The sequence below is a fragment of the Heptranchias perlo genome, chromosome 10 (genome assembly GCF_035084215.1).
Source record: "Heptranchias perlo isolate sHepPer1 chromosome 10, sHepPer1.hap1, whole genome shotgun sequence".
Taxonomy (NCBI): Eukaryota; Metazoa; Chordata; class Chondrichthyes; order Hexanchiformes; family Hexanchidae; genus Heptranchias; species Heptranchias perlo.
In genome coordinates, this window is record NC_090334.1 from 72,951,374 (window position 1) to 73,023,462 (window position 72,089).

General features: G+C 43.6%; 1 protein-coding gene across 1 annotated transcript; it reads right to left on the reverse strand.

Annotated features, from left to right (window-relative positions):
* Window positions 1-6,787: 6,787 nt before the first annotated feature.
* vsx2 (visual system homeobox 2) lies at window positions 6,788-54,216 on the reverse strand. The gene is made up of 5 exons (XM_067991057.1): window positions 53,799-54,216; window positions 27,915-27,999; window positions 22,247-22,370; window positions 10,962-11,142; window positions 6,788-7,164 (listed from the first exon to the last, which is right to left on the reverse strand). The coding sequence occupies exons 1-5, from the start codon at window positions 54,214-54,216 to the stop codon at window positions 6,788-6,790; spliced, it is 1,185 nt and encodes a 394-aa protein (XP_067847158.1).
* Window positions 54,217-72,089: the final 17,873 nt, after the last annotated feature.

Consider the following 72,089-nt stretch of genomic DNA (forward strand, 5'->3'; position numbering starts at 1 on the left):
TTACTCCCTGCTCAGCCTGACGTGATCAGAGAGGATTACTCCCCGCTCAGCCTGACGTGATCAGAGAGGATTACTCCCCGCTCAGCCTGACGTGAACCGAGAGGATTACTCCCTGCTCAGCCTGACGTGATCAGAGAGGATTACTCCCCGCTCAGCCTGACGTGATCAGAGAGGATTACTCCCCGCTCAGCCTGACGTGATCAGAGAGGATTACTCCCTGCTCAGCCTGACGTGAACAGAGAGGATTACTCCCCGCTCAGCCTGACATGATCAGAGAGGATTACTCCCCGCTCAGCCTGACGTGATCAGAGAGGATTACTCCCAGCTCAGCCTGACGTGATCAGAGAGGATTACTCCCCGCTCAGCCTGACATGATCAGAGAGGATTACTCCCCGCTCAGCCTGACGTGAACAGAGAGGATTACTCCCTGCTCAGCCTGACATGATCAGAGAGGATTACTCCCCGCTCAGCCTGACATGATCAGAGAGGATTACTCCCCGCTCAGCCTGACATGATCAGAGAGGATTACTCCCCGCTCAGCCTGACATGATCAGAGAGGATTACTCCCCGCTCAGCCTGACATGATCAGAGAGGATTACTCCCCGCTCAGCCTGACATGATCAGAGAGGATTACTCCCCGCTCAGCCTGACGTGAACAGAGAGGATTACTCCCCGCTCAGCCTGACGTGAACAGAGAGGATTACTCCCTGCTCAGCCTGACGTGAACAGGTCGCACGTTTTTACACATTATAGCCAGTAAAAAGGGTCAGGCTGAGAAACTCCCAACATTGTCACTCACTTCCTGTTCTGTACCCATGCCCCCACTACTGACCAATCCCTAATGAACAAACCTAAGACTGACAAACATCTCACATACAGGGAGTCTAAGGATTAAAAAGTAATCCTAAATCCTATACTTATAAACAAAGCAAAGTGTCTTACCTCGTCAAGATCACCCCTTTAATTCAGATTTGGCCAAATAATATGCACCTCAGTATAACCTTAGCTCATAACCTCTGCTGCTCTTGGGGAAGGGCCACCTCTCTAGGCCTCTAAGTGATTAGGACTGGGATACAGACAAGCATCCCTCAGGGCTGGTTGTTATCATTCAGTCAGTTTTTCTTCAAAGGCTTTATAGAGCCAGTGTCCAGTACTGGTGGCATAGCAAGAGTGCACTCACATGATGTGGTTGTCTCTCAGGATAGCAGCACATGCAGCCCTCCGGCCAGGCCTCTCTGATACCTGTGTACAGAGCCAGGCCTCTCTGATACCTGTGTACAGAGCCAGGCCTCTCTGATACCTGTGTACAGAGCCAGGCCTCTCTGATACCTGTGTACAGACCCAGGCCTCTCTGATACCTGTGTACAGAGCCAGGCCTCTCTGATACCTGTGTACAGACCCAGGCCTCTCTGATACCTGTGTACAGAGCCAGGCCTCTCTGATACCTGTGTACAGACCCAGGCCTCTCTGATACCTGTGTACAGAGCCAGGCCTCTCTGATACCTGTGTACAGAGCCAGGCCTCTCTGATACCTGTGTACAGACCCAGGCCTCTCTGATACCTGTGTACAGAGCCAGGCCTCTCTGATACCTGTGTACAGACCCAGGCCTCTCTGATACACGTGTACAGGGCCAGGCCTCTCTGATACCTGTGTACAGAGCCAGGCCTCTCTGATACCTGTGTACAGAGCCAGGCCTCTCTGATACCTGTGTACAGAGCCAGGCCTCTCTGATACCTGTGTACAGAGCCAGGCCTCTCTGATACCTGTGCGCAGAGCCAGGCCTCTCTGATACCTGTGCGCAGAGCCAGGCCTTTCTGATACCTGTGCGCAGAGCCAGGCCTCTCTGATACCTGTGTACACTGATACCTGTGTACAGAGCCAGGCCTCTCTGATACCTGTGTACAAAGCCAGGCCTCTCTGATACCTGTGTACAGAGCCAGGCCTCTCTGATACCTGTGTACACTGATACCTGTGTACAGAGCCAGGCCTCTCTGATACCTGTGTACAAAGCCAGGCCTCTCTGATACCTGTGTACACTGATACCTGTGTACAGAGCCAGGCCTCTCTGATACCTGTGTACAGAGCCTGGCCTCTCTGATACCTGTGTACACTGATACCTGTGTACAGAGCCAGGCCTCTCTGATACCTGTGTACAAAGCCAGGCCTCTCTGATACCTGTGTACACTGATACCTGTGTACAGAGCCAGGCCTCTCTGATACCTGTGTACAGAGCCTGGCCTCTCTGATACCTGTGTACAGAGCCTGGCCTCTCTGATACCTGTGTACAGAGCCTGGCCTCTCTGATACCTGTGTACACTGATACCTGTGTACAGAGCCAGGCCTCTCTGATACCTGTGTACAGAGCCTGGCCTCTCTGATACCTGTGTACAGAGCCTGGCCTCTCTGATACCTGTGTACAGAGCCTGGCCTCTCTGATACCTGTGTACAGAGCCTGGCCTCTCTGATACCTGTGTACAGAGCCTGGCCTCTCTGATACCTGTGTACAGAGCCTGGCCTCTCTGATACCTGTGTACAGAGCCTGGCCTCTCTGATACCTGTGTACAAAGCCAGGCCTCTCTGATACCTGTGTACACTGATACCTGTGTATAGAGCCAGGCCTCTCTGATACCTGTGTACAGAGCCTGGCCTCTCTGATACCTGTGTACAGAGCCAGGCCTCTCTGATACCTGTGTACAGAGCCTGGCCTCTCTGATACCTGTGTACAGAGCCTGGCCTCTCTGATACCTGTGTACAAAGCCAGGCCTCTCTGATACCTGTGTACACTGATACCTGTGTACAGAGCCAGGCCTCTCTGATACCTGTGTACAGAGCCTGGCCTCTCTGATACCTGTGTACAGAGCCAGGCCTCTCTGATACCTGTGTACAAAGCCAGGCCTCTCTGATACCTGTGTACACTGATACCTGTGTACAGAGCCAGGCCTCTCTGATACCTGTGTACAGAGCCAGGCCTCTCTGATACCTGTGTACACTGATACCTGTGTACAGAGCCAGGCCTCTCTGATACCTGTGTACAGAGCCTGGCCTCTCTGATACCTGTGTACAGAGCCTGGCCTCTCTGATACCTGTATATAGACCCAGGCCTCTCTGATACCTGTGTACACTGATACCTGTGTACAGAGCCAGGCCTCTCTGATACCTGTGTACAAAGCCAGGCCTCTCTGATACCAGGGCGCAGAGCCAGGCTGTTCAAGCACCACAAGAGGTGCAGCCTGTGGCAGGTCCATCTCTGGAATTAGCTGCCATGAGACAGGGGAGGCACCTCAGTCTCATACTGAAACGCAACAGCCATTGACCTCACGTACTCCCGCCACTGTGGGAGCCCCTAGCAGAAGCACTAGACTAGGGTAAGGAGTTCACACGTCACACACCGGCATGAAGGGGAGGGTCAATAGCAAGAAGCACCGACCGGGCACATGCACACATCTCATGGGCATTGATTAAAATTATGGTTATGCTAAAGTTGTTGAGTGTGCAGACATTATTCTTGACAAGGTTTGGAAGTGACTTTATGATTGAAGGAGGTTCCAGATAACGCCATATCAGGGGTGGGAAGCATAAGAGGTTTGTGCAGTGGTTACATGTGGTGGTCAAAAGAAGGTCTCCATGTGTTAGCAATGGGCCAAATGTGCCAGGAAAATATCTATGCTTGGGCCTACAAAGCCTTTTCCCCAGCGCCTAGAAATCCTGGACACCCATTGTATACGGGCATGATTCTCACTGAGCATTATTGAGGCGGTAATGCTGGAAAATGGGATGCATGACATCAGCTTGTCATTACCTCTTTATTTAAATATGCCCGCCCACTTCAGGATGGGCACTTCTGCCCGTCACCAATCTCTACCCGGGTTGAGATACTAAACAGGATATGTCACTATTTTGGAGGGAAATCAGACCAGACATGATGTGAAGACACTTTGGTCACAATGAGGTTAATTGTAACCTAAACTAATGGGATCGGACCAGCCACCCATTTTACTTCTCACTGACTTCAAAAAACAGCCGGCCAATCCGATCCAGTCAATTTCCCGTCTCGTAGGTTAGGTCAAAATGATCCCCATTGGCCCCAAAAATCCTGGACTCCAGGAGAGTGGAAAGACAGATTTCCGCTGGGTTAGGGGCCAGGAATTTGGGGTGGAGCCCAGTTCCACTGGGATTCCACCCGTTTACATTGGGAATTTAAATTCCAGTGGTGGCGGTGCTGTGTGGGCAGATCCTACGGCCACCCTCCCCCCACATCAGGTGAGGCGTGCCTCAGAGAATTCCTGGGCATCCTTGGGAAATTCCGCCCGTGTTAACTCTTGGGGCAACCCACACACCAGCTGACAGCTGGCATCAGTTTTCCCCCATGGGCTTTAAAAAAGCTCCAAACCTTTACTAGGGAAAAGATCATCTTCAATTGCAGAGCGGGCGACTGCACCAGGGAAGTTCTTCGGTGAGCCTCTGCAACGTTGGGGCAGCATGGCGTAGCTCTGGCAGAATGCCAGACATTCCGGGCAGGCGCCAAGGAAGTGCCCTTGCAGCCGCAATGCCCCACCCCCGTCACGCAAAATGATCCCATCCCGGGCACTTGAGACGGGGTCTCGGGCTGTATGCTAGAGTGAAAGGGCGTTCCATTCCGGCAGGAACTTCAGGGGTGATGAGGCCCCCTTTACTACATCCAGCGGGTGAGAGTTTCCTTCCAGTAAGTGGTGCGCACCAGATTGTGGGGGAGGGGGTGGGCAGGAATTTCTCAACCTACTTCAGGTAACACAGGGGGAGAGGTGAGACTTTGGAAAATAACCTGCTCCACCATATTAAGCGTTTTTGGCCATCAGGAATTTTGAGCAGTCTCCACCTGCTTCTGAGTTGGTTATTTCAGTAACACCACATAATAGTGCACAGAACAAATAGGGAATAGCAGGAAACAGATAAACAGAGAAAAATAGAAGCCAGGGTCATTTCAATACAATAAATCTAATTGAGGAGTTCAGATGGTTTATATATAGAATAATAGATACCTGGGGGTGAGTTACAGGCTGGAATCTAATTGAGGGGTTCAGATGGTTTATATATAGAATAATAGATACCTGGGAGTGAGTTACAGGCTGGAATCTAATTGAGGGGTTCAGATGGTTTATATATAGAATAATAGATACCTGGGAGTGAGTTACAGGTTGGAATCTAATCGAGGGGTTCAGATGGTTTATATATAGAATAATAGATACCTGGGAGTGAGTTACAGGTTGGAATCTAATCGAGGGGTTCAGATGGTTTATATATAGAATAATGGATACCTGGGAGTGAGTTACAGACTGGAATCTAATTGAGGAGTTCAGATGGTTTATATATAGAATAATAGATACCTGGGAGTGAGTTACAGGTTGGAATCTAATCGAGGGGTTCAGATGGTTTATATGTAGAATAATGGATACCTGGGGGTGAGTTACAGACTGGAATCTAATAGTGGGGTTTAGATGGTTTATATGTAGAATAAGGAATACCTGGGAGTGAGTTACAGACTGGAATCTAATTGAACGGTTCAGATGGTTTATAGATAGAATAAGGGATACCTGGGACTGAGTTACAGACTCACTTCTAATCGAGTTCAGATGGTTTATATACAGAATAATGGATACCTGGGAGTGACAGGCTGGGCCCAAGGTTATGATGCTACATACCATCATCAAGCACTTAATGTCCAGGCTCACACAGGAAGAATAACCGCTTGACTGAGATACCGGAAGGCTATCAGGACCCCTGGAACTGCCCCTTGCAAGAGTCATCATCTTTAGGAAAGCAGAGGTAAGGAGAACAAACTGGAAAAAAAAACACCATTGCATTGTGAAAATATCACATAACTTGACATAAAACGGCTCAGCTTTTCCCGGTTCTTTCCTTCCTGTGAACGCAGCAATGATTTGCCTTAAATAAGAATGTGACACATATCAAAACCAAAGCCTAGAACCCCCTCCTGCAATGTCAAATATTATAGCACGCTGTGTCAGCGATTTACCAGTAACTGTTACCAAGGCAACAGTGTAAAATCCAAGATGGCTGCCATAACACAAGAGTGTGTTGAACCAGAAAGCATGAATAAAGGAAACAGTCACCTGAATATAACTCACAGATGGGTAACTGCTTCACAATAAGGTTGATCATTTGTAGAATTGAATGTCGTTTTTGCACAGTGATGTGGACTCAGCTGAAACATTCAAAAAAGAAATGGACAGATTTCCAATTCAACAGAGTGTAGAGGGATATGGGTTTGGTGCCAAAAGAAGACAGGATTCTGAGTTGGGCCTACACGTGGACCTTGACGAGCTGGATGGCCTTGTGTGTTTATATTTTTATCATAAGTTGTCCCTTGTAAATATGTTCTACAAAAGATGAATTAGTCATCATTGAGGATGTAGGATTTGACAAGAATGCTGCAACTAAAACTAATTCTGGAATATCCAAGTACATTTTGAACTCCAGAATGAAATTTTAAAACACATCAGAAAAAAAACCTACCAAAATCCACCAGTGTTTCACTTTGGCTAGACTCCAAATGAGTAATTATAGATTATAGTTAGATAGCAAGTAAATATACCAACAACAAATTGTTTTTTTTAAAAAAAAACCCCACATCTGTCGAGAGTAACCTCAGTAAAAATAAAATGGAGGGAGGCCTGGAGGTTATACCAGAGCCAATGTTGTGTAGCTTTGTCACCATGAAACAGTCTGGGGATACTGCATCTTAAAAGACTGCGGAGATATAAAGAGCTAAAAGTTTGTGTATAAAGTTTAGAACTTTTCAGTCGACATCTCATCTTGCGTTGCTTTTGATTCCTCGCTCTTCGTCTCCTCGGGCCTGTCCTCCTCCGCCATCTTGCCTTGCGCGTCGCCGGAGACCGTTCCTAACACTTTAGCACTGTGCTCCTGTGCTTTCGCCCGGAGGGCGGCTATGCTGCTCTCCCGCAGCTCCTCTTTAGAAATGGCCGTCTTGGAATCCTTGCTCTTGTCTTCGCGCTCGATGTCCTCTTGGCTCGGCTGACTGCCGTGCTCGGCTTCCACTTTCCTCACCACCTCAGACGCCTCGAGGGACTTTTTGTGCATTCCTAGAAAGAATTGTTGGTACTCGGTTTTAGAAAATCGTCTGGTCATTGGTAAGCCATCTTGAACTGAAAACGGTAAGCAAAGAAAGATGCCAAGATTAAACTGTAGTAGGAACCTGGGAGCTAGGCTTCATTTAACATAGAAACTACAGGTCAGGTCAGGTCATTAAACACAAAGGTTTTACTGGAGAATAAACTAATTTGTAAATAGGGGGAGTGATCCTCCCCCAGGGCCATACCCAAACCTGGGCAACATGAAACTGAGTATGGGGGAGGTATAATTTCAAATGCCATTCTGTTTCTACAAGCCGGCCAGCACATGTGTCATTGCTCTGGCTCTGGTTCCAACCTAGTTGATCCTTCATAAATTGTTAATGAGGAGATAATCACTTTCTTTTAATAGGGTTTATCCTGAGCAATGCAACATGATGATTGAAGATAAGTACATTGAAATAAGTTTCTGGGTTTAGGTCTGAACTCTTCTCCAAACAGAACATGTGGAAGTCATAGTTTCTTTTGATAGCACTGATAAAACACTGAAAATAAGGGAGGGGGAAAGCTCTATATTTGTTCGATAAAGCTACGTTCTGTATGTTAGGTTTAGCAATTTTAATCGCTCCACCATTGGCGGCCGTGCCTTCAGCTGCGTAGGCCCTAAGCTCTGGAATTCCCTCCATGAACCTCTCCTCCTCTCTACCTCTCTCTCCTCTTTTTAAGACGCTCCTTAAAACCTGCCTCTTTGACCAAGCTTTTGGTCACCTGTCCTAATATCTCCTTATGTGGTTCGGTGTCAAATTTTGTTTGATAATCGTTCCTGTGAAGCGCCTTGGGACGTTTTTATTACGTTAAAGGTGCTATAAAAATGCGAGTTCCCTGAAATAAAAATGCTATTTCACCTCAAAATGATAGAGGGGGAAGTATTTATTCTGTCAAACACCGTGGGGTAAAAATTGGTTATGGCCTGTTTTCAGGTGCATAATTAACGGCGCGTAGAGTGCGCCTGGACCGGGAGGCCCGAGGCCTTAAATTGGGCCCAGGGCCTCGTTTGAATACTTTGAATGTGCTGCTGGCCCCTGTTGCGCCTCCAGAGGCAACTCGGCCATTTCCAAGTTATCAATTTCAGGCCGCTTCCCTCATCGGCAACAGCTCTCAGGCAAGTTCTGGGGGGGAGAACATCACCAGGGTGGGGTGGGGGGGGAGAGAACAACACCTGAGGTGGGGGGGAGAACAACACTGGGGGATGGAGAACAACACCAAGGGTGGGGGGGATCAACACGGGGTGGGAGGGGGTTATTGCAGGTTGGCAGCAACCCTCAGGAATGCCAGGCCGCATTCACGATAGGAAAACCTGAGCGGAGCAGGCCCATTGTCTGCTCCTCTCAGGGCAGCCCAATTTGGCAGAGGGATCCTAAAACAGGCGTTAGATGCAGAAGAGCCTAACGCCTGTTTTAAGTGGCCAGCAGGGGCAAGTCACAACTGGATGTAATTGTGTAGAGGAAGAGAGGACGGAGAGAGTTGATCTATCAATAAAAGATGGTCTTTTGTTGGCCTAATGGTCTTTTCCTGTTCCTAAAAATATCTCGAAGCATTCTTGGTAGTTAAAGAAAATGCAGAGGAATTGTTTACAACGGGGGTTCCCCATCCACAATGATATCGCCTTGTCTGAAGACGAAAAAAAGTTCTAAACAATACAGCTGTGCGCTGCAGTTAAAATTCAAGACAGGAAAAGATATTGAGTTCCTGGAGTTAGTTGTATTTCACACGCAGCTCATCATTTAAGACTGAGATAAGGAGGAATTTCTTCACGCAGAGGGTTGTGAACCTTTGGAATTCTCTACCCCAGAGGGCTGTGGATGCTGAGTCATTGAATATATTCAAGGCTGAGATGGATAGATTTTTGGACTCTGAGGGAACAAAGGGATATGGGGATCAGGCGGGAAAGTGGAGTTGAGGTCGAAGATCAGCCATGATCTTATTGAATGGCGAAGTAAGCTCGAGGGGCCGGATGGTCTACTCCTGCCCCTATTTCTTATATTCTTATGTTCAAACTGGCAGCCCTCTCTATTGGAACAAGCAGTTTGGGCCATTTGATAGCGCCTTGACTGTAAACGGATTTGAATGGCTACTTTGAACACATTGAAAATTGGGAAACCCTTGTGTTTAATATCTCTGATGCCCTGATAACTGAGACTTTGATGAAGTCAGGTGGGTTTCTACAAGGAGAGGTAGGAGAGGGATTGGTTAGTACATGAACACAGTGCAGAGGAAGCAAAGAAAATCTGAAATGGAAGATGATTTGTTTTGGAGCACATGCTTTTCTTAATTCTTTAATTTGTAGATGTTTAAATCGACACAACAACAAACAAACAAAACACAGCAAACCACAGAATGTGAAGGCTGCTTCCTAATTATTATAGTTGGAGAGAAGTAGAGAATAATTCTGTGCCCATCAAGCTGAGGGACATCAATGTTGGGAATGGAAAACTTTTCTAGTTTTTCCACCCAATGCCAGGGTATCAAGTACTCCCAGATCAGTTATGGGTTAGATGCACAGTAAAGTTCACCTCTATTCTGTTCCAAAAATGAGCATAAACCCCACTCCAAAAACAACACCATTTCCATTATTCCAACTCCCGTCATTCCTCTGGACTATTGGAGTGAGGTTGATAATTTGTTGTCTATTAGTACTGGTTCATGGTTGTCACAATGCAGTGGACCTCACCCACCTGGAACTGGGATTACATCGGCCCAATCTCATTTCCTATTGGACCTTACAGAAGAGACTTTCATCCTATCAGTCGAGGCTGGGTTGAAACCCAGGTGAAAGGTCAGTGTTTCAACCTATTCTCCAGCTCCATGATGGTTGGCTATTTATTTCCCAAACATGATACGTTTGACTTACCCTAAGCAAAATGGTGACTGAAGAAAGTTTTCCTTTGCTTTCTATGTATGAATGTTGTGCTCACCAGTGAGGATGTTTGTGCTTTGACATTTGCTCATTTCAGGCAGACAGTCCCAGGTTGGTAAAGCATGGTTAGATACAGAGTAAAACCCTCTCTACTCCACCTCGAGCTCAACCTCAACCTTAGAATAACCTGCTGTCATGTGCCATGACATTTCCAATTTCCCACAGCAGCCATCTTGGAGTGAGATAGCCAATTTGGGTCAAAATTAGGGCCAATTTTGTGCTGTAGACCCATGCCCACTAGGAACTGCCCAAATTCATTTAACATAGAACCCATCAAGATTTTCATCCCATCAGCCCGGATTTGACCCCAGGTTCCTGAGGTGATAAAGGCTAATGTCTAAACCCCTTTGGTCACCTAGAATATGTTCATATTAAGAAACAATGGGGGTAATTTTCACCTTCTTGCTCTGTCTTGTAAATAGTCTGCATTTATGAAGGATTTTTGATAGAGTAAATAAGGAGAAACTGTTTCCACTGGCAGGGGGATCGGTAACCAGAAGACTCAGATTTAAGATAATTGGCAAAAGAACCAGAGGGGAAATGAGGAAACATTTTTTTACGCAGCGAGCTGTTATGATCTGGAATACACTGCCTGGAAGCAGATCCAACAGTAACTTTCAAAAGGGAATTGGATAAAAACTTGAAGGGGAAAAATGAGCAGGGCTACGGGAAAAGAGCAGGGGAGTGGCAATAATTGGATAGCTCTTTCAAACAGCCAGCACAGGCACGATAGGCCGAATGGCCTCCTTCTGTGCTATACGATTCTACGTTACCTGCTGTAACCAAACCCATCATTCAGCAAATGAAACCCAGTCCCCTGAGTATTAAAAAACAAACCACGTATTTCCATATCTCTCTGGAGCGACCCCGTGACCCGGAACAGATAAATAATTACCGAGAAGCCACGGAGCGCAGGATTCCATGATCCCATCCTTTGCTGATTTAAGGATCGATTCTGGCAGTGGTATGGAATGCCGCACCATCGCTCCATACAGCCCGTACTCAGCCATGACGCTGCTCCGGCCCCAGCATTTCTCCCTCTTCCTCCACTTGGCTCTGCGGTTCTGGAACCACACCTGTCGGGGGGATTAAGAGTATCGACAAAGTCAGCACATCTGGAGGCAAGAAATCACCCGTCTAAGGCTCAGCGTTGAACACAACGACAACAACTTGTAATTATGCAGCTCCTTTATCGTAGTTAGAAAAAACGTCCCATGGCCCCTTCACAGACAAAGTTTGACACCGAGCCACATAAGGGGGATAGTAGGACCCGGTTACCAAAAGCTTAAGGAGCGACTTACAGGAGGAGAGAGGCGGAGAGGTTGAGGGAGGGAATTCCAGAGCTTAGGGCCCAGGCAGCTGAAGGCACGGCCGCCAATGGTGGAGCGATTAAAATCGGGGATGCGCAAGAGGCCAGAATTGGAGGAGCGCAGAGATCTCGGAGGGTTGTAGGGCTGGAGGAGGTTAAAGAGATAGGGAGGGATGAGGCCACGGAGGGATTTGGAAACAAGAATGAGAATTTTAAAATTGAGGCGTTGAAACACAGAATTATTTATATTTGCGGGCAGCCATTTTTAAATTATAAAAAAAACCTCCATAAGTTTTCTGTTTGGCAAAGTGATGGATATTTGTGTATGGGGATTCTTTTCTTGATTTGTGCGCCAGTTTTCTGAATCCAGCACTCTCAGGTCAGATGGGGGGTCAATAATAACATGTATTATGTCAGGTCCAAGAAGCCTGAGGCCTACAATGAGCTCAAGTCGTCTACTGCACCCTACTGTGGTCAACCAACCCATAGAGTGTGGGGAGGCTGCACACAATCTGTATGCAAGAACCAGTAAGGCCCCTGAAAGTTTAAAATGTGTGTGTGTGTGGGAGGGGGGAGGCGCAGGGATCTCCCGATAATGTAACAAGTGCACCTGAGCTGTGCTCCAGATGCGAAGTGCCCATTTGGAACAGATGCTGAATGGCAGTTACCATTGAAAACAAATCCCCTGTCCAGTGCCCACTGACGCCATGCAACCTCTTGTGCATCACCCCTGCACTACCTCTGCCACCCCTGCCCTCACACTACTCCGCCTCTACGCCACAATGGAAAATGCCACCGGTGCAGTTCATTCCTGCACAGGTGGGTGGAGTACCTGAGCAACACAGGCACAGTGGGGACTGGACTATCGGTCCCTAAGTGTGGGTCAGATTCTAAGTGTAGCGCATTCCAACAACACACTTTAACCTCCCCGCCCCCCCTCGCCTCCACTCCCCCCCTCCCCCACTGAATGGGCCTGACACTTCCATTTGTCACACCAACTATCCACGGTCCGAACGAAATTAACAGCTCGTTCCTGGGCTGAATCCACTTCAAATTCAGGCCCTGTATGTGAAAAGTCAGGGTGGGGCCCACAGGGCTCAGGCACGTCCCCCATCAACTGCAAAGTGTTCAAGAACTATTTTGTCGTGAGAAGAATTTGTTTCACTTTCTGCAAACTGCAGATATTATTTTACAATGTACAGTCACAGCTGCTGGGAGTGCGGTTACAGTACAGCAATACAGTCAAACAGGTGCGACAATGCCCTAAACTGCAAAAGCAACACTCAAGGAGTTAATGAATCTTAACAGGATGTTTTGATTGAACCCAGTTAGTGTGTTAAATTTTATGCCAAACATTGGATAATCTTCACAGCTTACAACTCCTAACCAATTATTGTAGAAGGTGCAGATGAAAGGCTAACTAGCTATTTATTATATTCCTTCCCCCTTTGACACTCTATACAAATAAATGGCACACTATATAGAAAGAAAGAAAGATCTTGCATTTATATAGCGCCTTTCATGACCTCAGGACACCCCAAAGCGCTTTACAGCCAATGAGGTACTTTTTTGAAGTGTAGTCACCGTTGTAATGTACATAGGAACAGAAGTAGGCCATTCAGCCCCTCGAGCCTGTTCCGCCATTCAATGAGATCATGGCTGATCTGGGAATGTAGGAAATGTGGCAGCGAATTTGCACACAGCAAGCTCCCACAAACAGCAATGTGATAATGACCAGATAACCTGTTTTAATGATGTTGGTTGAGGGAGAAATATCGACCAGGACACCGGGGAGAATTCCCCCTGCCCTTACTTCGAAATAGGATGTTTTGCGTCTGTCTGAGAGGCCTCGGTTTTACGTCTCAACCAAAAGACGGCACCTCCCTCAGTACTGCGCTGGGAGTGTCAGCCTAGATTTTATACTCCAGTCCCTGAAGTGGGATTTGGAAGCCATAACCTTCATGACCATAAAGGCAAGAGTGCTACCCACTGAGCCACAGCTGACACTAAAGCTGACGCTGATATTTTAGCCATCGACACGGGGTAGGGCATTGGGAAAAAGAATCCTATCGGGCTTCAATTTAAAAAAAAACACATAATAATTAAGTTTTTAACAGGCAAAATTAATTTATAAAACGAAACCTATCCCCAGGACTAGATTTAATCGCAGATCCAGATCAAGCTGCCTAACCTGCTGGTGCCTGTTGTTAAAGTGCTAAAGACCCTTGCTCTTATCAGAAAAGCTTCAACACAAGAGAGATTCCACAGATGTCGATTAGATGCCTAGTGATCAACGCTAACTTGTTAACTTGGTGTTGTTGCTGACGACAGTGGGGAGACAGGAGTCGGAGGGGGGGGGGGGGTGGGCAGAGAAGGAAGGGGATAAAAAATTGTCAAAATCATTCAAGGGTCTTTTGTAATTCATGACGGCTCCTCTACCCCCATCAAAGACAGCCGCTGATGAAAAATCGCTTCAGCTGCGAAAGAGGCAGGCAAGAGCCGACCCAGGGGGCAGCCGGAGTCTGATTGAAAAATAAGTTAATTTCTGCATCAATCGATGGGACAGCTTAGGCGACAGCAGCTCAAATATCACGGGAAATTAAACTAGCCTGACTCGGGGGAGAGGATGCATTGACCCATCCTAATTACAGCCATGTAGTTATCATTTTCATCTTAAACTGATCCCACCTCGCGGCCTCCCGGGGGAGAGCTACATCTTCTGATTTAACTAATTAAAATGGGAAAATTGGGTGTTAATTTTGCGGTGGAAATTTTCAGAATTACCCTGTAATGGAAATGAAATTAAATCGCTGGCAGATTGATGGCCCCGGGTCAGGGCATAATCTTCTCCTCCTGATTGCCTGATTAAGGCTGTTATCATTTTAGAAATCACCTCGTGTCCTCGACTCCTTGATAAGTTGGAAGTGCGGAATCGTTTGATATAATTTATCGTTCTCTCTCTCTCTCTTGTATTTTAATCAGACGCTGCTGAGATGGGGCCTGGGGGAGGGAGGGAGGGAGGGAGGGAGGGGGGGGGAGAGGACGGTGGAAGGGAGTCGTTGACACCTGTTTAGTGGGGGTCATCTGGAGGTTCTGTTCCCCTTGGTACCAGCAGGTGGTGGTTGAGGCCAGTGTAAAAGTGTTGCGAAAGCTTCCTCTCACACTCGACTATTAAAAACTAGAGAAAAAAGCCCAGGGGATAGTTTTCGTTTCTTTATTGCATGTTGAGAATATTCTTTTTTTCTAATAATTATCAGCTTGGTTAATGGCATTGAAGTGGGTGTAATGAAGTTCGATGGCTTTCTGGCAGGAAATCGAAGTGCAGCCATTTTGGTAGTCAGTAGGCGATCGAAATGGTGGCAAGGGAAAGTAAGAAACCGAGGCAGGTGGAGATGGATGGGCCCATTTTAAGATTCAACCTCGGGGATTGAAAGATTATTTTTCCACTCCAATTTTCTCCCCTCTTCCTCTCCACAAGGCTCTGCCTCATTCTGGGGTACAGTTCCACAAGTTGTTGGCCACTTTCTAGTACCTTACCCAAGTGCTCATTCTCCGGCCGTATGTCCAGATAGTGAGTGACAGCAAGCCATTTGACATGTGCCCTATCCAGGGGTCACTGGATGGTGATCAGGAGGGAGAACCACGGCTGATCTTTCCACTCTATAGCCCAGGGACACTGACGCCAATTGGAGCAGGCTACTCACTGCCACCGTGTCTGAGATCACTTAGCTCAGAGACTTACAACAACACCAACTAGGAATGTTCCACTTTCCCCCCAACCTCTCAGCAGTAGACAGCACTGTGGAGCCGAGCTATTCCCACAAGTCAGTGTGACAGATAACAATTCCTCAATACCGTTGCACAGGAAGATGTAACGCCATTAGGCAAGCTATTTGCTGCTCCTGTGCGACATTCTTTGTCTTCACCATTGCATCGCCCACGTGTGATGGTCTGACACACAGCTCTCCCAGACTGTCCCATCGGCAAAATGGTGGCAGTCACCTTCTGACCAACCAAATTTACCACCATCTAAAGCAGTGTAAAGGCCTCTCTACACATGAGCATTCCCATTACCCCGTTCATTACAGCAGCTTGAAGCAACTTAGGAGTTATCTAAAAAAATACAATACTGCTTGACCCAGTCACCTGGTTAGGGATGCTGTGGCCCCAATGTCCACTGGGCACTGGGTTGTGACTGCCCAAAGTCACTTCACAAAGGACTCTTACAACCACAGACAGAAACTTTCATCCCATCACTCTGGGCTTGATTCAACCAGGTCCGAAAATGAAAGGACAACGTAGGAATGCATCCTTTAGAAAATGAATTCATTAAATCTTCATAATATTGGCAGGCCAAGTAGGCAGAGTGTTGGTCCTCCAGTGGCAGAGTGTTGGTCCTCCAGTGGCAGAGCGTTGGTCCTCCAGTGGCAGAGTGTTGGTCCTCCAGTGGCAGAGCGTTGGTCCTCCAGTGGCAGAGCGTTGGTCCTCCAGTGGCAGAGCATTGGTCCTCCAATGGCAAGAGTGTTGGTCCATTAGAACATAAGAAATAGAAGCAGGAGTAGATCATCTGGCCCCTCGAGCTTGCTCCGCCATTCAACAAGATCATGGCTGATCTTCTACCTCAACACCATTTTCCTGCACCATCCCCATATCCCTTGATGCCTTTAATATCTAGAAATCTATCGACCTCTGCTTTGAATGTACTCAATGACTGAGCCTCCACAGCCCTCTGGGGTAGAGAATTCCAATGGCAAAGTGTTGGTCCTCCAATGGCAGAGTGTTGGTCCTCCAATGGCAGAGTGTTGGTCCTCCAATGGCAGAGTGTTGGTCCTCCAATGGCAGAGTGTTGGTCCTCCAATGGCAGAGTGTTGGTCCTCCAATGGCAGAGTGTTGCTTCCAACATCTCTCCTCAAACACAGAGAAACATTCCTGGTCCTCAGTTTTGCTGGTGGAAGGAAATGTACCTCCTCATAGATGGGAAGAAATGATTGGCTGGATACACCGAGCCAGTGTCACTCATTGTTTAGCAGCTGACCCAAGAGCAACATGGGCAGGGACAGATCGCTGGACATTGGTCAAACATCCTCACAACCAGGGATTGGTGTGCAAATCGGGGAGCGGGGGGAGAAAGGGGTGTTGTGGGCACACTGAAGAGAACTAACGCTTAGAAATATGGACTGGGTCAAACATTGGTTTGATCCCTCTCCAATCATTCCCAAGATGAGCCACACTAAGTGGGAAGGCATGGAACACAGCACGGCAGCTCCCTGTAAGGAGGGAAAATTAACCAGGACAGCCAGGCTAAATAGTCACTCGTATCTCCTGATGCCTGACTACTGGGAGTAAACCGTCTGAACACCCTTTTGATAGCAGAAGTGTCTATGCCAGGAGTGGAATAACTTACAAGACAAATTACATTTAAAAATATAAAATAGAATGCAGCGCAAAGGGTCTGCTCATTGGTGTGATGTGTTGGAACTCCACTGCAGCGCAGTCATGATTCTCCTGCATCGGGAGTTATTTATGTCAGTAGTGTTATTGTGGGGAGGCACTCGGGCAGCTAGAGAGGCAGAACCAGCCTGGGTCACTTTTCATACCCTTCAACAGCCATCCATAGAATGGCACTGACAGAGGTCCTGGAACAGCTGGCCTCCCAGCCTGGAGAAGACGCTCGGTAAAGGGAAGTAGAGAAACATAATGGAAGGCCGTACAAAAAAGTGAGAATGAAAACTGAAATGCAATAACATTTGTGATGTGAGGTAATTCTGTGTGGGTTTTGAGCTCTGACTCTTAATGGGTCCACCCGCCAACTTTACACCCACTTCAACCAACAGTTTCCATCATTATGTCTTTTTCTAATTTTAGGAGCTCAGATAGTGAAACCTCCGCTCTTTAAAGGGGGTTCAAATGCTGTGGGTCCTTCAAAAACACTCATGTACACCAGAACCTCTATATAAAGAGAACCTCTATATAAAGACCCAAGGCAGGCTAACCCAGAGAAAAGTAGCACTCCCACAACCATTCTACTGCCCATGCCACCAACCTTTCCATGAACCATGGTTTCACAAAACAATGTTAAGGAAAACTGTACAAGATTCCATATTAAAGACATCAACAGCAAAATGGTTCTCTGTCTTGGATGAGAGGATAGGGGCAATACTCAAATACTTCTGATCTAGTGCAGTACGTCTGTCAGATAATCACAGATAATCTAATCAAGGGGTTCAGATAGTTCATATATAGAATAATGGAAACCTGGGAGTGAGTTACAGACTGGAATCTAATTGAGGGGTTCGGATAGTTCATATATAGAATAATGGAAACCTGGGAGTGAGTTACAGACTGGAATCTAATCGAAGGGTTCAGATGGTTTATATATAGAATAATAGATACCAGGGAGTGAGTTACAGGCTGGAATCTAATCGAAGGGTTCAGATGGTTTATATATAGAATAATAGATACCTGGGAGAGAGTTACAGGCTGGAATCTAATCAAGGGGTTCAGATGTTTATATATAGAATAATGGATACCTGGGAGTGAGTTACAGGCTGGAATCTAATTGAGGGGTTCAGATGTTTATATATAGAATAATGGATACCTGGGATTGACTAAAAGAAGAATGAAAGAATTTGCATTTATTCAGCTCATTTGATGTCCTCAGGATGTCCCAAAGTGTTTCACAGCCAATGAAGTACTTTTGAAGCACAGTCAGTTTGATATGTAGGCAAACATTATAACCAGGTTAATCACAGACTGCCAGGTGAGGTAGGAAAGACGGTGGTGCAGGGAAACTCTGTAAAAGCTCCAAAGTGCAGCGAGGGAAACCAGCGTACATTTGATGGCAGCTGAATAAGGATCAGTGCCCTTAAAAATAGCCAATTATCTTCTGATAAACTTGATAGTAATACAACTTCCCTAAATATGGCACCTGTTGCAATATTAAGCCCTACAGACCAGGAAGGAGTCAGGTTCAATCCCTGGTCTGTGCTGAGCTATCTTACCTCAGATGAGAATGGAGCTACGATTGGTTTCAGCGCTCCTGGGTTAGGCAGCAGGAAATCAACTGTGATCTCATTCCTGAACACCACCCAGTGACTCTTGCTGGGAAGTGTGTGTGTGTGTGCATCAACACTGAGGGAAGGACAGAATCATCTGCGATGCACCCCGTGGTTGAATGGCCTACCGACACTCTCTGTCTCGATTCACAGAAGTAGAATGTCCACTTGGAGAAGGCACCAGATGTGAGTCAGCTTTCATGGAATCATACAGCAAGACAGGAGACAAACTGTAATGGTAATAGCATCACAGATAATAGTAATTTAGTGTGACACCGGATATGCCCATCAAGGAATTATCTAATCAGAATCAGGTGGTTCAAGCTTTACTCACTCTGTTCATGACATCATCTAAGCCCTCGATTACATTTGTGCCTTTAAGTGTCAACATGGCTCAGTGCTCAGTGGTAGTACCTCCTGCCTCTGAGTCAAAAGGCAATGGTTCAAGTCTCAATCCAGGATTTGAGCATATAGTCTAGGCTGACACTTCAGTGCAGTACTGAGGGAGTGCTGCACTGTCAGAGGTGCCGTCTTTCGGATGAGTTGTTCAGCTAAGGTCCTGCCTGCTTGTTCAGGAAGATGTAAAAGATCACATGGCACTATTAGACAAGCGGAGAGTTCTCTGCTTGTTCAGGAAGATGTAAAAGATCACATGGCACTATTAGACAAGCGGAGAGTTCTCTGCTTGTTCAGGAAGATGTAAAAGATCACATGGCACTATTAGACAAGCGGAGAGTTCTCCTGGTGTCCCGGTCACATTTATCCCACAATCACACCACCAAAAGAAAAACAGATTATCTGACCATTTATTTCACTTCTGTTTGTGAGACCCAGTTGTAATGTTTGCCTACATATCAAAGTGACTATGCTTCAAAAGTACTTCATTGGCTGTGAAGCATTTTCGGACATCCTGAGGACATCAAATGTGTTATAAAAATGCAAGTTCTTCTGTTCTTCTTCTAGTCAAATCTCAGGTTTCTATTATTCGATATAGAAACCATCTGAATTCCTCCATTAGATTCCAGTCTGTAATTTACTCCCGGGTATCCATTATTCCAAATATAAATCATCCGAACCCCACAATTAGATTCCAGCCTGTAACTCACTCCCGGGTATCCATTATTCTATACTGGACCCCTAGATTATTACACTTTATAATCTCTCTGTCAAACACATGCTCTGCCATTATCAATTTGAGTTTGGTACATCACAGTGGTCACTGAATAGGATGTAATGTTAATGTCTCTTTTTCAAATCAAATTGTTAAATTTATTTAATTTGGAATCTGGTAGAGGTCAAAGGTTGCTTAATATTAGATCTCTATCTACTCAAACTCAAATTATGCTCCACATGAGCCTCCTCCCACCCTACTTCATTTAACCCTATCACCATATCCTTCTATTCCTTTCTCCATCGTGTTTATCTAACTTCCCCTTAAATGCATCTATGTTATTCGTCTCAGCTACTTCTTGTGATAGCAAGTTCCACACTCTAACCACTCTCTGGGTAAAGAAGTTTCTCCTGAATTTCCTATTGGATTTACTAGTGACCGTCTTATATTTATGGTCCCTAGTTCTGGTCTCACCCGCAAGTGGAAACACCTTCTCTACGTCTACCCTATCAAACCCTTTCATAATCTTAAAGACCTCTATCAGGTCACCCCCTCAGTCTTCGCTTTTCTAGAGAAAAGAGCCCCAGCCTGATCAATCTTTCCTGATAGATCTAACCTCTCATTTCTAGTATCATCCTAGTAAATCTTTTTTACACCTTCTCCATTGCCTCTATATCCTTTTTATAATATGGAGACCAGAAGTGTTCACAGTACTCCATGTGTGGTCTAACCAAGGTTCTATATAAGTTTAACATAACTTCTCTGCTTTTCAATTCTATCCCTCTAGAAATGAACCCCAGTGATTGATTTGTTTTTTTTAATGGCCTCATTAAGCTTCCCAACATTCTGTTTGCTTTTTTACCAGCCTAGGAACATTGTGCTGATGGTTTTCGTGACCTGTTCAGTAAAACCCCCAAAAATCTCTCCTGCATAGTTCATGTACATTCCCATTTAGCACATGTGCATTCCCTACATTATAACAGTGACTACACTGGCTGTGGAGTGCTGTGGGACGTCCTGAGATCATGAAAGGTGCTATATAAACGCAAGTCTTTCTTTCATATTTATCTGTTTTGTTGACCTGAATCTGTCCTTTAATCTAGTGTATATAAATATCTTTCTGTCCAAGTATATTTATATATCTATCTATTTGTGCTGTACTTCTCTCTATCCACCCATATCTGATTATCTCTACTTATATTTTCATTTACTGCAGTATGTTTATGGCTGAATCTATAGCTGGTCACTGTTTGTCTTCTTTATTTCTCCAAACTGTATTTATAGCCAGATTCATCCTTCAAGCTCCCCCTCATTCATAAAAATATATATATGATGGGGATCAGGATAAAGAATGTGTATTCCAAAAATTTGACATTTTCTAAATTAACTAGATTAATGTCTTACCTTTTGCACATTCGACAGAAAAGAACCGTTGCTGTATTGAAAAATTCCATTCCACAAAGTATTTCAGCAATATATTTAAATTCTCTCGTAATGGTAACTAGGGATGATGGTAATGTGATATATCTAATTATAAGCTTCTCCTCTCTGCACCTTGAATGAGATTCTCTTTCTACACTTAGCTTAGATCAGCATCTTCCCCAAAACTCAGTCTTCCCCATCTAGTACAATTCACAGGGAGCCCCGACCTCTGCCTGTTGCTAAAACATCAAAACCCGCTTAAATGTTTGGAAAAGATGAATTGTGCAACTCTCCAAATGAACTTACTGAGAGGAAACCTTGCAAATTACAAGTAATGTTTAAAAAAATCAATTTGGGGGCAATAGTGTTAGTTCAAGTAATTTCCCTTTGGAGACTTCATTCGAAAATTAAATTCCCATCATTATTTATTTAGTTTTTATTCATTGTTATTTAGTTTTTACTCATTGCTATGTGTGTGGTTTATATTCACTTCCCCATATGTGTATCTCTGTCTCTGCCTCTCTGTCTGTGTCCGTCTCGATGTCTCTCCGGCTATATCTGTCTCTCTGTTTCTCTCCGTCTGTGTCTGCCTCTCTTGTTCTGTCTCTCCGTCTGTGACTGTTTGTCTCACTCTGTCTTTCTCGCTGTGTCTCTCCATCTGTCTCTCTTGCTGTGTCTCTCCGTCTGTGTCTGTGTCTCTCCATCTGTGTCTCCCCATCTGTATCAGTCTTTGTCTCTCCGTCTGCGTCTCTCTCGCTGTGTCTCTCCATCTTTCTCTCCGTCTGTCTGCTTTCTCGCTGTGTCTCTACGTCTATCTCTCTCGCTGTGTCTCTCTTACCGTATCTGTGTCTCTCCATCTATGTCTGCCTCTTACCACACCGCTCCATCTGTATCTATCTTTCTCTGTCTCTCCATCTGTGTCTGTCTCTCTCGCTCTGTCTCTCTGTCTGTGTCTGTGTCTCTCTCGTTTTGTCTCTCCATCTGTTTCTCTCATTGTGTCTCTCCATCTGTCTGTGTCTCTCTCTCTCACTGTGTCTCTACGTCTGTCACTCTCACTGTGTCTCTCTGACTGTGTCTGTGTCTCTCCATCTGTGTCTGCCTCTTACAATACCGCTCCATCTGTATGTCTTTCTCTGTCTCTCCATCTGTGTCTGTCCCTCTCACTCCGTTTCTCCATCTGTGTCAGTGTCTCTCAGTCTGTATCTGTCTCTCTCGCTGTGTGTGTCTGTCAGTCTCTCTCACTGTGTCTCTCCCTCTGTGTCTGTCTCCCTCTCTCGATTTACCTGAATCCTGTCCTCTGGTAACTCGGTTTTCATGGCCAGCATTTCCCGTGCGTACACGTCTGGATAGTGAGCTTCGTTAAATGCCTTTTCCAGCTCCTCCAACTGGTAAGAGGTGAAAATAGTCCTTAAAATTGGAAAGAAAAGAAAATTGGCTGGATGTGAGACAGATACACAACCAACGCTGAATTCGAAGCATCACTCGTCAATTCCATCCAGACACTAAGAACGCTGAGACTTGCTCCTTGGTTTGGAGGCAGTTGTTCCTATGATACAGATATTTACTGATTGTATAATATGCAGCTTTAGTGTCTGAAGGCAGACTTCATATCACATATTTTGGCTTTTCAGGAGATGCTGCAGTTTGCTCTCTTTTTCATCCCAGGGCGTTTCCATGTCAACTGAAGCTGGTCACTGATGTTCTTGTGTAACCTCTTGTGCTAAATCTGTCACTTTCATATCAGGATTACAGGGCACCAGAGATATCAACTGTAGGACTTGTGAAAATACCCAAACACCAAATAGGAGGCAAAGGGAGTATCCAGTAAATGCAGCAGGGATAGGAGAGCACAGCATGGATAGGGGAACACAGCACGGATAGGAGAGCACAGCACAGATAGGAGAACACAGCACGGATAGGGGAACACAGCACGGATAGAGGAACACAGCACGGATAGAGGAACACAGCACGGATAGGAGAGCACAGCACAGATAGGAGAGCACAGCACGGATAGGAGAACATAGCACGGATAGACGAACACAGCACGGATAGGAGAACATAGCATGGATAGACGAACACAGCACGGATAGGAGAACACAGCACAGATAGGGGAACATAGCACGGATAGGAGAACATAGCACGGATAGACGAACACAGCACAGATAGGGGAACATAGCACGGATAGAGGAACACAGCACGGATAGAGGAACACAGCACGGATAGAGGAACACAGCACGGATAGGAGAACACAGCACGGATAGAGGAACACAGCATGGATACGAGAGCACAGCACGGATAGAGGAACACAGCATGGAGAGGGGAACACAGCAGGGATAGAGGAACACAGCACGGATAGAGGAACACAGCACGGATAGGAGAACACAGCACGGATAGAGGAACACAGCATGGATACGAGAGCACAGCACGGATAGAGGAACACAGCATGGAGAGGGGAACACAGCAGGGATAGAGGAACACAGCACGGATAGAGGAACACAGCACGGATAGAGGAACACAGCACGGAGAGGGGAACACAGCACGGATAGAGGAACACAGCATGGATACGAGAGCACAGCACGGATAGAGGAACACAGCACGGAGAGGGGAACACAGCAGGGATAGAGGAACACAGCACGGATAGAGGAACACAGCACGGATAGAGGAACACAGCACGGAGAGGGGAACACAGCACGGATAGAGGAACACAGCACGGATAGAGGAACACAGCACGGATAGACGAACACAGCACGGATAGAGGAACACAGCACGGATAGGAGAACACAGCACGGAGAGGGGAACACAGCACGGATAGAGGAACACAGCACGGATAGAGGAACACAGCACGGATACGAGAGCACAGCACGGATAGAGGAACACAGCACGGAGAGGGGAACACAGCACGGAGAGGGGAACACAGCACAGAGAGGGGAACACAGCACGGAGAGGGGAACACAGCAGGGATAGGGGAACACAGCAGGGATAGGGGAACACAGCACAGATAGGGGAACACAGCACAGATAGGAGAACACAGCACGGATAGGGGAACACAGCACGGATAGAGGAACACAGCACGGATAGGGGAACACAGCACGGATAGGGGAACACAGCACGGAGAGGGGAGCACAGCACAGATAGGGGAACACAGCACAGATAGGAGAACACAGCACGGAGAGGGGAACACAGCACGGAGAGGGGAGCACAGCACAGATAGGGGAACACAGCACAGATAGGAGAACACAGCACGGATAGGGGAACACAGCACGGATAGGAGAACACAGCACGGAGAGGGGAACACAGCACGGAGAGGGGAACACAGCACGGAGAGGGGAACACAGCACGGATAGAGGAACACAGCACGGAGAGGGGAACACAGCACGGAGAGGGGAACACAGCACGGATAGAGGAACACAGCACGGATAGAGGAACACAGCACGGAGAGGGGAACACAGCACAGAGAGGGGAGCACAGCACAGAGAGGGGAGCACAGCACGGATAGGGGAACACAGCACAGATAGGAGAACACAGCACGGATAGAGGAACACAGCACGGATAGGGGAACACAGCACGGATAGGAGAACACAGCACGGAGAGGGGAACACAGCACGGAGAGGGGAACACAGCACGGAGAGGGGAACACAGCACGGATAGGAGAGCACAGCACAGAAAACACAACACAGATAGGCAAACACTGCACGGATAGGGGAACACAGCACGGAGAGGGGAACACAGCACAGATAGGGGAACACAGCACGGATAGGGGAACACAGCACGGATAGGGGAACACAGCACAGATAGGGAAACACAGCACAGATAGGGGAACACAGCACAGATAGGGGAACACAGCACAGATAGGGGAACACAGCACGGATAGAGGAACACAGCACGGATAGGAGAACACAGCACGGATAGAGGAACACAGCATGGAGAGGGGAACACAGCAGGGATAGAGGAACACAGCACGGATAGAGGAACACAGCACGGATAGAGGAACACAGCACGGAGAGGGGAACACAGCACGGATAGAGGAACACAGCATGGATACGAGAGCACAGCACGGATAGAGGAACACAGCACGGAGAGGGGAACACAGCAGGGATAGAGGAACACAGCACGGATAGAGGAACACAGCACGGATAGAGGAACACAGCACGGAGAGGGGAACACAGCACGGAGAGGGGAACACAGCACGGATAGAGGAACACAGCACGGATAGGAGAACACAGCACGGATAGAGGAACACAGCACGGATAGAGGAACACAGCACGGATACGAGAGCACAGCACGGATAGAGGAACACAGCACGGAGAGGGGAACACAGCACGGAGAGGGGAACACAGCACAGAGAGGGGAACACAGCACGGAGAGGGGAACACAGCAGGGATAGGGGAACACAGCACAGATAGGAGAACACAGCACGGATAGGGGAACACAGCACGGAGAGGGGAGCACAGCACGGATAGGGGAACACAGCACGGATAGGAGAACACAGCACGGAGAGGGGAACACAGCACGGAGAGGGGAGCACAGCACGGATAGGTGAACACAGCACGGATAGACGAACACAGCACGGATAGGGGAACACAGCACGGATAGGGGAACACAGCACGGAGAGGGGAGCACAGCACAGATAGGGGAACACAGCACAGATAGGAGAACACAGCACGGAGAGGGGAACACAGCACGGAGAGGGGAGCACAGCACAGATAGGGGAACACAGCACAGATAGGAGAACACAGCACGGATAGGGGAACACAGCACGGATAGGAGAACACAGCACGGAGAGGGGAACACAGCACGGAGAGGGGAACACAGCACGGAGAGGGGAACACAGCACGGAGAGGGGAACACAGCACTGAGAGGGGAACACAGCACGGAGAGGGGAACACAGCACGGAGAGGGGAACACAGCACGGAGAGGGGAACACAGCACGGAGAGGGGAACACAGCACGGAGAGGGGAACACAGCACGGAGAGGGGAACACAGCACGGAGAGGGGAACACAGCACGGAGAGGGGAACACAGCACGGATAGAGGAACACAGCACGGATAGAGGAACACAGCACGGAGAGGGGAACACAGCACGGAGAGGGGAACACAGCACGGATAGGGGAACACAGCACAGAGAGGAGAACACAGCACAGAGAGGGGAGCACAGCACAGAGAGGGGAGCACAGCACGGAGAGGGGAACACAGCACGGATAGGGGAACACAGCACGGATAGGGGAACACAGCACGGATAGGAGAACACAGCACAGATAGGGGAACGCAGCAAGGATAGGGGAACACAGCACAGATAGGAGTACACAGCACGGAAAGGAGTACACAGCACAGATAGGAGTACACAGCACAGATAGGAGTACACAGCACAGATAGGAGTACACAGCACGGAAAGGAGTACACAGCACGGAAAGGAGTACACAGCACGGATAGGAGTACACAGCACGGAGAGGGGAACACAGCACGGATAGGAGTACACAGCACAGATAGGAGTACACAGCACGGATAGGAGTACACAGCACGGATAAGCGAACAGAGCATGGATAGCAGAACACAGTTGGCTCACACTGCAAACACTATAAACAGAATGACAGCAGGTACCATTAAACAGACACAGCTGTCTGCGGACAGGTGAGGAATACATTGAGTTACATCAAAACTACAGCACGGAAACAGGCCATTTGGCTCAACTGGTCCATGCCAGTGTTTATGCTCCACACGAGACTCCTTCCTCCCTATTTCATCTAATCCTATCACAATACCCTTCTATTCCTTTCTTCCTCATGTGCTTATCTAGCTTCCCCTTAAATGCATCTATGCTATTTGCCTCAACTACTCCTTATGGGAGCACGTTCCATATTCTTACCACTCTTTAGGTAAAAACGTTTCTCCTGAATTTTCCACTGCATTTATTAGTGACTATCTTATTTTTTTTTTATTCGTCCATGGGATGTGGGCGTCGCTGGTGAGGCCAGCATTTATTGCCCATCCCTAATTGCCCTCGAGAAGGTGGTGGTGAGCCGCCTTCTTGAACCGCTGCAGTCCGTGTGGTGACGGTTCTCCCACAGTGCTGTTAGGAAGGGAGTTCCAGGATTTTGACCCAGCGACGATGAAGGAACGGCGATATATTTCCAAGTCGGGATGGTGTGTGACTCGGAGGGGAACGTGCAGGTGGTGTTGTTCCCATGTATCTGCTGCTCTTGTCCTTCTAGGTGGTAGAGGTCGCGGGTTTGGGAAGTGCTGTCGAAGAAGCCTTGGCGAGTTGCTGCAGTGCATCCTGTGGATGGTACACACTGCAGCCACAGTGCGCCGGTGGTGAAGGGAGTGAATGTTTAGGGTGGTGAATGGGGTGCCAATCAAGCAGGCTGCTTTGTCCTGGATGGTGTCGAGCTTCTTGAGTGTTGTTGGAGCTGCACTCATCCAGGAAAGTGGAGAGTATTCCATCACACTCCTGACTTGTGCCTTGTAGATGGTGGAAAGGCTTTGGGGAGTCAGGAGGTGAGTCACTCGCTGCAGAGTATCCAGCCTCTGACCTGCTCTTGTAGCCACAGTATTTATGTGGCTGGTCCAGTTAAGTTTCTGGTCAATAGTGACCCCCAGGATGTTGATGGTGGGGGATTCGGCGATGGTAATGCCGTTGAATGTCAAGGGGAAGTGATTAGACTCTCTCTTGTTGGAGATGGTCATTTATGACTTCTAGTTTTGGACTCACCCACAAGAGGCAACATTTTTTTCTATGTCCACCCTATCATGATCTTAAAGACCTCTATCAGGTCACCCCTCAGCCTTCTCTTTTCGAGGCAAAAGAGCCCCAGCCTGTTCAGCCTTTCCTGATAAGTATAACCTCTCAGTTCTGGTAACATTCTCGTGAATCTTTTTTTGCACCTTCTCCAATACCTCTATATCCTTATTATAATACGGAGACCAGAGCTGTTCACAATACTCCAATTCTTACCTGTGACGCCTTTTCTTTCTCTTTTTCGTTTGGCTGAGATTGGATTTGGAAAGTTTCCTGTCACTCGATGAAATGTCTTCGGAATCTGAATTAAAACATAAAAAAACGATTTAAAATATATTTTAAAATGGCAGTTCCCACTGTGTGTAACAGTGTATTATTTGGACGGGGTAGGCGGTTCATTCATCAGTTGCAGGGGGATGAAAGAGCCTGGAATATTACAATGATTTACATGTATTTACAATCATTGTAATATTCATTCATCTCAAATGGATCCAAATTAAAATTTTGTTCCCATTATTTTTTCTATTTATTAAATATTTGTTCCTTAATCGCTCTGAACTAAAATTGAGTAACCTTTCACTGTGTGTTTATGAAAGAAATGTTTGTAGTGATCAGTCCAGCCCTGACACTCAATAAACACATTCTAATCCGTTTTATATTAAATAGAAATCAAAAGATTCTAGCAGATCCAGCCTTTAAAACTGAACCTCCTCTGTTGGATTTCATGGACATCCCCATGAATTAATATACAAAAAATTTAATTAATTTAAGAAAACATCTGCACTGCATATTCAAATTTGAAAAAAGAAATTCTATTTCACAGCACAGAATTTCTCTCCCGATGAATAAAAATCGAATTGAGACACAACAGGACCGGTCTCCGAGTGAACAGACTCACTCACCCAGGTCTGCCCACCTCACCCACCCCCAGTCTGCCCACCTCATCCACCCCGGGTCTGCCCACCCTGGGTCTTCCCACCTCATCCACCTCGGGTCTGCCCACCCTGGGTCTATCCACCTCACCCACCCTGGGTCTGCCCATCCCGGGTCTGCCCACCTCACCCACCCCGGGTCTGCCCACCCTGGGTCTATCCACCTCACCCACCCTGGGTCTGCCCACCCCGGGTCTGTCCACCTCACCCACCCCGGGTCTGCCCACCTCGCCGCAAACACTCACTGACAGGGAGACGGGGTAAGCCGGGACCAGCCGCTCCCTGCGGCCAACACTTGGGAAACGGACTTCTGAAAGGGTCGGTTTACACAATAGACGTCCCTGCGTCTTTTTAAAAGAGACTTGACATCGGACAGCTAAAAGAAATTGTATCTCCGCTAAATTAATCAATTTGCTCTTAAATTTGTAATATCAATATTGGACTGCCTGTTGTAGTCGATTTTTACATTAGGTTCTGTGTGATTCTCCCTTTAAATATTTCCTTTAAACCCCTCCGACTCTCCCTTTAAACATTTCCTTTAAAACCCTCCGACTCTCCCTTTAAATATTTCCTTTAAAGCCCTCCAACTCTCCCTTTAATCATTTCCTTTAAAGCCCTCCGACTCTCCCTTTAATCATTTCCTTTAAAGCCCTCCGACTCTCCCTTTAAACATTTCCTTTAAACCCCTCCGACTCTCCCTTTAAACATTTCCTTTAAAGCCCTCCGACTCTCCCTTTAAACATTTCCTTTAAAGCCCTCCGACTCTCCCTTTAAACATTTCCTTTAAGCCCCTCCGACTCTCCCTTTAAATATTTCCTTTAAACCCCTCCGACTCTCCCTTTAAACATTTCCTTTAAACCCCTCCGACTCTCCCTTTAAACATTTCCTTTAAAGCCCTCCGACTCTCCCTTTAAACATTTCCTTTAAGCCCCTCCGACTCTCCCTTTAAATATTTCCTTTAAACCCCTCCGACTCTCCCTTTAAACATTTCCTTTAAACCCCTCCGACTCTCCCTTTAAACATTTCCTTTAAACCCCTCCGACTCTCCCTTTAAACATTTCCTTTAAAGCCCTCCGACTCTCCCCTCTGAAACCAGTAGGTTAAACTGAAAGCTATTTTTATTTCAAAAACAAACAGCACTTGAATGCGTTTCTTCAACGACGTTTTATAAACTCATGGATCCCATCGGTTTCGGATGATGGGTTAATGATATCCGAGATCATGGGGACAGAGGTAATTACTCTGGTGATTTTGTGTAGCAACGTCAATAATGCGTTTTTTTTTAAAAACACAAGATGTTTCTGATTTAGTTACACACAATAACCAGAACAATTCTTCCCCTTTAGATGCTCTCCAGTGATTTTAATTAAAATGGTCACTGGGAATTATAAATTGTAAAATGCTAACTGTGGAGCTGGAGAAATGAGAAGAAAATGGGGAAGGTGGAATGGAAGTTTTTTTATAAGATATGTAAAACTATTATTCCTCTTTTAATTCCTCTGTGTTGAATGGACTGTGGGATCATTCTCTTTAAATTGACAGGTGAAAATGGCTCATTTACAGTAGGTGCTAAAGCAAAGGTTTCCAGACTGGAGGTCTGTGAGTGGATCCCAGGGATTCCAGAGGTTGTCAGATTTTAAGTGTCATTTTATATTTCTTGAGTTAGTAGCACAGATATGTCTGATGTTATATGCTAGTAAAAATGTTTTCTGCAAATGTATCCTTTGGATATCTACTCTCTTTTGAAGTTGGGACCCATTTGAAGGAGGTCGCTGGGAGTTTGTCAATTACTTGCACTGGATTCCTGGGAGTGTGTAAATATTACAGGAGGTCCCCCGCAAGTGTATCAATCCCTAGGAGTGTGTCAATATTTGCACTGGGAGTGTGTAAATATTGCAGGAGGTCCCCTGCAAGTGTGTGAATCCCTGGGAATGTGTCAATATTTGCACTGGGAGTGTGTAAATATTGCAAGAGGTCCCTGACAAGTGTGTCAATATTCGCACCGGGTTCCTGTGAGTGTGTAAATATTGCCGGAGGTTCCCAGCAAGTGTGTCAATCCCTGAGAGTGTGTCAATATTTACTAGGATTCCCCGGGAAAGCATTGATGTAATTAAGCGTGTGTCAGTATTCGCAGGGGCTCTCTACGAGTGTGTAAATATTTGCAGGGGCTCTCTTCGAGTGTGTAAATATTTAGATTATTCCAAAATAATCTAAAACAAAACCAAAATACTGTGATGCTGGAAATCTGAAATAAAAACAGAAAATGCTGGAAATACTCAACGGGTCAGGCAGCATCTGTGGAGAAAGATACAGAGTTAACGTTTTAGGTCGATAACCCTTCATCAGAACTGAGATCATCAAGCTGAAACATGAACCCTGTTTCTCTCTCCACAGATACTGCCTGACCTGCTGAGCATTTCCAACATTTCCTGTTTTTATTCCAAAATAATTTGTTTGTTTATAACAATGCTAATTATAAATTGTAATTTGTAATTGAAGCGTGGAGCTGTGTATTATTTCTTGCCAGTATTCTATTCGAAGTGTGACGTTCTCATATCCTTTATATTAATAGTGCTGAGTAGAGCTCCAGGCTTAATGGTATTAAGTGAGGTACAGTCTGACCCCATTCTCAACACATACTTTAAAATTTGATGCAGTTTACAATCATCCATTTTATTTATCATTAAAATTAATGTTATTCATTCAGGAGGGAAAAAACATTGTCCTATTTCCTTTTGAAGTCAGTGATCTGAGGGTGTAATTTTGTTAATCTCATGACATTAGTAAAGAGTCACTCCAGAATAATCCAAAATATGACAAGAATGGCACCAACATATACTAATAGGTAAGCAACAAATACATCCAATTACACAGTTAAAACTGGCCAAATATTCCAGCAAACCCATTCAAAATACACTGGCAAACCCATTTGACACAACATCAAAGACAGCAGAAACCAGAGCAAACCCATCAAGGCAAACAAAATACATCAATTCAATTCAATACTTCAGATCTACACAAATACATCTTCTTGCCCTCCCAAAATATCACAGCAGCCCTACCCATATATACCATCAAACTCATCCTGAAGTTCCCACAAATCCAATCAAATACCACAGCAAAATTACCCGATTGCACTCTCACACCCACTCAAAAACACACCAGCAAACCAACTCAAAATACTCCAGGAAGCACATTCAAAATGGCCCAACTAAAAGAACAAGTAAACTCATATAAGTGCACCAGCAGATCATACCCAAATACACAAAACAATCAATGCGGTGCAGACCCGATGGGCCAAATGGCCTCCTTCCATGCTGTAACCATTCTATGATTCTATGATAAATACCAAACCCACCCATTGCCACCATCATACCTAGCGAAATACATTATCAAATCTACCCAATACACCAGCTCAAATACTCAAGGAAAAACACCAAATTAGCCCTGTAGATCCAGTTAAATTGGCCAGAAAGCACAAATGCACCCAAATATGCCATAAAACCTAATACACTGTCAACTACATCTACCAATTCCAATACAGCATTGAATCCAATCAAATTAACCAAATGACACCCAAACCCAAACATATACTGTGATACCCACCCAGCACACCAAACTCACCAAAATACATTAAACTCATCCAAATATGTAATCAAACCCACCAAAATACATCATGAAATCTACCCAAATACATTAAAACCTCTCAATACACCATCAAACCTCATTCATATACCATGAAACCCACACAAGTAGGTCAAACAATATCAAGTCTACAAAATACACCCAGATATGTCATCCATCCCACCCACAGCACACCACCAAAATACACTATCAACCCATTCAATTATCCAATCAAATCTATCCAATTACCCAATCACATTAGTTCATCTAACCCACTCAGATACACAAACCCATCCAAAAATGCTTCAATCCCAACCAAATACAACATCACTGTCAAGGAACCCACCCAATAATGTCATCAGGCACAAGCAAATGTACCATCAAATCCATCCAAATACACCAGCAAGAATAAACACCAGCAATCCCATCAAAATACACCAGGAAACCCAATCAAATACAAGAACAAACCCAACAAAATCTATTTACATAAAACTGCCCAAACTCACCTAAGCATAAAACTCACCCAAACATAAACATACTGAAACACATAAAACTCACCAAAATATACCAAATACACCTAATTATATAAAATGTAACCAAATACACTATCAAATTGATATAATTACACTATCAAGTTCAACCAAATACACCCTTAAACCCAACCAAATAAACGTAACCTACCCAGAAATACCAAACCCAAATATAATAATACCCAAATTCACCAAACTCAGCCAAAGACATCTTCCAACCCCCACAAATTGTACCACAAAACTAAGCAATTACAACTTTCAATCCAACCAAACCATCAAACCGAGCCAAACATATTATCAAGCCTAACCAAATCCACCATCAAATCCACCACAAATATGCTTAAATATACCCAGGCATGCCACAATGCTCATCCAAATATGCCATCAGACCTACCTAAATTCACCAACCCCACCCAAACACATCATTCCCCCACCAAAAAATAACCATTGAAGCTACACAAAGAAAACAGCCAAAAAGTCCCCAAATCCAACCAACCCAAATACACAAGTAAATGCAATTGATTTTAAACAAGTGCAGTAACTATTTTAATATAGTATCACCATTTTAAATAAGTATACTCCAAAACTCCATGAAGAGGAAAAGCAGAAGGTAATGATAGAATTGGATTCCGAACAGTTTCTGTTTAATTCATAGACCACGTATTCCAGACATTAAAAATTCAAATTAACGTTAACACAGGCCAGTTTAGAAATGAAAAATTTAAAAGCTAAATTAAAAAGTAGGACTTTGAGAGTGGTAATCTCCGGATTACTACCAGAGCCATGTGCTAATTGGCATAAGGACAAACAGATCAGGAAAGTAAGTGCGTGGCTGCAAGACTGGTGTGGAAAGGAGGGGGTTCCATTTCATGGGACACTGGCACCAGCACTGGGACAGGGAGGAGCTGTACCATTGGGACGGGCTGTACCTGAACTGGGCTGGGACCAGAGTCCTAGTGGAAAGGATAACTAGGACTGTAGAAAGGACTTTAAACCAATAAAGGGTGGGGGGGAGGGTACAAAAAATAGTAAGATATAGATAAGAAAAAGAAGGGATAAGAGCAAAAGTCAGAGTATAAAAAGTGATAAAGATAATATAAATACTCCGGGTACAAAAACATTATAAGATGTAATAATAAAATGCCTGTTAAAATTAAAGCAAGATTAATTTAAAAATAAGAACATACTGAATTGCCTGTCCAATAATGTACAAAGCATCCGCAACAAAAAGTGTGATGTCAGAAAGTGTGACAAGAGCATCATCGTGGCATATGGGCAGGGTGGGGACAGTTACCCAAATAAGAGCTCTGTACACAATTAAGGCTGGGAAAATTGAAATTTTCAAGACTGAGATCGATAGATTTTTTGATAGGCAAGGATATGGAGGGATATGGATCAAGGGTGGGTAAATGGAGCCGAGGTACATGATCTGATTGAATGGCGAAACCGGCTCAAGGGGCTGAATGGCCTACTGCTGTTCCTATGTTTCTAAGTTCCTTAAAACAATTAACTGGTTTGGAGAGATCTTCACCAGCTTTGTGCAACCGCACCCCCATCAACATGTTACACTACACTGTGGCTGAAATAGTATGTTAATTCAAGTGTTCTGCACGTTTTAAGTTTGTCCTCATTAATTGCCAGCTAAATTAGTTTTATAAAACCTAATCTAATTTGAAAATGTCTCCTTTATTGAGCTTTTCACTGGCAGCATCGAATAGATACCCCAGGCACCAGAATTGCTCAGAATGTGTACAAAATTCAGCCCCCAGTTAGCAGTATAACCTTTCTGAACTGTAACAAATAAAACCAATTCAATACAGCTGTTCAGTTTTGTTCTTCCAGGCATCTGATTCTGGGAGCGTCCGATAAAAGGCGGGATTTCAGAGCGCTGAGAGGAGCCGAGCCGAGCGGAGGGAGCGTCCGATAAAAGGCGGGATTTCAGAGCGCTGAGAACAGCTGAGAGGAGCCGAGCCGAGCGGAGGGAGCGTCCGATAAAAGGCGGGATTTCAGAGCGCTGAGAACAGCTGAGAGGAGCCGAGCCGAGCGGAGGGAGCATCCGATAAAAGGCGGGATTTCAGAGCGCTGAGAGGAGCCGAGCCGAGCGGAGGGAGCGTCAGATAAAAGGCGGGATTTCAGAGCGCTGAGAACAGCTGAGAGGAGCCGAGCCGAGCGGAGGGAGCGTCCGATAAAAGGCGGGATTTCAGAGCGCTGAGAGGAGCCGAGCCGAGCGGAGGGAGCGTCCGATAAAAGGCGGGATTTCAGAGCGCTGAGAACAGCTGAGAGGAGCCGAGCCGAGCGGAGGGAGCGTCCGATAAAAGGCGGGATTTCAGAGCGCTGAGAACAGCTGAGAGGAGCCGAGCCGAGCGGAGGGAGCGTCCGATAAAAGGCGGGATTTCAGAGCGCTGAGAGGAGCCGAGCGGAGCTGCGACCGAGTTCGAAGTGACGTCAGGAATCAGATCGGGACGCGACACAGGGGAGGCACCTGATTGGTGAGTAGGTTCAGGTGAGTATTTCTCCTTATCTACAGTAACTGAAGTAAAAGGAAAGGGAAGGTCTGCAGGTCTTATAGGAAGTAGCGTTTATTTTTTAGTGAATCAAGGTCCCCAGTGTAGTTAACATTCTCTAAATTGAGAACAATTTAAAGGAGTAAACTCCTTAAAGGGAGTGGTAAGTAGTTTTTCTTTCCTTTTTTTTTCTCTTGACATTGTAGTTGTTCTTAAGCTAATTTAAGGGTTAAGTCATGGCAGGAGATCCCAGCGCCGTGTCATGTTCCTCTTGTGGGATGTGGGAATTCAGGGCTCCTTCCTGTATCCCTGATTCCTTCACCTGCGGGAAGTGTGTCCAGCTGCAGCTATTGTTTGACCGCTTGACGGCTCTGGAGCTGCGGATGGACTCACTTTGGAGCATCCGCGATGCTGAGAAAGTCGTGGATAGCACGTTCAGTGAGTTGGTCACACCGCAGATAAAAATTACTGAGGGAGATAGTGAATGGGTGACCAACAGACAGAGGAAGAGTAGGAAGGCAGTGCAGGGGTCCCCTGCGGTCATCTCCCTCCAAAACAGGTATACCGTTTTGGATACTGTTGGCGGAGATGGCTCACCAGGGGAAGGTGGCAGTGGCCAGGTTCATGGCACCGTGGCTGGCTCTGCTGCACAGGAGGGCAGGAAAAAGAGTGGCAGAGCTATAGTGATAGGGGACTCGATTGTAAGGGGAATAGACAGGCGTTTCTGCGGACGCAACCGAGACTCCAGGATGGTATGTTGCCTCCCTGGTGCAAGGGTCAAGGATGTCTCGGAGCGGCTGCAGGACATTCTGGAGGGGGAGGGTGAACAGCCAGTTGTCGTGGTACATATAGGCACCAACGATATAGGTAAAAAACAGGATGAGGTCCTACAAGCTGAATTTAGGGAGTTAGGAGTTAAACTAAAGAGTAGGACCTCAAAGGTAGTAATCTCAGGATTGCTACCAGTGCCACGGGTTAGTCAGAGTAGGAATGACAGGATAGCTAAGATGAATACGTGGCTTGAGAGATGGTGCAAGCTGGAGGGATTCAAATTCCTGGGCCATTGGAACCGGTTCTGGGGGAGGTGGGACCAGTACAAATTGGACGGTCTGCATCTGGGCAGGACTGGAACCAATGTCCTAGGGGGAGTGTTTGCCAGTGCTGTTGGGGAGGGTTTAAACTAATGTGGCAGGGGGATGGGAACCGATGCAGGAAGTCAGTGGGAAATAAAGTGGTGACAGAAACAAAAGGCAGTAAGGGAGAGTGTACAGAACATGACCGGACAGATGGTCTGAGAAAGCAGGGCAAAGACCAAGGGAAGTCTAGATTAAACTGCATTTATTTCAATGCAAGAAGTCTGATGGGCAAGGCAGATGAACTCAGGGCATGGATGGGTACATGGGACTGGGATGTTATAGCTATTACTGAAACATGGCTAAGGGAGGGGCAGGACTGGCAGCTCAATGTTCCAGGGTACAGATGCTATAGGAAAGATAGAGCAGGAGGTAAGAGAGGAGGGGGAGTTGCATTCTTGATTAGGGAGAACATCACGGCAGTAGTGAGAGGGGATATATCCGAGGGTTCGCCCACTGAGTCCATATGGGTAGAACTGAAAAATAAGAAGGGAGAGATCACTTTGATAGGATTGTACTACAGACCCCCAAATAGTCAACGGGAAATTGAGGAGCAAATATGTAAGGAGATTACAGACAGCTGCAAGAAAAATAGGGTGGTAATAGTAGGGGACTTTAACTTTCCCAACATTGACTGGGACAGCCATAGCATTAGGGGCTTGGATGGAGAGAAATTTGTTGAGTGTATTCAGGAGGAATTTCTCATTCAGTATGTGGATGGCCCGACTAGAGAGGGGGCAAAACTTGACCTCCTCTTGGGAAATAAGGAAGGGCAGGTGACAGAAGTGTTAGTGAGGGATCACTTTGGGACCAGTGATCATAATTCCATTAGTTTTAAGATAGCTATGGAGAAGGATAGGTCTGGCCCAAAAGTTAAAATTCTAAATTGGGGAAAGGCCAATTTTGATGGTATTAGACAGGAACTTTCAGAAGTTGATTGGGAGAGTCTGTTGGCAGGCAAAGGGACGTCTGGTAAGTGGGAGGCTTTCAAAAGTGTGTTAACTGGGGTTCAGGGTAAGCACATTCCTTATAAAGTGAAGGGCAAGGCTGGTAGAAGTAGGGAACCTTGGATGACTCGGGAGATTGAGGCACTAGTCAAAAATAAGAAGGAGGCATATGACATGCATAGGCAGCTGGGATCAAGTGGATCCCTTGAAGAGTATAGAGATTGCCGGAGTAGAGTTAAGAGAGAAATCAGGAGGGCAAAAAGGGGATATGAGATTGCTTTGGCAGATCAGGCAAAGGTGAATCCAAAGAGCTTCTACAAATACATAAAGGGCAAAAGGGTAACTAGGGAGAGAGTAGGGCCTCTTAAGGATCAACAAGGTCATCTAAGTGCGGAACCACAAGAGATGGGTGAGATCCTGAATGAATATTTCACATCGGTATTTACGGTTGAGAAAGGCATGGATGTTAGGGAACTTGGGGAAATAAATAGTGATGTCTTGAGGAGTGTACATATTACAGAGAGGGAGGTGCTGGAAGTCTTAACGCGCATCAAGGTAGATAAATCTCCGGGACCTGATGAAATGTATCCCAGGACGTTATGGGAGGTTAGGGAGGAAATTGCGGGTCCCCTAGCAGAGATATTTGAATCATCCACCGCGACAGGTGAGGTGCCTGAAGATTGGAGGGTAGCAAATGTTGTGCCTTTGTTTAAGAAGGGCGGCAGGGAAAAGCCTGGGAACTACAGACCAGTGAGCCTGACATCTGTAGTGGGTAAGTTGTTAGAGGGTATTCTGAGGGACAGGATCTGCAGGCATTTGGAGAGGCAGGGACTAATTAGGAACAGTCAGCATGGTTTTATGAGAGGAAAATCATGTCTCACGAATTTGATTGAGTTTTTTGAAGGGGTAACCAAGAAGATAGATGAGGGCTGTGCAGTAGACGTGGTCTACATGGACTTCAGCAAAGCATTTGACAAGGTACCGCATGGTAGGTTGTTACATAAGGTTAAATCTCATGGGATCCAAGGTGAGGTAGCCAATTGGATACAAAATTGGCTTGACGACAGAAGACAGAGGGTGGTTGTCGAGGGTTGTTTTTCAAACTGGATGCCTGTGTCCAGCGGTGTGCCTCAGGGATCGGTGCTGGGTCCGCTGTTATTTGTTATTTATATTAATGATTTGGATGAGAATTTAGGAGGCATGGTTAGTAAGTTTGCAGATGACACCAAGATTGGTGGCATTGTGGACAGTGAAGAAGGTTATCTAGGATTGCAACGGGATCTTGATAAATTGGGCCAGTGGGCCGATGAATGGCAGATGGAGTTTAATTTAGATAAATGTGAGGTGATGCATTTTGGTAGATCGAATCGGGCCAGGACCTACTCCGTTAATGGTAGGGCGTTGGGGAGAGTTATAGAACAAAGAGATCTAGGAGTACAGATTCATAGCTCCTTGAAAGTGGAGTCACAGGTGGATAGGGTGGTGAAGAAGGCATTCAGCATGCTTGGTTTCATTGGTCAGAACATTGAATGCAGGAGTTGGGATGTCTTGTTGAAGTTGTACAGGGCATTGGTGAGGCCACACTTGGAGTACTGTGTACAGTTCTGGTCACCCTATTATAGAAAGGATATTATTAAACTAGAAAGAGTGCAGAAAAGATTTACTAGGATGCTACCGGGACTTGATGGTTTGACTTACAGGGAGAGGTTAGACAGACTGGGACTTTATTCCCTGGAGAGTAGGAGGTTAAGGGGTGATCTTATAGAAGTCTATAAAATAATGAGGGGCATAGATAAGGTCGATAGTCAAAATCTTTTCCCAAAGGTAGGGGAGTCTATAACGAGGGGGCACAGATTTAAGGTGAGAGGGGAGAGATACAAAAGGATCCAGAGGGGCAATTTTTTCACTCAAAGGGTGGTGAGTGTCTGGAACGAGCTGCCAGAGGCAGTAGTAGAGGCGGGTACAATTTTGTCTTTTAAAAAGCATTTGGACAGTTACATGGGGAAGATGGGTATCGAGGGATATGGGCCAAGTGCAGGCAATTGGGACTAGCTTAGTGGTATAAACTGGGCGACATGGACATGTTGGGCCGAAGGGCCTGTTTCCATGTTGTAACTTCTATGATAATTCCAAGTTGGTTTGAGTTCTGGTTTGCATAGTGCAATGATGTCATCGCATCATTTTGCAATGTATTCTGAGCCATTTCTGCCCCTGAACTTTAAAAAAATTCACACTGAATGAACCATAACATGTATTTCTGGTGCAACCAGATGGAGCCAGCTCTCATTTCAGATTCTAAAAATCAGCAAACCCTATAGCTGAGATATTACCAACCAGTGTGTCATTACCTCCTGGTAGGATTGATGCGGAGAAACTATTTCCTTTAGTGGGGAATTCAGAACAGCGGGGGGGACATAATCTTAAAATTAGAGCTAGGCCTTTTAGGAATGAAATCAAGCAGCACTTTTTCACACAAAGGGTAGTAGAAATTTGGAACTCGCTCCCCCAAAAGGTCGTGGATGTTGAGTCAATTGACATTTTCAAGACTGAGATCAATAGATTTTTGTTAGTAAAGGTATCAAGGGATATGGAGCAAAGACGGGAAATGGAGCTGAGGTACAGATCAGCCATGATCTAACAAAATGGAGGAATATGCTCGAGTGGTTGAATGGCCTACTCGTACTCTTGTGTAACAGAAGGCTAATGATGACTATAATCATGCTTTATTACAGTAAACACCGCACCCCCATGTTCAGTAAACAGTTCACAGCGACATGTGAACACAGCTGCCAAAATCCACAAAAGCATGCACCACTTGTCAAGCTGTGCCATTTATGTAATGCATATCTACAATGTATTATAATATGACTAACAGTGCAAAGAGCAACAAGAAGTTACTTTCATTCTTCTGAGCGGATCCAATGAATATGAAAATAATTAGTCCCAGAGATTAGATATTGGAGGAATGCTATGTCTAGTCAATCCAAGTTATTTGCAAACTCGGCACTGTTGCAGGAGGAAAGATGAGTGACAGACATGTGCATATAAAAACTTCAAAACAGGAAATGTATTAAAAGCATTCAATTTAATTGTACCCAGCATCAACATTTTCACATTACTGTCTATTAACCAATTGAAAATTAGTTCTTAGTAAACAGTCATTTAGCTTAATTCTTGAGCATGCAATCAATGCATTGCTGTCACAAAGTCCACCAAGTCAGTATCAATGACCAATAGCTACATGAAAATAATCCAACAACACCTAATGAACTTTACAGTATCTGTAATAACAAAGCAGATACCCTAGAATGATACCAGGGCAGTAGTCCAATATCAGAATTTACTGAGCAGTCATGAGAAGCCTGAGCTTTTCTCTCACAGCTTATGATATTGTATGAATTCCTTTATTAGATTCCAGCCTATAACTCACTCCTGGATATCCATTATTCTATAAATAAAAACTATCTGAACCCCTCGATTAGATTCCAGCCTGTAGCACACTCCAGATATCCATTATTCTGTACATAAACCACCTGAACCTCTTGATTGGATTCCTGTCTGGAACTCACTCCCAGGTATCTATTTTTCTGTATATAAACCATTTGAACCCCTCAATTAGATCATCCTGTAATTCAGTCCCAGGTATCCATTATTCTATAAATAGAATTGTTCCAGGTGTAATGTGCAGAGCAAAAGAGATGCATTGTTGAAAGGAATAGAAGCCTTTAAAAAACCATGATATTCGCATTTTACTGCTATTTGTGTAGAGTTACTGTTTGTTAATACCTTCATGAAAACCTCTTTCTAGAGGTACTTTTTCCACCTAAAACACTATTGCTATAATCATTGTGAGCTGCTAAACACCAGTTCAGTGCCACACTGGAAAGTGTTTAAAGCATCAAGTCAAATATCTGCTGGGAAAATGTAAAAGGGACTAACTGCCCTCAAAGATGCTCAGTTTAAAACATTTGATGGGAAAAGAACAAACAGTTTTATTTTCTTTCAACATTGTATGGACCAGTTAATGCACACCACGCCACAGAATTGAAAGCAAATAATTTGTATCCTGTTCAATGTATTCGGTCCCTCCTCTACCTCCCTCCCCCATCCAGCTGTCTGTCTCCGTGTCTCCCATCACTATTAATGCGTCCATTAAACTAAGTGTGCCAGTTTAGAACATGTATTTTCAGTGATGAGCATTCAGTTATAACCCAGCCTGGGAAACAAGATGAGGAATGAGCTGAGCACAAGTGCTTAAACACCTTGTGTAGGCTGTGATTTACTAAACTCCCTGTACCGCCAGTGCATTTTCTACTGATTGAAAAAAGCTGATGCTGATGGTTGCTTTTCAATCTGTATAAAACAGAATGGTGGGAAGTATGAAATAACAGCAGATGAAAAGGCACATGTTATGCAGACTAGTGACACTATGCTCGGCACAAAGAAAACCAGTGCAGGGAGGTGGCTTTGCAAAAAAACACTAAAGTTGAAATTAACCCAATACTTTCAGATTTCCACAGTTTTGAGTGTGAAAAAACTGCACTGTCTACATTCAAAACTGTGGAACAGTCCACCTCCCTACTGGCACATGCATGATGGAGGGGAATGGCCTCCTTCTGTGCTGTAATTTCTACCATTCTATATTTTACTCAGTCTTCCCTTAGGCTTTTATAGCCCAAGATCAGAATCACCCATCTACCACTACTTGTTGATTTATCTCATCTCTGCTCGTCTTAACCTTGACAGTGTCCTGCAGCATGGGGCCCTGGCCCTTCACCTGGGCTTCTCACTGATGGGAAAAGAAAACTTCTGGGAGCCAACAGAAAGAAAACAATGACAATTGGCAATAACAATTGCACAAGACCAGGCATGCAGTACCTCATATGAGTCTCACGGTGCAGACCTGGTCTCACAATCTTTCTGAGCCTATCTCAGGACTTACTAATATAGGTTTTAAAATATCATTAAATAGCTTTGGTAATACAGATACTTGTGAAAATGTATTATAGGCCTAGCATTATAAAATACCACACAGATAAAATTAATAGACACCGTGTTAATAAAGTCTGATGTTTGTTTTTGTGTTTTCAGTTTATTTCCCTCTTGTGATGGTTCAGTGTCATGTATGACTGGTTTATACAGGAAACTTACAGTCATGCCCAGGGTGGGGGTACATTACCCCTGGCTGGTGCTCTACTTTGTGTTGGAATGTACAGCCTTGTTTATTACTTGATGGTTTTCAAAAGCACATAAAATTCAGTGAATTCACTGCACAAATCCTCAAAACGGGTGGAAAAACACAGCGATTTTAGCCCTAAGTATTGGATAATGTGTGTGTCTGTCTGTATATGTGTGTATGGATGGGTATCTGTGTGTGTATGGATGGGTATCTGTGTATGTGTGTATGTATGGGTGTGTGTGTGTGTGTATGTTTGTATGTGTGTGGATGTTTGTGTATGTATGGGTGTGTGTGTATGTATGGGTGTGTATGTGTGTGTGGATGTTTGTGTATGTATGGGTATCTGTGTGTGTATGGGTATGTATGTGTGTGGATGTTTGTGTGTATGGATGTTTGTGTGTGTGTGTGTATGGATGTGTGTATATGCATGGGCGGGAGGAGGGTGATATTTATGTTTTTGATTCGCATTTGCCCGCTAATCTCATGGGTTTTAATTTTCTGCAACCTGCCGGAAATTGGTTTTGTTGGGAGTTGGAATCAAATCCGGCAGATATCTCGTTTCATTTTATTTACAGTGTATTAAAAAGATGATTGATGTTTAAAATGTTACTAGTTGGAGAGCAGTGGGACGAAGATCGGTTTGGATTTCACACCATGTTAAAACTTACCCGAGAAGCAGCAGGAATGTGCAACAACGGTGGGAAATCCCTCCCGGCGGGAAGATGGGAAAGGCGGGATCAGGCTGAATGCGAGAGGCCTCTCCGTCTCACTGTGAATCGGCTCAAAGGGGACACCGAGGAGACCTGGGGAGAGATTTCCTATGGTCGCTATTTCTAACGAAACTGAAAGAGGAGGCTCTTCTCTCTGTGAAGTTCCTCACTGCTCGTTTTAAAACTAGAACGGATTCAGGACCCTGAGGGTCGGGCCCTGGGCATCACTGGGGAACAGTGGAGAATATTTCACCAACTGTTTCACTGCAGACACTTCCGTCTGAATGAGTTAAATCCCATAAAATCCAGTGGAAATAAAAAGGAAAGTTTACAGTTCTGGTAAGGCTGTCTAAATGTGTCTGTGGCTCAGAATTCAAACAGTCTCCATAATAAATGACGGTCTTGTAACTGAATAGAAACATTCTACTATTGATTTATTACCAATAAAGTGCAGGGTACGGGGAAAAAGCAGGGGAGTGGGACTAATTGGATAGCTCTTTCAAATGGCCTCCTTCTGCGCTGTATCATTCTAGGATTCTATAATGTTAGCTTATTATTATTACATTATTTCTTACGTGGTAGTTTCTCTCCTGATTTGGAAAATAATTTGATTTTAGACAAATTCTCACTAAACTTGTTTTTAGATTCTGTGCTGAAACTATTTGTTAAAAATTGGCAATAAACTCTGATCTGAAAGTTTCTTCCGGAACAAGTAAATGAAATCGTTTTTAAAAAGTACATTCCCAGTAGGCTGGGTTGTTTCTGATTTCTGGTGAGGGTGATCGAATCCAAAACGGTGTGATTTCCCCCTCGCCCCTCCCCCAAAAATGTGAATAAATTAGGATTGCAATCTTGATATAGATGGTGGATTATAAAATCCAATTTCGTCAGATATCATTTTGTTAAGTATTACATTTAAGATGTAAAATCCCAGACATTACTCACCATTTACTGATGATTTACTCATACTGTACATGTTGGGAAGGGGAGATGGATCTCTCTACCTAACAATAAAAGTATTATTCCAGTTACATTTAACACTAACAACGAGATTATTATTAAAAATACATTAACAATTTAAGGTTTAGCCCGTTCAAAAATGAGCAGAATAACCGCTTAACGCGGGAGTGTTGAAGGATTCACACTCACTTCTGGTTGGGGGATAGGGGAGATGCGGTTTTGAATGTGATAACTTTCCCTTCCCTAAAACCATTTCGAAAATCGACTTTTCTACGGAGAAAAAGTATGAGGCCAACATCACACCATAGAGTGCACCCCCTCTATCTGTTGAGCCCGCTATTGACATGAGGCTTCTCAGGAATGAGCATTCTCAATGAGAGACAGAAACATCTAGCGGCAAAAGAATGGATTTATTTAATAGGAACATAGGAATTGCTAGACGAATAAAGACCAAGCTCCATCTAGTTCGCCTTCTACCATCCTGGTAGTAGCATAATACAAGGAGTTGTTGACTATTCATTACAATCAATCTCTATCAATTAGACTACAGAGACCCAGGCATGAGGTGAAGAAGCTCCCAGTGGTGGAGAGCTTTGGGAACCATAGGACCAAAGTCACCTGTTCCTCCCAAGCATGTTACATTTACCACATGTCATGTTTCAAACTCCTCTGATACTGTATCCCCAAAATATTATTTTCTGAAAGAAATTCTACCTTTAATAAATGCATGGTTCTATTTAAATCATCAGGACAGATGGGAGCTGTTTGGAGAGCTCAGTGGAGTAGATTAACTCCGGGTAGGATAAGGATGAAGAGTAAAGAGATTTATATTTATCATGCGGAGAACAGGGCTAAGAATGGGACTTTATGGAATTATTAGTGAGCAAATCCAATTCCATAGAGAGGTGGAAAAGGTCAGTCTTCATGTACATTATACACACACATTATACACATGGATACATAGCTACATTATGCACACATGGATACACATGTACATTATACACACAGATACACATGTACATTATACACACAGTTACACATGTACATTATGCACACATACACATACATTATACACATGGATAGATAGCTACATTATGCACACATGGATACACATGTACATTATACATGCAGTTACACATGTACATTATACACACATACACATACATTATACACACGGATAGATAGCTACATTATGCACACATGGATACACATGTACATTATACACACAGATCCACATGTACTTATACACATGGTTACACATGCACATTATACACATGGATACACGTGTACATTGTACGCATGGTATATGTGTACATACACACATGTATATTATATAAACGGATACACGTGTACATTTCACGGATACACTTACAGTCCCGGGGTGTCAGGCTCCAGTCGAGTCCGTTTAATGGGTTGGAGGAGTTATTTTTTTCCAGCATCCTTGATCCAATTATCAATAAATCAAATCGATCCCTCGCGGTCTACACGTCCAATACTTTCCTCTGGGAAACTGCTTCCTACTTCAACGTGGCCCCCAAAACTCCTGTTAAACGGGACGTTGGACGTGCTTTGTTCGAGGTTTTTTTTAAACACCTAAAGAAGCCGATTGGGTAAATGTGACGGAAGTGAGCGAGAGTGGGGATCCCGGGGTTATCGGTGTATTTATTACACAGGGAGCTTCTGATAAATAAACATAGCGGCGCTCCCGGAGACCGGGAGTCGGTCCCATTTAAAACTTCTCAACTCAGCCACTGGAGCTCTCCCCCAGCTGCGATTCTATAACCTGCTCCCATTATTGGCCAACATTCAGACCCGGGTCATTTTAACCGGAGTTCCCGTCAGTTGGTTCATTTATTTGCCTATTGTTGTAATTACCAGAGTATTTCAGTTTACATTCTCCCTCGCCCTGTCCTGCCCCAGTAAGGATGTATACGGGTCTATTTTTTAAGTTTCTGAGTTATACCCAGGAGAACGTTTCTGGGTAGTTTCTCAGTGCTTAACTTCAACAAGTCTTATCTTAAAAACACCAATTAATCTACAATTGTGATTTGGGGGGAGGAAAAGAATGGTTTTCTTTGAACGAATATCATTGAGAGGGAAGTTTAAAATTCTGACATTCGTTCAATAGAAATCCGACAAACAACTTTGTGTGATGTTTGTTCACATGTAAAGCCGGGATCTCCACCAGGCCTGTCTGATCACATATACTGACCAGGCTGCTTTGTTCCTGCCCTGTATCTATTACTATTACTATAGCCTCAGGCAGCCAGGTTGCTCCTGTATAACCAGTTACTTTTGCAAAATCTCATCACTCCTGGGTGAGCCCGTTATTTTTGTATATTCCCGTCCAGGTCTGTTACTCCTGTGTAATCTTGGTTACTCTTTTATAATCTTGTTACATCCGTACAGTCCCATTACTCCTCTAAAATCTTGTTACAGGCCAATGACTCCTGTATATTTTTGTTATTCCCGTAAAGCCATGTTACTCTTGTATATTTTTTCGTTCCTCTATAACCGTTACTCCTGTATAATTTTATTAATCACATACAGCCTTATTACTCCTGCATAATATTATTATTTCCATACAGCCTTATTACTTCAATCTATTTCTGTTATTCGTGTATAGCCCTTTTATTCCTGTATAATCTTGTTACTCTTGTATAGTCCGACAACACTTTGTTATTTCCGTACAGGCTTATTACTCCTGTATAATCAATCTTGTTATTCCCTTACATCCCTATTACTCCTGTATAATTTTGCTATTCCCGTACAGCCCTATTGCTCCTGTATAATTTTGCCATTCCTGTACAGCCCTGTTACTCCAGTATAATCTTGTCGTTGAGTATAACCCTGTTACTACCTTTTGATTCGAGATTACTGCGCTATGGTTCTGTTACTCCACTTTTCCTTCCATTTCTATATGACCTCAGTTACCGTGTGCACTCCGGCTTCTCTTATAACGATCTCACTAGGATATAAGCCTCCTAATTTCCTCCATAGACGCGCACGGTCCTTTTGTTCCTGTTTAACCCTTTAGCTTCCATCTAACCCTGTTGATTTTTGAATAATCAGGTTGCTCCTGTTACTTGTATAATTCGGTCTCCTGTATAGCTCTGTTATTCCTGTCCCTGCTATAATAACATTGTACATCCTTTACATAAGGCCCCTGCAAATACACAGTTTCAGCCCCTTGTGCCTTGCTAAGTTATTAGGCACCCCGGATTATCCCAGTCCTTCCTACCTCGCGGTCTAAATACTAAACTTCAGCACCAAATAAAACATCGATTTGTACTAGTAATTTGCCCAGAGATGGGCCTCGCTCTGGAGTTACATTCACAGCCTACCCGTGAAAAAGAGCAGATCCCAATATTGTTTCCCCCTCCCTCCCCTCAGCCCTTTTCCTCATTATATCCTGACACTAAATCTTCCAGTGTGTTAACGTCCGAATCCAGCGGGACTGCTCTCTTTATAGGAATATTGGGGTATAGATTGGACCTGAGACACGAGTCTGGATCGGGAGCTTGGTGTGACACTATATGGTTGATTTATTGATATTCCGTGTTTGACATAAAGTTAGGATTGGATCACTTTCTTGTTTGTCCAAGGATGAAGTGTATGGTTAAAAAAAAGAGCACCCAGCAATCGTTAATCTAAAAAGTGAGCGTGTTTATGGTCACTTACAGTAGGAAGGCAAACGGCTCGCGGTCAATACACAGACTGCAAAGATAAGCAATGACCAGAATACTGAAGTCTAACTGAAGTCATTCAAGGGCAGTTTGGCGCTGTAATAGGGAGAAGGGGTCCGTAGGTATCTGTGAAAAGTGAGCTAATGGGCCTAATGTGAAGTGCAGGACCATTTAACACGGCATGGCGTTGTCATTCTCTGGTGATGCTCAGAGACTGTTTGTACTAACCTACAACAACCTCTCCTCGTTACATCGGTCACATACAGAAATAACAGCACGTGTAGGTAACAGAATTCTATACACCAAACATCCATTACAACTCTATATACTCAGCATCTTATGTAAACCTAAACATCTGATCATATACAGCCAAATACTCTCAGAATCTTATACAAGCCTAAACACTCAGCATCAAATACAGTCAAATACCCTCAGAATCCTATACAACCCTAAACATCCAGCATCCCATAGCCCTATACACCCGGTATCCCGTACAACCCTAAACACCCATTATCCTATACAACTCTACCCACCCAACTGCCTAAATAACCCCAAACACCTGCATTATATATAGTAATATACACCCAGCATCCTACACAGGTCTATACACCCACCATCCTATACAATGCTATATACGCACCATCCTATACAAACTTTTAACTCGGCTTCCTTTACAACCGTACAAACCCACCATCCCATACACCCACCATCCTTTACAACACTATACACGCACCATCCTTTTCAACACTATACACGCACCATCCTTTTCAACACTATACACGCACCATCCTTTACAACACTATACATACATCATCCTTTACAACACTATACATGCATCATCCTTTACAACACTATACATGCATCATCCTTTACAAATTTATATACTCAACAACCTTTACAACCTATAAACCTAGCGCCCTATACAGTCATACACTGAGCATTCTGTACATGCATAAACAACCAGTATTCTATAAAACTCTATACACTCAATATCTTATACAGTCAAATACACTCTTAGACAACCTTAAACACCCAACATCTTGGGTGTCTATACTCTATTATCTGCATCCTTTCCCGCACGAAGTCCCACTCATCTATAACCTCTGTCCGCACCGATATTTATTGGCTCCTGATCCCTCAATGCATTGAGTTCAAAATCCACGTGTCCAGCTACAAATCCCTCCATGCCCTCACTCTATCCTGCCTCTGCAGCCTCCTCCAGCCCTAAGTCCCTGATCACACTTTCTGCTCTTCGAACTCAGGTCTACTGTCTGTTCCTCCCCCGATGTCCATTCTACTTTTGGTGGCAGAGACTCAAGCCATCTCATCCCCACTCTGGAACTCTCACTAAACTCCTCCTCACCTCTTCCTATCGTCAGAAGCCTCATTAAAACATACCTCTTCCGCTGTACCTCTGGCTACCTATCCTAATGTTCCCTTTTACTCCTGCTTGGGTATGACACCCAACTGTGAAGTGCCTCGAGGAGTTTTGCTATATTAATACAAGTTGTTGTATACACTCAGTATCCTATAGAATCATATTCACCCACCATCTCATACAACCATATACAACTAGTATTCTATATAATCACATATACCAAAACACCAGATCAAACTTTATACATTCAGCATCCTATACAATCCATATAATAGTTCCTTATGCCATCCTGCACTCTGTGTTCTACATAATCCAGCACTCTCTATGGCATACAATCCATACATTCTACAGAACCCACAACTTCTATACAATTATACCCAAACATGCTATACAATACAATGCTTGGCATCCTGTACAAGCCACGGACTCATCCTATACAATCCTAGTTTCCTGTAACGGTCCACGCTCTGGCATGCTATACAATCAGCAGGTACAATCGCTGGATGAGTGGAGGGGACATGGTTGTCCCTCATTTTTCCCATGATTTATGTTCTCTCCCCGCACCCCCAAATTGAATAATGTTCCACTCAATTTTTTAATGCATGTTTGCACCTCTGCTCTATTGTATACAATCCTGTACACCTAGGATGTACAATCCTAGATACCCTACTTACTATATTATCATTAGCCCTGCCATTTATACACCCTACATCTTATAGAATCATAGAAAGTTACAGCACAGAAGGGGCCATTCAGCCCATCATGTTCTGTGCCAGCCGAAAAACAGCTATCCCGTTTAATCCCACTTTCCAGCACTTGGTGCGTAGCCCTGTAGGTTACAGCACTTCAAATGTACATCCAAGCACTTTTTTAATTAGTTGAGGGTTTCTGCCTCTACCACCCTTTCAGGCAGTGAGTTCTATACCCTCTCCGCCCTCTGGGTGAAAAATTTCTCCTCAGCTCCCCTTTAATCCTTCTACCAATTACTTTAAATCTATGCCCCCTAGTCACTGACTCCTCTGCTAATGGAAATAGGTCCTCCCTATCCACTCTATCTAGTCCCATCATAATTTTATACACCTCAATTAAATCTCCCCTCAGCCTCCTTTGCTCCAAAGAAAACAACCCCAGCCTATCCAATCTTTTCTCATAATTAAAATTCTCCAGTCCTGGCAACATCCTCCTAAATCTCCTCTGTACCCTCTCAAGAGCAATCACATCTTTTCTGTAATGTGGTGACCAGAACTGTACGCAGTACTCAAGCTGTGGCCTAACCAATGTTTTATACAGTTCTAGCATAACCTCCCTGCTCTTTTGTTCAATGCCTTGGCTAATAAAGAAAAGTATCCCATATGCCTTTTTAACCACCTTATCTACCTGTCCTGCTACCTTCAGGGATCTATTTTTATGCACTCCAAGGTCCCTTTGTTCCTCTACACTTCTCAGTATCTTCCCATTTATTGTACATCCACATCCCATACCCCCTCTTTATTATATTATCGTGAAATTCTAAACATCCTGCATCACATACCATTATGCACTCTCTATCCTACACAATCTTAGAGTCACTCATACATAATAGTAAACAATCAATATTATTTGCAATCCTATAGTTTACATTCTACATATTCCCGTACTCCTTGCGTCATATACAATCCTGTGCTCCGTATTCCGTACAACCCTATACAACCAGCACCCTACAAAATCTTGCATTCCTATGCCGTCCTATATTCTATGTGTGTTATATTTGCATCCTATACTCACCATTCTATAAAATGTTATATACACAGTATCGTATATATATATATATCACACATGCCATACAATCCTATACACACAACACCACACAATTTCAGCACTTTGTATCGAATGTAGTGCATGTTATACAGTACTATATAGCAAGCACTATTTACAATCATACACTGTATTCTATTGATCATTCTATAGATACATGTACATTGCATGTATCCCATACAGTGCTAACACCCAGCATCATACATAATACTTTAAACTCGGCATCGTTTACAATCTTATATCATATTAGGTACAATATATACAGCATCATATAAAATCCCACATCCGACATTCTATACATTGTTATGAACCATGCATTAAATGCAATGACGTACCAACACAATTCTATACCTAAGTAGCTCATACATACTTCATCCTATACACCCTGTAGCCAATGCAATTCTATACACCATGTACCAAATCAATCCTATATACTCTGCATCCAATGCAATCTTATACGTCCAAAACCCCATACAATCCTATAGTCCTACCATCCTATACAACTCTACACAACCAGGATCCTATACAATACTTTACACAATGTATCCAAAAGTCCGGCATACCCTGTTATCATATGCAACCCTACACACTTTAAAATACACGACATCCCAAACATGCTGCATTCCCTATAATCCCTTATATCCTGTATTTCGCCCAGTCCTGTATAACAGCATTTTATGCAATCCCACATGTATATCTGAGTGAATCGTGTAGATTTAGAGCTCATACAATGAATATTATAATCTGCAATTAATGGCTAGTATTGCTTCGAGCTTCACAATCCGAAATCTATCGAGAACGAAACGCCCCGCAAGTAACGGAGACCGAAAGCACAGTCTCTAGATGTGTGCTGGCCTTCCCTATCTATCTACCTGTCATTGAATATACTTAGTGGAATACATGATGTACGTGAAACAGCCGGAGCCCTGCCACAGCAATCCGTGGGCTCTAACTAAACCAGAGACTCCGGATAGTTGTTACACTCCAACCCCCGCAGAATGCACAGTAACACCAGAGACTAGATCAACATCCTCTAACATAAACCAAGGCTCCTATACAGTCAAACTTTTAAATAGATTGTTAGTGCAATACACTACGATACTACATACTATTATATTATAGTATATAGTATACTATTAATACAAACTATTATACTATATACTATTATATTACATTATAGTGTATCAATATACTATTCATTCGATAGGGCGCTAATGTATAGGCACACTCTCTAAACACCAACGTTTAATCTCTGACTGTATTCTAGAACGCGTTAAACGCATATTACTGTTGAATGACTTAATATAGTGGACAATTTACAAAATCCATCCAATACACTTACTGCAACTTTCCACTAACTGTCGAAAGATTTAAGAAACGGAGACCTGCGTGTATGTCTGGCAATTAAAATAAACTTTTCTGTTTTTTTCTCATGGCATTCGACCGAAAACAAAATCCTAACGAAAAGTAAATGTATACTAATGGTCCTGAGTATTAGATATGTGTAGATCCGACATTTTCATATACTGCTGTATTTATATGTATTTATATACCGATATTTATATGCAAGCAGAATCCTTGGGTTTCAATTGTAGCGTACAATTCCCATCTCCCTTCCATAAGTTTGGGAGCTGACTCTGCGCTAAAACGGGGCACTGCGACACTTACCCTCTCAGCCCGGGGAGGAGAGTCGGGACATTATACTCTTGGGTAATTATTATCGCAACAGGCTGGATATGGACATTTTCGTTTCAAATTTCACCGCATTAAAACAAATGAATACAATTCCCAAGTGTGAGTGTCTTTACCTTTAGACAGGTTCAGTAGTTTATATTTACACTCTCTAGTGCAGCTGTGGACATACAATGCAATAGAACCATTTTCAAAGCTTTGCCCACGGTGTGGATTTTTATAGAGTACATAATACCATATAATGTATTAGAAATACCCAGTTCAAATTTACAACATTTTCGATTCATGAAATGTAACATTATTCTAACTTACTTGTTTTTTTAAAAATTCTCGATTTAAACCCTTTCTGATTACACATCTATCGCCTATTGTACCGCGAATGCCTCAACATCAGAATTGGATGGAACTGTATCATAATCTCGCTGAAAGATCGATATCGTGTAACTGAACGGTATGTAACTGATTAGAAAGCATTAATGACTCTACATTATAAAGGGATTTCATCATGCTAAATGCAAGCGAGCATTTATTGGTATATATTTAGTACGGTATGTATTAATGTTTTTAATATCCCATACAATTATTTTAATAATGTTATGAAGTTCAACGATCCTACATTGTATGTGGTAAAATCGAATTAATTCGCGAACGTGTCTTTTGAAACGAAAATGTCAAACTTACCCAAAGAGTTTGTTAAAGAATTTAAACGTTTTGATCTGTCAGTGTTTTCAGCTTGTAATTAAATTGCAGTGTTTGAAACTTAAGATAAAACCACAAAGTACTTTTAATTGTTTAAATTGATCTAGAATCTGTTCCTATTATTTTCGATATATTTCAAAGTAACGTTATTTCTATAAAATAGCGAGTGATTAAATTTGGTTCCACAGAAATTCTTCCTTTGATCTCAATTGAATCTATTTAGCAAATTCAGTTACTGGTGGATTTGTGCCTCGCTACTAGGTAAAGTACATCTTGAACCGAGTGTTGCTACAAGCAGGTGGACACTGTCTCTCCCTCACTGCCTCCCTTACCTGAACTGACTTCCTGACTGGTCTCCAGGTGGATCGCGCCTCGATGCAGGGGTTGCAGGTGAGCGGGAAGAGCTGCGTGTACGCCCGGGTGGTCCGACAACACGTCCAGGAAGGTAGATTGCCCGTAAAAAGCTGGCAGCCCGGCGGCCCCGACCAGCCCTATCCCAGCGGGAGTCAGCACGGTCCTGGCCGCCACCAGGTGAGCCGTGGCCGGCAGGGAATCCGAGATCATCCGCGTCGGCGCAGGCGGGTCTTTATTTAGTCCAAGAATTTCCTGAATGCCAAAACCTGTGCACCTCGACGAATTGCCAGTGCCAGGAATACCTTTTGACCGCTCATTACTTATCAGATTATGAGAAATCGAAATACTTTTGGACTTGCTAAAATTCTCTGAAACCACTTCTTCTTTGCCTGTCATTTTGGAAAATCTTTTTTTTTTCTCTTTCTCTCCCCCTCCCCTCTGCACTGGTCCCAAGTGCACTGTCCAATGTGCAATGATCTGATCCCTTTAGAAATTCCCTATTTATTTAACGGGACAAACCCACCGGGGGGCAACAACCTCAGCGACCAATCAGCAACGCGGGAACAATTAGGAAATCAGGAACTCTCTCCCTCCCTCCTCCAGGAAAGGAAACCGCTTTCACTCAATCTGTCAATTTCACAGACAGGAAATCCTTCAATATCTCTTTCCAAGCACATCTCAGTCTTACTTTTATTGTTTGCTTTTACATCAAATCAGGTTTTTAAAAAAATAGCAACAAGTCCCAGTTTATTTTCTCCTCACCCCCGTCAAGCTCCGAGAACGAGTTCACTAATGCTGAGATTTTTGTTTTTAAAAAAAGCTGCACCATCCCGATCGATATTTCAACCACTTGGTTTGTTTGTTTTGGTAACGGTCTGGTCAGAATGCAAACAAGGAGTGCGTGTGTGTGTGTGTGTGTGGGTTTAATTTCGGCGCAGGTGCGCCCAGTGCACTCGGTCAACCCGAAGAGATTTCAAGGATTGCAAGTGGCTTTTTTCAGGGACTGCAACAACGCTTCATTAATGAAGTCGCGTCTTTGTTTTTTTTTTACTCACAGTGGAAATATTAATCCGTAACTGGTGCAACGTGCCAAAATAATATGTTTTAAGGTGTTTACCAACATTTTTAATGATAAATCTAACGCAACATTCTGTCTCTGCAGTAATAACGAGTATTTTGCTTTTGATTCTGTCTCTCCAGTATCTCTTTCACCATCTCGCTACAACTCCTTCCTCCCTTCCACCTCCCTATCTTTCTTCTTTGTATATTATTTTCTTTTTGCACTCCCCACCCTGCCCCGTTTCCCGAGTTCAATTCTTAACATTTTCTTCACCTTCCCTTGTTCGGTGCAGATATCTGCGTTGCTCCTTTCCCCTCTTTCTTTATACCCTCCTCTCCATGTGTATTAACGAAACCTCTGAAAATAATTTCTAATTTGCACCCACAAAAGTTACATCTTAAAAGTGAGAAAAATGATATAAATATTGAAGCGCATCGGCAATCTCTCAAATGAATTGGAAATGATTTTAAGAAGGGTCAGTTAATGGGAAGAAGGTGAAACGGAGTCAGGCGCAGACGATTATACTGAAACTGAAAATCGATGCATATACATGTATGTAATATATATAGAGAGAGAGCATTTTTAGAGGAGAGATAAAGACACATCATTTTTCCAGAACATCTCCTTCTACCTCACTAACTCAAGAGATTTTCCAACGAATCTTGTACATTTACTATATCACAATTCACAACACTGCCACTAAAACAAACATTAGTTGCAACGTGTCAGTGCGCAGCCCTCATCTTTACAAATTATGTTTTCCACTTTAGCCTATGTCTTGTACCCGGGAGACTGATTCGGTAAATAAACAACATCTAAGGTATGATTTGTCTCTTCCCCAAGATTTTGTTTCAAATTGAGCTGGAGTATTTCTGGGCTTCCGGCCAGTTAATCTATTTGAATTCATTAGCGTTCCTCTCCTATTTATCTGTTTTATTTAGTTGAAGAGATTTTTTTCTTCCCCCATTCTCTGCCTTGTTTCTGCTTGATTTACATTCCCCGGGTAAACGGCACAAGGTTAAATCGGTTGCTGCAACACTAGCTATTATGGGCGCTCGGGAGTTTAGACGGATTGGTGATTGAGTAAAAGACAGTGATTAGATTTGTTATTTTTAATATTTTAACGGTCGCGGTGAATTATTCGTTAAGCTATCTGGTATCTGGAAAGTTGAGTTTGTGGACTGAATCCCAGGGCAGATTCTTAATGACATTTTTTACACAGTCTGAGCAGCCGAATTGTCATATTAACTTGTGAAGAGAAAATAGAAAAGTAACCAAATAATAATTACATGAACGCAGTTAATCTTTAATAATTACATTGATACGCGTAATAATCAATTATTATATTAATACAGTCAATACTTAATAATTATATGAATATACATGACTATATTAATTTACTTAGTTAATTGTTAATATTAATCAGTGTAATTGTGGCTCTATCACTCGCTATCAATTTAATAATTGTTGCAGTAAACGTTTTAATATTTAATATGATTTCATACTTGCTCATTTTGCATTGTCTGTGCTGTTTCAAAATTAAATTTCGCATAATTGTCCCATTTACTTTTTTTTTTAAAACACTGCATTTTATTTGACATTTCTGAAACTAAACATGTTTGAAATCGAAATGGTTTTATTTCACTCCAGCCTTCGCCAAGTCTGTTCCCCTTGGAGCCATTTAATTTTTGACTCCCTCCCTCTCCCCCCCCCCCCCCTTCCTTCCACCCCCACACAAAAAAAAATCAATACGAATTATAAGATTCATACTTTCACTGGGTAGTTTTCTTGTAGAGAACACCCCCCCCCCAAACCCCCCCCCTCTCTCTCTCTAGTAATCAAAGAACCTTAATCCCGACATCGGTTCCACGAGGGGATCTTTCTGTATCGGATAAACTCCTCGTTCTAAATGTTATGAGTAAATCAGCTTACCTTGTAGTAATTTGCTACAGTTTAGAGGACGGGAGGGGGACTCCTGGTGGATTTGAATATCAAATTATCTGCCTGATATTACATTTGCTTCGTTGGTTGCAATATGCGAACTGCTTTTCCTCCCTTCATTCTGAAGGATTGTGCCAGAAAAAAAATAATTACTGTCTAAAGCCTGTATTTAGTGAGTAATTTCCTATTTTGGAGAATTAGACGGGGTTTTGATCGGAGATGGAGGGGCTGCTGTGTGCAAACAGTGATGGGGAGTTTTAAGCTTTGCTTTTGACGGGGATCTGCCAATTTGTCCACAATAATGAGACTGTAAAAATAGCGAGAGAGATAGAAACGAGGTAGAGTCAGTGATACAAAAAGACAGAGAGATTAAAAAAAAGACAGAAAAACACTTGGAAAGAGATAGATAGAAAGAAATAGGCAGAATGAGAGAGATAGAAAGAAAAAGAGAAAATATATCAAAAGAGATAGATAGTAAGAAATAGACAGAGATAGAAAAATTGAAAAACAGATGGACAAAGACAAAGAATAAATAGACAGAAAAAGAGAGATGGAAAGATAGAAAACTAGATGGAAATGGATAGATGGAATTAAATAGGCAGAAAGAGAGAGATAGAAAGAGACATAGATAAAAAGAGAGGAGAGAAAGAGAGAAGTGAGAGACAGTGAAATATACGCACACACAGAGGGAAGGTGATTGTATTCTTTATATGATTATGTCGGATTGCGAGAGATTAAACCCAATGGAGGAAATGTTCCGTTCTTGGTTTTACACAACAGTAATCCCTACTAATCAGTAATTATTACATTATCTTCTATTTTTCTCCCCTAAAATCGTTGGTGGATAATTGGTAGCACAACTCCGTGTCCTTGATGGTTTTATTAGAAGGATCGTTTGTTAATCCCTGTTTTGAGGGGAGGGTGGGGGGGATACATGCCTGTGAATAGAAAAGGGAAAATAGAGTCACATAGAAAAATGAATGGTGAGGGGAGAGTGCATCACAGACAAACACATTAATATATCAAAATAAAGGGGAGACAGGCAGAACAATCAATGGACCAGGCAGACAAAAAGGCGCTAAGAATATAATATATATATTTTATATAGTATATGATAAGCATATGCACTAAAAGGAAACATACACAGAACTAATAAAAGATTATTTTTTAGTGAGAAAGGAATTAAAAGGACACCGGGTTCTGGGAAATAAATACATATCAGTGACACTTAATGGAACACAGCTATTTAAATAGAAATTAACGGGATTATGTATATACATACGAATAAAAGAAAGAGGAAAGGATAGAGAATGAGAACATGAAAACGAGAGGGAGAGACGAAACAAGAAAGTGAACGCAAGAAAGAGACAATGAAAGGGAAAATGTGGAAAAGAAAGAGAGAGGACCAGAGAAGTAAGCAGAAAATTAGCTGGACAGAGAGAGAGAGAGAGAGAGAAAGCCGGCTGTTGTAGCCAGGAGATGATGTGAAGGAACCGTGCAAGGTACAAATGGCAATGACACTGCAAACAGGTGGGCACCAGATGCTGGGGAATCAGTAAATCATTAGACAACCTCATGGCACGGCGACCAAAGGAGGTGTGCGCTTCTGCACTGCGTACCCTACACTGAATACACAAACAACGCCCCCCACAACAGATATACACACCTATATATACACAGTCACACACATATATACACAAACACATATGCACACATATATATATATACACACACAAGTATATGTATATATATATATATATACACACACATATATATACCAAAAGCAAAATACTACCGATGCTGGAAATCTGAAATAAAAACAGAAAATGCTGGAAACACTCAGCAAGTTAGGCAGCATCTGTGGAGAGAGAAACAGAGTTAAGGTTTCAGGTCGATTACCCTTCATCAGAATTGGAAGAAGTTGAAGATTAAACAGTTTTTCAGTAAATACAGAGCCAGGGAAAGGGGGAGGGGGAGGAATGGGAGGGGAGGAAAGAACAAAAGGGAAGGCCTGTGATAGGGTAAAGGGCAAGAGTGATGAAATAACAAAAGGGGTGATGGTGCAAGGGAAGGAGGGTGGTAATGGGACAAGTTAAGAAACAAAAAATGGGCCTGGAGAAGCTGTAAATGGCAACAGCAGAACCACTACCAACACATGCTGTCCGAAAAAATGGGAGCAGTGTTTATGATCTGAAGTTACTGAAATCAATGTTGAGTCCAGAAGATTATAAAGTGCCTAATCGAAAGATGGGGTGCTGTTCCTCGAGCTTTCGTTGAGCTTCATTGGAACAATGTAAGAGGCCGAGGACAGAGAGGTCAGAGTGGGACTGGGACAGAGAATTAAAATGGCAAGCAACCGGAAGGTCAGGATTACATTTGCGGACTGAGCAGCATCATCGTCCCTTTTGTCATTTAATCACTCCTGCCCTCCACCCTATCACAGACCTTCCCTTTTGTTTTTTGCTCCCCTCCCCCTTTTCTTGGCTCTGTATTTGCTTAAAAACTGTAAAATCTTCAACTTCTTCCAGTTCTGATGAAGGATCGTCAGCCTGAAACCCTAACTCTGTTTTTTTCTCCATAGATGCTGCCCGACTTGCTGAGTATTTCCAGAATTTTCTGCTTTTATTTCACACACACACATATATATAATATTCATATACACACACATGTATACACATATATACACATACATGTATATATACACACATATATAGATATATATATACACACAATTATATGTATATACACACATGTATATATATGCACATACACATATATATACTCACACACATATACATACACATATATATGCACACATATATACACATACATGTATATGTACACCAACACACATATTTATACACACATATATACATACACATATATACATACACACACACATATATATACACACATACACATATATACATCATACACACATACATACACATATATACACACATGTACACACATATATGTATACACATACATACACACGCATATATACACACGCACATGTATATGCACACACACATGTACATAGACACACACATATACACAATAGCAATCCGAATAGAATAGAAAAACTAAAGCAGGTGCATGATTTCTTATTGTAATTTACAGGTAAGTTGACGATGCGATACTTGGTGTATTACTAGCAATATTCACAGACAGCCAACCATCCATCCCCTTAAGTGGTGGTGGGTTATTTATGCCGGTGCCGTGGCAGTCATAGGGTTAATGACACAGGGCTCGGAGATAAATCCCAACCTAATCTGATCCGAAAGTTTATGGCTGATTTTAAACACTCCGCCCATATATTAAAATGACTTGGTCCTGATTTACATGCATAAGGAGGATGCAGTAATAATGTAGTAGATTATGCTAAGATTTAGTCCGCTGTTTGCTCGTGGTTCTATCCTATTCCTGGGCAGATCTAACGATTAGAGATTAAAAAGCAAACAGCTGTTGCTCGATTTTGTTCCGTGGCTTTTTTTATTTTTTTTGATGAGTCTCATTAACATGCAATCCTGCTGCATCCGTCTACTCCTAAATCGGCTTTCTAATCGTTATTAGGGAAAGTTCTGCAGCACAAATTATTTACTGACGCAGCTTGTCTCGGACTCCTGATTTATTCTTAAAGCAACAGTGTTTCCCTGTTTGGTCCCGCGGGTTCGGCAGAGGCAGACCCCATTCAGCACGTTATAGCTTCTTACCTGCCCCTAAACTGCTTGTGATCTGAACTCGGCGCCTTTTATTGCTTCACTTCCCCTTCTCTACAACCCCTCCCCTCCCAATTCAGACAGTGCAGGTAAAGAAAGCCCCTTGTGAAACCCTCTTAGCCCATTATAGCCCTCTCTAGTCCCTGCTGCGATCTTGTAGTCTCCAGAGATGAGAGAATCTCGATAAACGTGTTTTTCCTTCGATATTTTTTCCAGAGACTTGAACCCATAATCCAGGCTGACATTCCTGTGCAATACTGAGGGAGTGCTGCACTGTTGGAGGTGCCATCTTTCAGCATAAAAGATCCCATGGCACTATTTCGAAGAAGGGCAGGGGAGTTCTCCCAGTGCCTTGGCCAGCATTTATCCCTCTACCAACATCATTAAAAAAAACAGATTATCTGGTCATTTTTAAAAAATTTGTTCATGGGATGTGGGCATCACTGGCAAAGCTAGCATTTATTGCCCATCCCTAATTGCCCTTGAGAAGGTGGTGGTGAGCCGCCTTCTTGAACCGTCCGTCAGGTGAAGGTTCTCCCACAGTGCTGTTAGAAAGGGAGTTCCAGGATTTTGACCCAGTGACGATGAAGGAACGGCAATATATTTCCAAGTCAGGATGGTATGTGACTTGTTTGTGGGATCTTGCTGTGTGCAAATTGGCTGCTGCATTTCCTACATTACAACAGTGACTATGCTTCAAAAGTACTTCATTGGCTGTAAAGTGCTTTGGAACATCCTGAGGTTGTGAAAGGCGCTATAGGAATGCAAGTTCTTTCTCTCTAACATTCTCCTCCTCATCTCCTGAAGGTGACTCCTGTGAAGTCCAGTTCCACAGATCACGGACACCCTGACCCAGAGGCCATTCATCATGCATGAGATTTAGTGGGCCATTCAACTGCAGAAAGCATCTCAGGTGAGCCCCATCCTAGTCACACTCATCCTCCACACACACACACACACACACACACTTTTCAGCTAGGGTCACTGGATAAGGAACAAGAGAAGGAATCCTGGCCAATTTCCCTCCCTCTTTAACTCTGGAGGACTGTAGCCAACTGTAGGACACAGTCCCCACCACCCAATTACTCCTCCAGTAGATATCAGCTATCCCAGCATGGACCGGCAAACAAAACTGGCACCTTTTGCTCCCTGTAGCTTAGTATTCTAATGGATGATGCACCAACCCACATAACCACTTGGGAAGTCTGTCATATACTTTTAAAAGGAGCATCATTATCCTCATAAGGTAACTGGGAAAGATCTTCTCACTGTTTAATTTGGTTATGTAATTATATCATTCATCTGAAAATAATTTATTTGCATCAGAAAATGTTATTATGTCCCTTTCGTGTTACTCCATGAAGAGAGAAGATCTTTCCACTAATAGGGGAGTCCAAAACTAGGGGTCATAAATACAAGATGGTCTCTAATAAATCCAATAAAGAATTGAGGAGAAACTTCTTTACTCAGAGAGTGGTTAGAATGTGGAACTTGCTACCACATGGAGTAGTTGAGGCAAATAGCATAGGTGCATTTAAAGGGAAGCTAGATAAGTACAGAAACTTACCTCATGCTCAGTAGCCCCAATATGTCCTCTCAGGTGGACGTAAAAGATCCCATGGCACTATTTCGAAGAAGAGCAGGGGAATTCTCCCCCGGAATCCTGGCCAACATTTATCCCTCAACCAATACTATTAAAATCAGATTATCTGGTCGTTATCACATTGCTGTTTGTGGGACCTTGCTGTGCGTATATTGGCTGCTGAGTTTCCTACATTACAATAGTGACTACACTTCAAAAGTACTTTGTTGGTTGTCAAGCGCTTTGGGACATCCTGAAGTCATGAAAACAGCTGTATAAATGCAAGTACTTCTAATGTAAAGTAAAGATAGTAACTAATTGTGGTGAGTTTCAACCATTTTGATATATTTAAAGAGCAAAGTTTTCATCCCATGTAAAGGAGTACAGTCACCACGGTGGCACAAGGTGCAGCCATCAATGTGACATCACAAAGTAGCAGTGATTGGATCAACATGTGTACCTTGTCCATGTCAGTGGTCTGACGTAATAAGAAACTCAGAAACATGGTCACCCACCACTGATGGAGATGAGTACAACAAACAAGGCTTTTGAGTATTCTGCAGGGACAGACTGAACAGTAAAGGTGGTGGAGTGGCTCTACATGTCAGACACCTGGGAGGTAAAGGAAGTAAGCCCAATGGCACAGGATTAGCTTCTCAATAAGCTGGTCTGGCTACAAGTGGGTAGTGCGAAGGGAGAAAGGGTAACTCTTAAGGGCTTGCTATGGTCTATCAAGTCAAACCAAAAAGGACAGGCCACCCTATGAATAGATAAGGGAAATATGTGCTGATAGAAAGGTAGGACTTATGGTGGACTTTAACCAACCTAATAAACAGTGCGAATGCTCAAGTAATCTAGGATCTGAACTAGTAAGTAATGCATGACTGCTTTCTGACCCAGTGCGTTAGCGATGCCACAAGAGGTAACTCACATCTCGACCGGGCAAGTGACCCAGTTGGCACACTGAGAGCAGCCACAGTAACACCCAGGCAACGGCTACCATTATATGATTACATTTAACATTATCTGGGATAAACCAGTGAAAGAAAAGAAAAAATAAAGGAAAAAAGAAAAGATAAAAGGTGGAAAAAAAGAAAGAAAGAAGGAACAAGAAACAACGACGAAAAAGAAGAAAGAAGCTACTGACTGGTTTGGGGCCCCGTGCGATTGCATAGGCTGCATGGTCCTAATGCTGCCCCTGTTATATGTGACACTAGAAAAGAAAGGAAAGGTTTGCATTTACATAGCATTTTATCACATCTCAAAAATGTCTCAAAACACTTCACTTACAATGAATTACTTTGAAATGTAGGGAAATATGGCAGTCATTTTGCGCATAGCTAGATCCCACAAACAAGAATGAAATGAATGAGCAGCAAGTCTATTTTTGGTGGTCAAGGGAGGAATGGTTGCCAGGACAGTGGGGAATTTCCTTGCTCCTCTTCAACTAGTGCTGTGGGATCCTTAATGTCCATCTGAACAGACAGACTGGGCTTCTCTGAAGGGCAGCCCCTCCAATAATGCAACATTTCCTCGGTATGCATTACCAAAAGTGGGAAAAACTTAATTCCCTGACTGTATCATCTCTCACCTTAATGAGCATAAACAAACCCAAAATACAGAAATGTCAGCTGACTCACACTAGGGCATTACAGACTTTTATGTTGAAGGAGAGCCTGAGCACTGCCCACAGGAAGGGAGGGAAAATCAGACGCAGAACCATCCCATCCCACACTGTGTGCTGTTTCCCAAACAAGAACGTTGAAAATCAGCCAGGCAACCTTCTTTCAAGCTGGTGGCATCTTGAGTCCATTACCAGGAGGTGTGCAACATCAGTTATTAATTATCATTATTAACTATATTTAATAGAAAATATGTTGTCACTTTGAAAGCCGCCGATCCTGTAAGTGGATGTCGAACGTTCAGCTGTTCTTGTTACAAGCAGCTCTTTTTGTCCATCCTGAGCTATTGCAAGTAACAGGATTCCACTGGCCAACTGTTTGTTTTATTCACAAATTTGAAAATGTCAAAAACGACTTTTGGAGTAATAGATGAATGATCTGGGAGGGCTCCTGGAATATAATCCAGTCCTGATGAAGGCATGTTTGCCAAGTAATAGTGTGCTTGGATGAGGATTACACTTGGATCAGGTTAGGATTTCTATAGATTGCTAAATAAGTGACCTATTTACAATATCTCAACCTCAGGTCATTTCCTCTTTCATTCTGTAACAGAAGCAAACTCCAATGGGAACACAGGATTGTGCAGGCTTGGAAGAGACAATTGCTGTCCATCTGGCAGATCTCAAAGTTCCAAAAATACCATACATAGTGTTCATACCTCTCAATCACATTATTTTGCCAAACGTCTACTGAGTTGGCCAACACTACCTGCATCCCCTACAACCCTAGGCAGTCTCTTCCAGATATCCACCACCCTGTGTAAACTTCAACTGTTTGTTCATGTTCTCCTCTTCTGAGTTTGGGTCTGTGCCCTCTGGTAAAACTTGTGATTATGTTAAATTATTAATGTTCAATTTGTCTGTGCCCTGTAGAACCTGAAATACTTCAATAAGATCTCTTGTGAGTCTTTTTTTTTGCACATTCTTCTGTTACAAAAGCTCATTATTTCATCGCATGTCGCTTCAATAATAGGCATAATACAATAGATTCAACACATACTGAACAGTTGTATATACTGAATGCACTATCCTTTAGATATCTATATAGATTTATGGGTTCCTTGGAATGATCATATCGAGAACAAGAGTCACAATGACAATAAACAATACCTGGGAATGGTAGCACAACTCCAACTCACTGTACCATGAGGTGATAGGATGCAGGATTGCTCCATGATATTCTACACATTGCCTTCCTGATTTCAGCAGTGCTGCAATGAAAAAGCATTGAGTTGAGTCAGAAGCATCTTCAAAGGGAGGTAGAAGGTCAGTCAGACGCGACTGCTTTTGTACATTTCTCTAGTTGCTGACTCCGGAGTAGTATTGGCTGAGGCCTGTGAGCAGGTTATTTGGTGCTTTTCAATACTTTACATTCTATTATTTATTTTTCTTAGTGGAAAGTTTAATTGTGTCTAAGTTCATAACAGTTTGTTAGAAGTTGATACAAACAGAACAGTGAATTTAAGTAGATGTTCAACTAACCGTATAAATAAAAGTTGTTTATTGTTTACTTCAGAAAGCATATCAAGCTGAGAGACAGAGAGAGAAAGTGAAAAAGATAGAGACAGTGAAGCCATAATTCCACTGTCTAATGTATGCACTAGATTATGGTGCGTTATGCAGAGGAAATTAGGACAGAGGCCTGTACACTGGGCCTCTGCTACCTTTGTGCTTGATGCATGTATCTAGGAGTGTCTCTGTTTTTAGCAGGGAGCTGTAGCCCTAAATTGGCAGGGACATTGAAATACAATGTAAATGATGTGAGAGTAACATCATAATGCCTCCTGTGTCATTCTCTGGGGTATAACACTCATGTAACACTCTGTATTACAGGAGTACAACTCTTGGAATATATTATACAATAACACACTCTGAATTACAGGGGTATAACATCCTCATACATAATATATAATACATTCTCTGTTAACATTGTATATATGTTTTATATATAGAATAACAAATTCTCTGTAGTATGTCACAAGGCAGTAATACATTGAAGATTAGTGGGGATATCATAAATCACAAAGTCAAGTCTCAAGCAAGTTTACAACGTCAGCTCAATTACAAACTATGTTGAAAAATGCTCTGGAGAGTGTTACTCTTTATAATACTTACTAGGTCAATATTACTTTTGTTTATGGTGGGTTTTTTTAACTGATAAGGTGTTGTGGTCAACAACCATGTATAACTGTCTCTCCCATGTTGAATCACATGATTGAACTGCAGTGGTATTTAATCATTTTTCCTGCTTGTTAGACAACAAAATAAGTCAACAACAACATTAACATTGCATTGCATTCATATAGCGCTTTTAACACTGAAAAATCCTTCAGAGAGGCATATTAATAAAATGGACACTGTGCCAAAGAAGAAGATATTAAGAGGTGACCTAAAGCTTGGTCAAAGATATGGTTTTTAGGAAGGTCTTAAAGGAGGAGAGGGAATTGGAAAGGAGGGGGCCAAGGGAGGGAGTGAATGCACAAGAGAACAGAATCAGAGAAACGGGGCATTTGGAGAGGAAATTTTGTAAGGTGGAGGAATTACAGAGATAGGGAGGGGTGAGGCCATGAAGGCATTTAAACACGAGGATGAGAATTTTAAATATTGGGCATTGGAGACCAGGAGCCAATGTAGGTCAGCAAGGTCAGGGGTGATGGGTGAGCGGGACTAGGTGTGGGATAAGATATGGGCATCCTCATAATATAAGATATGAATTGAATGGAAGGGTTAATGAACAATGAACCAGTAGGTTTATAATCTGAGCACTGAGATTAGATTACACTCCTTGCCCACTGCTATTTTTAAAACGTTGGGGCAGAAATTGCTCCCGAAATAACAGAGGAGCTCAACAGCAGCATTCGATCCGGCGTTTGCACATGAACAGTAAAATGCGGAAATCCGGAACTCGTTCCTTGTGGTTCGCCGGCGATATGACAGCTTCAAATTAAAGGGCCATCGCAAGCTTCAATCGAGGAAATCATTGAAAAAGCGCAAACTTGCTTATCTGCTCAGCTGGAAAGTAACTAATTACACCACCAAACAGGTACGCTTAAAAATACAGTTCTAAACTAAGTTTTAACAGTGCAGAGAGTCTTAATGACTGCCAAACAACTAAAAATTAACTTTTAAAAATGTGGAGTTTCATATTACTCCTTTTTTTAATAGTTTTTGGTCATTAAGATTTTTTTTTAATTAAAAAATTAATTTTTTTTTACTTTTCCCTTCCGTCTCTTTAATTTAATTCAATTATTTCTTTGGCTTTTTATTTAAAAAAATTAAAATTTTTATTTACAATGACATACAGAATACTAACTTTAAATGAATGAAGTCTGCTTGCCTGCTTGAGCAATGCAGCCTGAATCTGTGGGTGGGACTTGTCTTCCTGACAGATTTTGTGGGTGTGTCTTCTCCTCACACACTTTTCCAGCCATGTGGCAACTCACGCTGCTCAGAGGCTGGGTTGATAGCGCACAATTTTTTTAAAAGTTCAAATTCAAGCAATTCAATGCCACAAAGCCCGGAGTAAGTAATTTTGATAATTTAATTTGCAGGAGCGGCGGTGACTGTTGCTTTGCCGCTTAGAGTGCTTTCTGACCCAATGTTACTGTCAATTTTGTATAGGAGTTGTATTCGATTTGGCATTCCCTATTGTGTTGACAGCCATTGTGACCATCAGCCCAACCCTTGATGTGCCCTGTGTCATTGATACTTAATAACTGTGAAGTCACTGCTACATGATTATTGGGAATTAATTTACAGTTGGTTACTGGCCAATGTAAAGTAATAATCTCATTGAGGGGTTCAGATTATGTCATAAATCCTGAGAGGACTTTTTAGCACAGTTCATAACATTTATCGGCACTGTCATGTATCAGCTGTACTTTAGACTATGTACTACAGAGTTTTTCCATCAGCAGTTCTCACTGTAGCAACTGATGGCAAAAACATTTCTTGGTGCTGATGCTTGCTGACATCTTTGCTGCAAGAACAATGGTCATATTTGACTAACAGAAAATAACACATTTCATACAGTTGGCATAAAGTATTAATACGCACAGGGGACATTATTTTTCTGTAACATGCAGTGAAGTAAGTCGCTACGTCACTGCTACTCAAATCACATGGCACAATCAACTCTGGTCAAATCATAACATTTCATTGTAGGAGTTTGCCGTCTGATGCTGTTGGCTGAAAAACCTCTTGCTGCCAAAAACAGCAAGCAGAATGAAGCCACTGTAAAACTCCTTTAGTAAGCATGAGGAGAATTTTACAAATCACCTAAGTAAATCTCCAATCACAACAACAATTTGCATTTATATAGTGCCTGTAATGTGGTAAAACGTCCCAAGGCGCTTCACAGGAGCGATTATCAAACAAAATTTGACACCGAGCAACATAAAGAGATATTAGGAAAGGTGACCAAAAGCATGTTCAAAGAGGTAGGTTTTAAGGAGCATCCTCAACATCAACTCTGGTTTAAAAACAGAAGCATCCATTTTGTACCTGCAGGTACAGTGACTGATGTGTGGCCAGTAAAATGGCAGTTATTGTGATTGTAGAACTAGATGATAGGAGTACAAAATTAAGAAATACCATTGCAGAGAATTACCTAGAATGGCTTCTCTTCCCACTCCTGCAACGTTATTTCTGGAGTCCCCCAAGGATCTATCCTTGGTCTCCTCCTATTTCTCATCTACATGCTGCCCCTTGGTCACATCATCAGAAAACACAATGTCAGGTTCCACATGTATGCTGATGACCAGCTCGACCTCCCTACCACCTCTCCCAACCCCCCCCCACTGTCTCTGATTTGTCGTGCTGATTGTCCGACATCCAGTACTGGATGAGCAGAAATTTCCCCCAATTAAATATCGGAAAGACTGAAGCCATTGCCTTCGGTCCCCACCACAAATCCTGTTCCCTAGCCATCGATTCCATTCCTCTCCGTGGCCACTGTCTGAGGCTGAACCAGACCATTCACAACCTTGGCGTCCGGTTTGACCCTGAGATGAGCTTCCGATCACATATCCGCTCCATCACCAAGACCGCCTACTCCCACCTCCGTAACATCGCCCGTCTCCGTCCCTGCCTCAGCTCATCTGCTGCTGAAACCCTCATCCATGTCTTTGTTACCTCTAGACTTGACTATTCCAATGCTCTCCTAGATGGCCTCTCATCTTCCACCATCCATAAACTTGAGTCCATCCAAAACTCTGCTGCCCGTATCCTAACTCGCACCAAGTCCCGTTCACCCATCACCCCTGTGCTCGCTGACCTACATTGGCTCCCGGTCCGGCAACGACTCAATTTAAAAATTCTCATCCTTGTTTTCAAATCCCTCCGTGGCCTCGCTCCTCCCTATCTCTGTAACCTCCTCCAGCCCCTCGCCCCTCCCTATCTCTGTAACCTCCTCCAGCCCTACAACCCTCCGAGATCCTAGCCTCTTGCGCATCCCCGATTTTAATCACTCCACCATTGATGGCCGTGCCTTCAGCTGCCTAGGCCCTAAGCTCTGGAATATTTTTAAGAAACCAGGGTGATGCTGATTCATGGTTCAATGGGTACCAGATGCCCTCTGCTACCACATTTGTGAGCCTAGATAGTCTATTCCCCCATGAAAGGCATCGCAGCCAATCCGGCTCCTGACCTTACCCAACATCCACAGGTGCACTTTTCCAGCAGGGGTCAAGAGCAGAAACACTGCTAATTCTCCCCTCCAAAGGGCACTGAGGCCAATTGTAAACCCCCCCCCCAACACCACTAGCAGTTAGCCCGAGACTAGCCAACTCAGCACAAACAAGGGAAATCGAACCGTGGGCCTTCCTGGCCTGTAGGGCTCAGCTACTCTCCAGATAAACTTGCTGGAACATCAGAGATTTCCCTTTTAAGTTATACATATATACAGAAATACTGCAGGGATTTAAATCTTATTATTTTAGCTTTGACTAAACAGATGGCAGTGCCTTCTCACTGCTTTGTAACGCAGCCAGTGCAGTTGGACGTTATTTTTAATTTTCTTGTTTTTCCCCTCAGACTGAGACATGCCAAATGAAGCAAGAGATGCATTGCTGATGAAAAGTGAGTTTGCCAACAAGTGCTTTCTCATGCATTTTACACAAAGGCCTGTTTCTTGCCCGCCTCTTGACATTGCTTAATTAGGCGAGGAGTTGATTAATTTGCTGTAATTGACAGCTAATTAATGTCTGGAGAATGATTGAATGGACATTCGTCTCAGTCCTTTGCTCCAGAGGTCAGCCGATGTGTTGGTGCCGGCTGATTCCGGAACTCCCGCAGTGCGGATCCAGGCCAGTCATCCATTTCCATCTGTTACTTTCTACTGAAGTGACAGATCCACCACCAAGTAGTCGCCACATGTTTACACCGTGTTTCTAAAACAGCAGAGTCTGGCCACTTCACAGGAGCCAGTAGAATGCCTGCCCTGGTGGTTAAGTGGGGGCGGAGGGGCACTGGCATGTGGATTCCCCTCATCGGGAATTTGTTTTAGAATTGCTTCCGAGCTCCAACAATCTCTGACTTAAGGAAAGTTCCACCTCAGTTCAAACTCTTGGCTTGGTTCCCAAGCTGAAGGCTGTGGGATTTGCTGAAGACTGAGGACTTCTCAAGCTTAGCACTGTTGCGAGTGAATTTCATCAATTGTTAGATAGCCGTACAACCCTCCGAGATCTCTGCGCTCCTCCAATCCTGGTCTCTGGTGCATCCCCGATTTTCTTAGCTCCACCATTGGCGGCTGTGCCTTCAGCTGCCTGGGCCTTAAGCTCTGGAATTCCCTCCCTAAACCTCTCTGACTCTCTACCTCTCTCTCCTCCTTTAATGTGGAGATGCCGGTGATGGACTGGGGTGGACAAATGTAAGGAATCTTACAACACCAGGTTATAGTCCAACAAATTTATTTTAAAATCACAAGCTTTCGGAGATTATCTCCTTCGTCAGATGAATGAATGAAAAGGTTCTCAAATCGCATATCTTATACTATGTTGGGACAGCATCACACCAATCAAAAGGTGTCGTTGTTATTCAAACAGGCCAGTCACGGAGAACAGCACGTCCCAGTACACTCGATATACATTGTGTCCATTACACAGGCAGGCAGAAAGAAACTCAAAATGGCAGAGAGAGAGAGAGAGAGAATTTTAAAAAACATATAAATTTTTTTTCCCCCCTTTTTGCTGGTGGGGTTACGTGTAGCGTGACATGAACCCAAGATCCCGGTTGAGGCCATCCTCATGGGTGCGGAACTTGGCTATCAACTTCTGCTCGACGATTTTGCGTTGTCGTGTGTCTCGAAGGCCGCCTTGGAGAACGCTTACCCGAAGATCGGTGGTGCAGAGTGTGCGAGAGGTACGGCGGCAGAGTCTCTTCGGGTAAGCGTTCTCCAAGGCGGCCTTCGAGACAGACGACAACGCAAAATCGTCGAGCAGAAGTTGATAGCCAAGTTCCGCACCCATGAGGACGGCCTCAACCGGGATCTTGGGTTCATGTCACGCTACACATAACCCCACCAGCAAAAAGGGGGGGGAAAAAAATGTATATGTTTTTTAAAATTCTCTCTCTCTCTCTCTCTGCCATTTTGAGTTTCTTTCTGCCTGCCTGTGTAATAGACACAATGTATATCCAGTGTACTGGGACGTGCTGTTCTCCGTGACTGGCCTGTTTGAATAACAACGACACCTTTTGATTGGTGTGATGCTGTCCCAACATAGTATAAGATATGCGATTTGAGAACCTTTTCATTCATTCATCTGACGAAGGAGATAATCTCCGAAAGCTTGTGATTTTAAAATAAATTTGTTGGACTATAACCTGGTGTTGTAAGACTCCTCCTTTAAGACACTCCTTAAAGCTCACCTCTTTGACCAAACTTTTGGTCACCTGTCCTAATATCTCCTTATGTGGCTCGGTGTCAAATTTTATTTGATAATCGCTCCTGTGAAGCAACTTGGGACATTTTACTATGTTAAAGGCACTATATAAATGTGAGTTGTTGTAATAGAGTGTCTGCAGGGTAGGGGAAGAAACGGCAGAGTGCACTTGACACGACAAAGCTTCCTGGCTGAAGTGCTGAAGATCTGTACTCCAGAACTAGACGCACCTCTAGCCAACCTGTTCCACTACAGCGACCTGACAATGTGGAAAATTGCCCAGGTATGTCCTGTTCACAAAAAGCAGAACAAATCCAATCTGGCCAATTACCACTCTATCAGCCTATTGCCAATCATCAACAAGGTGATGGTCAACAGTGCTATCAAGCGGCACTTACTCACC

Coding starts and splice junctions, on each gene's coding strand:
- vsx2 (XM_067991057.1), bottom strand. CDS start 54,216: ATGACAGGCAAAGAAGAAGTGGTTTCAGAGAATTTTAGCAAGTCCAAA. Junction 22,371..27,914: donor AGAAAGAAAAGGCGTCACAG/GTAAGAATTGGA, acceptor TCCAATTTTAAG/GACTATTTTCACCTCTTACC. Junction 7,165..10,961: donor CTGCGCTCCGTGGCTTCTCG/GTAATTATTTAT, acceptor TACCGTTTTCAG/TTCAAGATGGCTTACCAATG.